This window comes from Salmo salar, chromosome ssa02 (assembly GCF_905237065.1).
Source record: "Salmo salar chromosome ssa02, Ssal_v3.1, whole genome shotgun sequence".
NCBI lineage: Eukaryota > Metazoa > Chordata > Actinopteri > Salmoniformes > Salmonidae > Salmo > Salmo salar.
This window is the reverse complement of record NC_059443.1, coordinates 34,912,256-34,984,344: the sequence shown is the minus strand read 5'-3', so window position 1 is coordinate 34,984,344 and position 72,089 is coordinate 34,912,256. Positions and strand designations below refer to the sequence as shown.

At 42.0% G+C, this 72,089-nt stretch overlaps 3 protein-coding genes across 7 annotated transcripts; 2 read left to right on the top strand and 1 right to left on the bottom strand.

The window, feature by feature from the left end:
• Positions 1-17,829: 17,829 nt before the first annotated feature.
• LOC106580874 (HORMA domain-containing protein 1) lies at positions 17,830-29,506 on the bottom strand. Of its 5 annotated transcripts, none has more exons than XM_045702946.1 (16): positions 29,185-29,504; positions 28,872-28,939; positions 28,556-28,700; positions 28,376-28,439; positions 28,205-28,241; positions 28,090-28,110; positions 27,972-27,998; positions 27,761-27,828; positions 23,363-23,505; positions 21,806-21,963; positions 21,618-21,707; positions 21,410-21,467; positions 21,217-21,278; positions 20,947-21,030; positions 18,689-18,757; positions 17,830-18,450 (listed from the first exon to the last, which is right to left on the bottom strand). In XM_045702946.1, the coding sequence occupies exons 2-16, from the start codon at positions 28,902-28,904 to the stop codon at positions 18,358-18,360; spliced, it is 1,152 nt and encodes a 383-aa protein (XP_045558902.1). In that variant the 5' UTR covers positions 28,905-28,939; positions 29,185-29,504; the 3' UTR covers positions 17,830-18,357. The 5 variants fall into 5 exon arrangements, with proteins under 5 accessions (XP_045558902.1, XP_014017890.1, XP_014017873.1 ...); XM_014162415.2 differs by having other exon boundaries at positions 23,363-23,514; positions 29,167-29,503; XM_014162398.2 differs by having other exon boundaries at positions 23,363-23,514; positions 29,185-29,503.
• Positions 29,507-29,635: 129 nt separating this feature from the next.
• On the top strand, positions 29,636-36,968 carry LOC106580912 (alpha-endosulfine). The gene is made up of 3 exons (XM_014162456.2): positions 29,636-29,910; positions 32,799-32,921; positions 34,049-36,968. The coding sequence occupies exons 1-3, from the start codon at positions 29,857-29,859 to the stop codon at positions 34,217-34,219; spliced, it is 348 nt and encodes a 115-aa protein (XP_014017931.1). The 5' UTR covers positions 29,636-29,856; the 3' UTR covers positions 34,220-36,968.
• A 502-nt stretch (positions 36,969-37,470) lies between these two features.
• LOC106580904 (induced myeloid leukemia cell differentiation protein Mcl-1 homolog) lies at positions 37,471-40,050 on the top strand. The gene is made up of 3 exons (XM_014162443.2): positions 37,471-38,133; positions 38,308-38,558; positions 38,691-40,050. The coding sequence occupies exons 1-3, from the start codon at positions 37,638-37,640 to the stop codon at positions 38,805-38,807; spliced, it is 864 nt and encodes a 287-aa protein (XP_014017918.1). The 5' UTR covers positions 37,471-37,637; the 3' UTR covers positions 38,808-40,050.
• The last annotated feature ends 32,039 nt before the right edge of the window (positions 40,051-72,089 follow it).

Here is a 72,089-nt window from a genome sequence, read left to right as displayed (position 1 = left end):
ACATGGCAGAAGATAAAGGGAAAGGATTCATGCAGGGAGGAGGCAATGCTACGTTGGCAACTCTACAATACAAGGTGGCCTTTTATGGCTGACAGTATGGGCTTATCCTCCTGACCTTAACCCAATGTGGTTTTGCCTTCTGGTATCTTCACTGCCGAGGCCAGAATGGTGTAGATCCTTTTACATCTGTCTGTGAGTTGAAATGTTTCCTTTTTTCCCCCTCCGTATCATTTTACCCTCTCACGATGTGCAATCAATAAGAAAAAGGCTGCAATGGCACCTATTGTATGAATTATTACTGACAATGTGTTCTGAATCTATTGTAAATATTTTATTATCGTTGAGTCAAGATAATAACTGTATTATTAGTTGGGGTAACATGTATTTTATACGGTACAATGTATTTTAGAGCTTAGCGTTTTAAATGATTAAATGACCTGTCATAAGGGTCTCATCTTATTAACTGTTTGAGCATTTTAGAACAGAATTTAGGTATTGTAAATTCCCACTTTAGACTGTTGTGTTATGTGGGTGGAGGGTGATTGTTATTACATTGGTTTAGAAACACCACAAAGGAAACTGAAGCCTAATAATGTCCCCATAATGTTTCTACATTTTGAGGGCTTTTCTAATATACAGTGGCCACTGTTTAGTCTGGGTAGAAACGCACTTACATTGTATTTGAAACATGCATGTTTGAAACCTTAAAAGGCTGAAGAGAACATTACAAAATGTTCAGTAAATAGCTACCTTCTGGTTGCTTGTATATTTGGGGAATTGTTCTTATATCAACAGTTTCCAGGTAAATGGCTGATCAAAAGAATCCAGGCAATGGATAGATAGGTATCAAACCTGCCTCAGCCATGTTTATGCAATATACTTGTTTACAAACAACCTGCACATTGATGTCTGATTCAGAGAATTGGAAGCATCTACTTGAGAGGGGGGAGTCCATGTTGTATTGATGGAGCCTAACCCATACTGCAAAGGTATTAGACCAGGGTGGAAAACCTATGCTGCATAAACACTGCAATGCGTATTCAATTGATTTGAGCCTAATGTACAGAAAGCTGTGAATATCACTGTGAAATTCCACATCTAAGGCATTAAACGCCTTATATCACATATTCATGCTTTGCAGGATACCTCTATAGCCCATATAGCCTATATCCTGTTTCATTGCATTATCTGCATGTCCGAAGCCTCCCACAGGGGCTCAGAATGACCACTGGCCCCAGTGACCCTCAGCTCTGCTGTCACCCTTCATCATCTTGTGCTCCATCTTGGATGGTGTGGTCACCTAGCAACGGAGGCCAGGGTTCGCGGCTCATGGACCAGAGGCTATTGGGAAATTAATCGATACTCCTCGGCCAAACTCGGCTCATCCCCTTCCCCCCCTTATTATGAGCAAATGAGACGAGGCAGTTCTCACTTTTCTACACCTCTGTTTGTGAGGATATCCTGTTACAGGACAAGAAATGGCTCTGCTTGCCAACGGCCTTCAACGAGGATGCTTATCTATGTATCTGTCCCTTCATCCAAGGGACAAATAAAGCACATTTAAAAAAAAATAATGTTCAGTTCGATTCATGAAATCATATTAAACAACTCTCTGATATGAACATAACAATCATTTACAATAAAGCAAAATTAATAAATGCTAAAAGGATGTTGGATTCGGAAATAAAGGTGAAGCTGAGGTTTAGGCATATAGCTAGTGCTATCTAGCAATCCAGATCTGTTTAGCAGGATCCCTATTTATTATGAAGGTCCCCAACCTTTATAATCAGGCAAGGGTCAGTCACCTTTGATCCCCTCCGACCATACTGGGAGGATTGGCAAAATTCGATCACCTTAAACAGTTTAAGACAGAAGGGGAGAGGAAGTAGGAGGAGGAGGAGAGGGAGGAGGAGAGGGAGGAGGAGGAGGAGAGGGAGTAGGAGGAGGAGCAGAGGGAGGAGGAGAGGGAGGAGGAGAGGAAGTAGGAGGAGGAGAGGGAGGAGGAGGAGGAGGAGAGGGAGGAGAGGGAGGAGAGGAAGTAGGAGGAGGAGGAGGAGGAGAGGGAGGAGGAGAGGAAGTAGGAGGAGGAGGAGAGGGAGGAGGAGAGGAAGTAGGAGGAGGAGGAGGAGAGGGAGGAGGAGAGGGAGGAGAGGGAGGAGGAGAGGGAGGAGAGGGAGGAGGAGGAGGAGGAGAGGGAGGAGAGGGAGGAGAGGGAGGAGGAGAGGGAGGAGAGGGAGGAGGGGTAACAAACCAGTGCTAATCTGTTCCCTGATCAGAGTCATCAAACTGAATGGGGAGACTAAAGTAGATCTGGTAGTCCATCTGTGCTGATTTACCTCCATTGTCTTCCACACTAAAAAGAGGAACACCATTTTTTTTCCATCCCTGTACAAATGATTTCACGATTCAGAGATTTCACCCTAAAATCACTGCAGCCGATGTTGAACATTTTAATATGGTTCTGATCATATCTATGTACATGTGCGACAAACAGAAACTATCTTCAGAGGACAGAGTATTCACAGTCATTAAGTGCAGATGGAGCACGGTAATAGTTGTAATACTGAAAGCACCAAAGCATTGTATTAGACTGGAGAGGCACACACAGAGGCACACACAGAGGCACACACCGAGGCAGCTGTGACGGTAGCCATCTTTAGGAGGTTCTCCACAGATTAGGCAAACAGCTTTCGTAACTTTTGTTGGTCATCCTGATAAGAGGATGCCGCATACACACAGATGGCTGTCCAGCGCGTGGCCGGAGGTGGGCCGTGAAATGACCCCCCAGCTGGACACTGTGGACAGGTCACTGATCTCCAATCCCTTCCTTTTGAGCCAGCTGCCAGTGGGCCATGCTAATGGTGAACCCTTCCCCCTCAGAGGCCAGGCCACAGGGAGTGTCCAGCTGCACCCCACTCCCCGGCCTTTCACTGGACACCATAGAGCCTGAGGGGGTGGGGGCCCACAGGAGAGGCAGATGAGAGCAACAGCCACAAGGATGAAGCATGGAGGCATGACAAGAGAAGAGAAAATAACCTTTTAACCATAAAACTGAGGAGTCGCCTCTGGAAACTGGTGAGACAGTATGTGTTTGCGTGAGAGTACAGCTCCCATTGTCCCTGTTCAATGTCCAGATGAGGATAGAATGGTGGAGGATACAGAATGGATGGAGGAGCTCTGAAGAAGGCATTGGCTAAGCGACATATTACATTTGGATGTGTCTGCTGCTAATGTGATGCTCTTAGGGCCAGTACTGTTTCCAGTTCGATGACTTGGCATGGGCCCATCCTGTACAGGAGGTGGTAGCTCTACTGAGCTGGTGCCTGGCTGCCTACTGAGAGAAAGCTTTTGGGTTTGGTTGCCTGGAGTAATGTCAATAAATCAATAGGACACACGTCACTGCAGGCCTGAGAAGCCACATGAAACTGTCATTGATCGGAATAAGGTGTAGCGGAGGAGAGGAGGCTTGAGGGGCTGAACCGAGGTGTTGGGATGGGAGGTACGAGGAGTCGAGCACCCGACCCCCACAATGAAGGCCTGGGTCAAAGGTCAGGGCAGTGGCCGGTTGCCCCTGAACAACTCTGCAGAGCCACGTGCCCATCAACACCACTATGTCACAGCTTACAAAATAAGGAACAGCCTCTCCTACCCTGCTCACTCCCTCCGTCTCAGCAATACACTGCAATGGTGCACTCTGACACACTACTTGACTACCTGGCGCTGTACAATACAAATGTAGCCTATAATGTTATATTGTAGTTGTTTTCACTGAAATAGATCATGTAATAGTGTCAGGAAATACATAATCATCTAGGAATTTGCATGTGATTTAATTTGATAAAATGTTCGTTAACAGAAAGCTGCATGAACTTAAACCAAACTAGATTGAAGGAAAATCTTTAAAAAAGGCACTCAAAATACAGAACATGTTTTTCCATAACCACTGTTTCCTCCGACTCAATGTCCATGACCGCAGCATTGTACACCAGATCCACTGTAGCAAGTCCCCACAACCAATTCCCTTCTCCTCCTGCATTTTCAGCAGTAGCTTCGATTGCCAATCAATACAACAACACATGATCAACACAGGCCAGATCATGATATCCATCCCCCTCACTTAGGGCGGACCAGTGGAGCACCAGGAGCCAATGAGTCCCTTGTTTAAAGTGTGATAAGTTCAATGCAGACTGCAGACAGACAAGAGTATGTCTGGTGTCAAGTTCTCTTGACATTCTGTCTGGCTCTGGTGCAGCGTTTTGATCTTCAGTGCTGACCAAGAGGAAAGCCTAGGCAATCCCTCAGCCACTCCCTCTCTCTCTCATCCTATTTCTCTCTGCTCTCTGGCCTTGCCCCTACATTTGCTCATGGTGAGCTAATGGCCAGCACATTGATTATGCTTGCTCGACCTCCAAATTGAGGTCAACAACGAAAGAAGCCCTCTCCAATGTCAGGAAACAACTGCTGATTTCAACAGTACCATGTGCATTATTAGCTTTTCTGAAATAATCAAATGTATTTGAGTTTTTTTCTATTGCCACATTAAACCCCTATTGTCCCATTACTATTTTTTTTATTTAGGCCTACTGAAAGTTATTACACATTGTATAATTTATTTAAAAGTGGAATATATATAAATTCCAACATCGTTGCATTAATTTCCCGGACACTTTCATTATCACCATAGGTATATGAAATAGACAAGTGTAAATAAATACATGGCAGCCTCTGTCCTTGCTCTGCGAGTTTCCATGGAAACGGCTGATAGAGTATCTTATCGATTGGGTGTCCAGTCTGAATTGTGTAGCCTCCTGAACCGACTTTTTTTCTGCGGTGATGGGCGTGGATCAATATCCCGATATTGTATGCTTTTCTCGCCTTCCGTCCTCCATAATAGCAAAAGATAGAACAAATAATTGGACAATGTCAGAGATACTATTTCTAGAAAAGTCTAATGATCAACTGAAATGCTTTAATGTACATTAAAACGAGCATTGAAATGTATTTTATCCCAAAAAAAGTGTATGGCACGCGAGTGTTTTCGGGGGCAGAATAATGTTCGCGCGGCCCTCAACATTCTGTCACAGCCCCTCCATAATCACCAATTTCCTTTAGTCTCAATATTTACGCATAGCCTATAGTCAGGGTGCATTCACCCAAATTTGTAGCCATTTACCCAAATCGTCTCTCTATAGTCGAAAGAGTATATTTAACCAACTGCTAAATAAAAGTCTATTCATCTCTTGTAAACGTAATGGTGTGAGAGGAGCCGCAGCGGACCTGGGGGAGCTCGTTTAAATCTCGCCAGAGGGATCCCTCCAGCTAGGGGTCATGGTTGAAGTCATGGAGCATCGGATTTAAAGGTGGGCGCTCCTCAAGGTGTCTCTGTCGCCTCGAGGCACGGTCATCACAATTCCTAGATAGGTGGAAATGGAAGTGCAGAGTGGACAAAGGCTTTTGAACACATCTAGAAATGTTAGCCAAGGAGCTTGGTGATGGTCAACCTTCAATAAAAACACCTTGCCCTTACCAATACACTATAGGCTTGTACTGTTTCACAATTCATCTTGTCTCCAAGCCAACGTTTCTTCATGACCTATTCATATGGGGGGCAAATTATTATTGTAGTGTCAGTTTCATTCAGTGTGAGGCTACTAATAAACAGACAGATATGGTATTAGGCTTTGAAAAACATAGTCAAATAATATGGCCTATTCTACTTCCAGCATGTCATGTAGTCATTCAAAGTGTGTTATGGATGTCCATGTTTACAACAAAAAGGGAACATAGAATGCATAGAAGCAGACTGAAGGTGGTTTGTAAGTGGACTGGTGTCATGCTGCTTATTTTTTCTAGTCCAGCACCAACCTGATATATATACAGTCTCTCCCCACACAGAGATGTCAATATGTTTGGTCTTCACTGGGTGGAATGCACCCTCAGGCTCCCATATGAAATTAGCTGACCATTCCCATGTTGGTTCCTTTCATGCACCCTCTTAATGCTGTGTATACTATTGTATCAATAATTCAGCCACAATTTAGTTGTAGTTGTGCCACATGTTACGGGGTCAATTGTAATGGTTAGATTGGACTGTATGCCCCATATATTGTCTAGACAGAACTTTTGTGGCCAAGCCATATCTTAGAAAAAAAGAGCTAAGTAGAACCATTTAGGGTTCTTCGGTTTGTCCCCATAGGGAACCCTTTTTGGTCCTAGGTAGAACCCTTTGCAGAGGGTTCTACTTATATGGGATGTGGTAGGTAGTTGGTTGGATGGACTATTTACAGATGGGCTGTGTACAGCTGCAGCGATTGGTAAGCTGCTCTGACACCTGATGCTTAAAGTTAGTGAGGGAGATATAAGTCTCCAACTTCAGTGATTTTTTGCAATTCGTTCATTGGCAGCAGAGAACTGGAAGGAAAGGCGGCCAAAAGAGGTGTTGGCTTTGGGGATGACCAGTAAAATATACCTGCTGGAGCGCGTGCTATGGGTGGGTGTTGCTATGGTGACCAGTGAGCTGAGATAAGGCAAAGCTTTACCAAGCAAAGACTTATAGATGACCTGGAGCCAGTGGGATTGGTGACGAATATATAGCGAGGACCAGCCAACGAGAGCATACAGGTCGCAGTGGTGGGTAGTATATGGGTGCTTTGGTGACAAAACGGATGGCACTGTGATAGACTGCATCCAATTTGCTGAGTAGAGTGTTGGAGGCTATTTTGTAAATGACATCGCCGAAGTCAAGGATCGGTAGGATAGTCAGTTCTAGGAGGGTATGTTTGGCAGCATGAGTGAAGGAGGCTTTGTTGCGAAATAGGAAGCCGATTCTAGATTTAATTTTGGATTGGAGATGCTTAATATGAGTCTGGAAGGAGAGTTTACAGTCTAGCCAGACACCTAGGTATTTATAGTTGTCCACATATTGTAAGTCAGAACCGTCCAGAGTAGTGATGCTGGATGGGCGGGCAGGTGCAGGCAGTGATCGGTTGAAGAGCATGCATTTCATTTTACTAGCATTTAAGAGCAGTTGGAGGCCACAGAAGGAGTGTTGTTTGGCATTGAAGCTTGTTTGGAGGTTTGTTAACACAGTGTCCAAAGAAGGGCCAGATGTATACAGAATGGTGTCGCCTGCGTAGAGGTGGATCAGAGAATCACCAGCAGCAAGAGCGACATCATTGATATATACAGAGAAAAGAGTCAGCCCGAGAATTGAACCCTGTGGCACCCCCATAGAGACTGCCAGAGGTCCGGACAACAGGCCCTCCGATTTGACACACTGAACTCTATCTGAGAAGTAGTTAGTGAACCAGGCGAAGCAGTCATTAGAGAAACCAAGGCTGTTGATTCTGCCGATAAGAATGCGGTGATTGACAAAGTCGAAAACCTTGGCCAGGTCGATGAAGATGGCTGCACAGTACTGTCTTTTATCGATGGCGGTTATGATATCGTTTAGGACATTGAGTGTGGCTGAGGTGCACCCGTGACCAGCTCACAAACCGGATTGCATAGCGGAGAAGGTACTGTGGGATTCGAAATGGTTGGTGATCTGTTTGTTCACTTTCGAAGACTTTAGAAAGGCAGGGCAGGATGGATATAGGTCTGTAACAGTTTGGGTTTAGAGTGTCTCCCCCTTTGAAGAGGAGGATGACCGCGGCCACTTTCCAATCTTTAGGAATCTCAGACAATACGAAAGAGAGGTTGATAGGGGTTGCAACAATGGCGGCAGATAATTTTAGGAAGAGAGGGTCCAGATTGTCTAGCCCAGCTGATTTGTTGGGTTGAAAACAGCAGAGGTGTATTTAGAGGGCAAGTTGGTCAGGATGATATCTATGAGGGTGCCCATGTTTACAGATTTAGGGTTGTACCTGGTAGGTTCCTTGATAATTTGTGTGAGATTGAGGGAATCTTGCTTAGATTGTAGGACGGATGGGGTGTTAAGCATATCCCAGTTTATGTCACCTAACAGTACGAACTCTGACGATAGATGGGGGCAATCAATTCACATATGGTGTCTAGGGCACAACTGGGAGCTGAGGGGGGTCTATAAACAAGCGGCAACAGTGATGGACTTATTTCTGGAGAGATGGATTTTTAAAAGTAGAAGCTCAAACTGTTTGGGCATAGACCTGGATAGTATGACAGAACTCTACAGGATATCTCTACGGTAGATTACAACTCCGCCCCCTTTAGCAGTTCTATCTTAATGGAAAGTGTTGTTTTTGGGGTTGGAAATTTCAGAATTATTGGTGACCTTCCTAAGCCAGGATTCAGACACGGCTAGGACATCAGGATTGGCGAAGTGTGCTAAAGCAGTGAATAAAGCAAACTTAGGGAGGAGGCTTCTGATGTTAATATGCATGAACCCAAGGCTTTTACGGTTACAGAAGTCAACAAATGAGAGCGCCTGGGGACACACAGGGCCTGGATTAACCTCTACATCACCAGAGGAACAGAGGAGGAGTAGGATAAGGCTATAAGAACTGGTCGTCTAGTGCGAGAATAAAGGGAGTAGCTTTCTGGGCGTGGTAGGATAGATTCAGGGCATAATGTACAGACAAGAGTGGTAGGATAGATGGTAGGGCGCGAGTACAGTGGAGGTAAACCTAGGCATTGAGTGATGATGAGAGAGATTGCATCTCTGGAGGCGCCAGTTAAGCTAGGTGCGGTCTCCGCATGTGTGGGTGGTGGGACAAAGGAGCTATCTGAGGCATGTTGAGCAGGCATCAGCTGTCTAGCCGAGTGATTGTAGGGTCCAATGAGCAGCAATAGATGAAACAGTGAGCCGTTCGGTAGCCGTTACTACGCTAGGCGAGCGGGAGACACGGCGTTCAGAAAGCTAGCGGACCGGGGCTAGCAGATGGGTCTTCACCGACATCCACAACGCTGAGGCCGGTTGAGAGCACATCGGCCGAATTACGTCAGCAGACCAGCAGACCAGTTGTGGAGGATCGGCAGGGCTCCGTGTCAACAAAGGGTCCAGGCCAATTGGCAAGGGAGGTATTGTAGTTGGTGTACTTCGTTTGCTAGCCGGGAGATGGGCCTAGCTCGAGGCTAGCTCGAGGCTAACTGGTGCTTGCTTCTGGACAAGGGCATTAGCCACAATAGCCACCCGGTAGCAGCTAGCTAGCTGCGATGATCCGGTGGAATGGTCCAGAGCTTGCGGCAGGAATCCGGTAATGTAGTGGAAAAAAGCAGTCCGATATGCTCAGGGCTGATATCTTATCCGGGCTAAAGCGGCTGGTGTCTGAGCTAGAGGTAAAGACCGCTAGCAGTGGCTAACAGTGACTAAATAGCTAGTAGCTAATTAGCTGGCTAGCTTCTGATGGCTAGCTTCTGATGGAGGTTCCAGTTATAAGGTCTAAAAGAAATAGCAGTTCCGTACCACATTGGGTGAGGCGGGTTGTAGGAAGGTATATTTAATCCGAAAATAGATTGAAATATATTGAAATGTAATACACATTTTTTTTTTTAAATGAATATTTACACGGGACTAAAACAAACACGTCTTATTGCTACGTCATCTTGGTTAGTTCTAGGTAGAACCCTCTATGAACGGTTCCACCTTTCTTATTAGCCTTTCAAATGTAACTCTTTATGACAATACCTTACATATATCATATATCATAAGGAGAAGGGCCTTGGTCAGGGAGGTGACCAAGAACCCGATCATCACTCTGACAGAGATCTAGAGTTCCTCTGTGGAGATGGGAGAACCTTTCAGAAGGACAACCATCTCCTCAGCACTCCACCAATCAGGCCTTTATGGTAGAGTGGCCAGACGGAAGCCACTCAGTAAAAGGCACATGACAGCCCGCTTGGAGTTTGCCTAAAGGCACCTAAAGACTCTCAGACCATGAGAATAAGATTCTCTGGTCTGATGAAACCAAGATTGAACACTTTGGCCTGAATGCCAAGTGTCACGTCTGGAGGAAACCTGGCACCATCCCTGCATGGTGGTGGAAGCATCATGCTGTGGGGATGTTTTTCAGCGGCAGGGACTGGGAGACTAGTCAGGATCGAGGCAAAGATGAATGGAGCAAAGTACAGAGAGATCCTTGATGGAAACCTGCTCCGGAGTGCTCAGGACCTCAAACTGGGGCAAAGGTTCACCTTCCAACAGGAGAACAACCCTAAGCACACAGCCAAGACAATGCAGGAAGGGCTTCGGGACAAGTCTCTGAATGTTCTTGAGTGGCCCAGCCAGACTCCCCATCTAACCTGACAGAGCTTGAGAGGATCTGCATAGAGGAATGGGAGAAAATCCCCAAATACAGGTGTGCGTCATACCCAAGAAGACTCGAGGCTCTAATCGCTGCCAAAGGTGCTTCAACAAAGTACTGAGTAAAGGGTCTGAAAACGTATATAAATGTGATATTTAATTTTTGATTAAAAAAATGTACTTAGCAAACATTTCTAAAAACTTGTTTTTGCTTTGTCATTATGGGGTATTGTGTGTAGATTGATGAGAAGAAAAAACAATTTAATACATTATAGAATAAGGCTGTGACGTAACAAAATATGGAAAAAGTCATGGGGTCTGAATACTTTCCGAAGGAACTGTAGCTACAGTTTAAAACATTCTCATAACTATCCTTTTAATAAACTCTAAAGCGTTGAAGTTTAAACATTGAGATAAACACTAATGCTTAGACACGATTTAAAATATATATATTTTTAAATACAATGGAAACATATTTAGATTCATACGGGTTCTAGGTAGAACCCTTCTTGCCTTCCAAAGAATCCTTCTTCCAAAAACGTTTTTTTTAGGATGAGAAAGGTTCTAGGTTGAACTCTTTTCCTTACAAAGAACCCTCATCTTACAAAAAGGGTTCTTCAGATTAAAATGGTTCTTGGTAGAACCCTATCCCTCTGCAAATAACCCTTTTCAAAACCTTTTTTCTAAGCGTGTATGAGTTTCACGCTAAAGTGGCTTGTCAAATTCCTTGTAGGCCATACTGTGCTTTGTGGCACGGTTCTGACACCAAGTAGCTGAGCCCGAGGTCCATGCTCCACAAAGGAGCAAAAGGCTGTGTGTGTGTCATATGAACATACTTAACTTGGGATGTATCCACTATCCACAGGACTGGTGGGTCCAGACAGGTCTCAGGGGTTCTTCCTATGCCATCTCCATTTCTGTGTTGGAGACTTGCCGTTATCTGGGCGGCTACCTCAGCCCCGGGTGGTTACTGTTAGCTCCACACACTACAACAGAAATGGAAATCACTGTAGTGTTTGTGCGTGCTGGATGGGAGGAGGGAGCAAGAGGAGGGAGCAAGAGGAGGAAAGTGTCTGCCCTCGCATCCCGCTGAGATGAAAACCCTTCAGCCTGGAGAGGAGGAAACGCTACCCGGGCCTCGGCATGTGGGAGAGAAGGAGAATCAAGGAGTCAAACTTTTCTTTCCCTCCAGCAGATTGTGTGTGATAGCTGTCAAAGTGAGAACCTGGTGCTAAACTTCAGCTACTCAGCTTCATTTGTACATGTAAACGGAACTTCCTGAACATACTACAGTTTACTATAGAATACTACAGTACTTACTGATAGAATTCTGTATTAAACTGTAGTATACTGTACAATACTATACTACACACTAGTATCCCTTGATCATGTATAGTACTTAGTATAGAATTTGTAGTATACTGTAGAATACTATAGTAAATAGTACAGTATTATCCACAAAAAACACTGTAATAAATACTACAGAAATGTCAGCAAAAACACTACAGTCCGCAAAAACATTTTTTTAAACTATAGTAAATACTACAGTATTTTTTCATTTGCATATACCCTGCCCATTCCCCTCGCCCATAACCCAGTTTGCGCCACCCATATATTGTGTTCCCTAGAGCAGTATCTCTGAACTATCCTTTCAGAACCCAGTCCTACCTACTTACAGGATATGGACAATTTCTCCAGTAGGTTTCCTCAAGGAGATAGCCTCCACTTCTATATCAAAGATAATAAAAACATGTATTTTTTTACTGTAATGACCCCCAAAACACTACAGTAAATACAGTGAGGGAAAAAATTATTTGATCCCCTGCTGATTTTGTACATTTGCCCACTGACAAAGAAATGATCAGTCTATAATTTTAATGGTAGGTTTATTTGAACAGTGAGAGACAGAATAACAACAAAAAAATCCAGAAAAACGCATGTCAAAAATGTTATAAATTGATTTGCATTTTAATGAGGGAAATAAGTATTTGACCCCCTCTCAGTCAGAAAGATTTCTGGCTCCCAGGTGTCTTTTATACAGGTAACGAGCTGAGATTAGGAGGACACACTTAAAGGGAGTGCTCCTAATCTCAGTTTGTTACCTGTAAAAAAGACATCTGTCCACAGAAGCAATCAATCAATCAGATTCCAAACTCTCCCCCATGGCCAAGACCAAAGAGCTCTCCAAGGATGTCAGGGACAAGATTGTAGAGCTACACAAGCCTGGAATGGGCTACAAGACCATCGCCAAGCAGCTTGGTGAGGTGACAACAGTTGGTGCGATTATTCGCAAATGGAAGAAACACAAAAGAACTGTCAATCTCCCTCGGCCTGGGGCTCCATGCAAGATCTCACCTCGTGGAGTTGCAATGATCATGAGAACGGTGAGGAAATAAGCCCAGAACTACATGGGAAGATCTTGTCAATGATCTCAAGGCAGCTGGGACCATAGTCACCAAGAAAACAATTGGTAACACACTACGCCGTGAAGGACTGAAATCCTGCAGCGCCCGCAAGGTCCCCCTGCTCAAGAAAGCACATATACATGCCCGTCTGAAGTTTGCCAATGAACATCTGAATGATTCAGAGGACAACTGGGTGAAAGTGTTGTGGTCAGATGAGACCAAAATGGAGTTCTTTGGCATGAACTCAACTCGCCGTGTTTGGAGGAGGAGGAATGCTGCCTATGACCCCAAGAACACCATCCCCACCGTCAAACATGGAGGTTGGAAACATTATGCTTTGGGGGTGTTTTTCTGCTAAGGGGATAGGACAACTTCACCGCATCAAAGGGATGATGGACGGGGCCATGTACCGTCAAATCTTGGGTGAGAACCTCCCTCCCTCAGCCAGGGCATTGAAAATGGGTCGTGGATGGGTATTCCAGCATGACAATGACCCAAAACACACGGCCAAGGCAACAAAGGAGTGTCTCAAGAAGAAGAACATTAAGGTCCTGGAGTGGCCTAGCCAGTCTCCAGACCTTAATCCCATAGAAAATCTGTGGAGGGAGCTGAAGGTTCGAGTTGCCAAACGTCAGCCTCGAAACCTTAATGACTTGGAGAAGATCTGCAAAGAGGAGTGGGACATAATCCCTCCTGAGATGTGTGCAAACCTGGTGGCCAACTACAAGAAACGTCTGACCTCTGTAATTGCCAACAAGCGTTTTGCCACCAAGTACTAAGTTATGTTTTGCAGAGGGGTCAAATACTTATTTCCCTCATTAAAATGCAAATCAATTTATAACATTTTTGACATGCGTTTTTCTGGATTTTTTTGTTGTCATTCTGTCTCACTGTTCAAATAAACCTACCATGAAAATGATAGACTGATCATTTCTTTGTCAGTGGGCAAACGTACAAAATCAGCAGGGGATCAAATACTTTTTTCCCTCACTGTACTACAGTATACTGTACGACAGGCCGCAAAAACACAATAGAAAATACTACTGTATGCTACAGTCCGCAAAAGCAGTACAGTCATTATTTAAGCAATAAGGCCTGAGGGCGTGTGGTATATGGTCAATATACCACGGCTAAGGGCAGTTCCTAAGCACGATGCAACGCGGAGTGCCTGGACACAGCCCTTAGCCATAGTGTATTGGCCATATATCACAAACCCCTGAGGTGCCTTATTGCTATTATAAACTGTTTACCAATGTAATTAAGGCAGTTTTGTCATACCTGTGGTATAAAGTCTGATATACCACAGCTGACAGCCAATCAGAATTCAGGGCTCGAACCACCCAGTTTATAACATAGTATATACTACTCTTTTTTTCACTAGAGTATTTATACTATAGTAAACTGTAAATACTACAGTATACTACAATAAATACAAAAAAAGTCAGCAAAAACATTCCTACCATAGTATACACTATAGTCTTGTTTCATGTGGGATGTACTGTAGATCCAGTTTTCTACAGTAATGCATTAAAGAAGACGTAGCCTATACCTTCAAGGGCTTTACTGTGTGTTAGATCTGTGCTGGCCCTGTTGTCGTGGCTCTATAAAACTGGTATAAGGGATGTCGCCTAAGTCATCTGACCATCCGCATGCGTTCTCCTGCCTAGCCTTGGGTACTGTAGGTACGGCAGTCAGTAGTTATTCATCATCCGTAATGTTAACGATTACAGCATGTCGATAGCAAACCCAGGAGTTAAATGAGTTTGTGCATTCAGCTACGCCTGTGCTTGCAGTTCAAGGTCATTCCCTTGATCCTGACAGGCTATGTTAGAAGCACACACATCTCGCCCAAGGTCAAGTGTGCCACTATTTAGAGCAAATAGATACATGAAACACTCAATCTTTTGAGTGGGTAAAGTATGGGCTCAGACCTTGGCCAGGGTGAAGTCACCAGCCACTCATATATTTTGTTCGTTACTTGTATTTCCAGTTGAAGTTGGTCTCATCAGTTAGCCTTTTACGTTTCCAAGTTGGGTTGAATGTAATTCAATGGAAAAGTTTGCATAGATTTTGTCACGTTTAAGGACATGCTAGAGTGCAATGTGCAGAACGATCTCAAAGGCTCCAGGTGACATACATACATTTTTCATGCACCTGCTGACCAAATGTATATCCGACTTCCTTAAAGCTTTTCAACAAAACGTACCATGACCAGGACTGCTTTTTCATAAGGATAAAAGCATTGTGTTTGACCAAGTTGGACAGGCAGTTCACGTGGCGAGAGGATACACTTGATTTGGAGTCAGTTAGCAGCTCATGCCTATCGAAATGGACAATGGTGAGGGCAAAGTGTCTCTCCCTCCCTCCCCTTTCTCTCCTGGCGTGTTCCCCCCAGAGACACGAGCCTGGCCGGGCGCTCTGATGACCAAGCGTGACATTTAAACCCCTGCCCTCTGGTGGCTTTGGGGGAGGGTGAGGTCCATCTGAGCACAGAGAAAAGGGGTACAAGGCAGAAGCTCTCCCTTCAATCTGCCCTCCTCCTCCCTCCCACTCCCGCAGAAATCCTCAGTGTCAGAACTCAGCCATTGTAAGTGTCCTGAACTGAAGAAAGGGCCTTTGGTAAACAATTCAGCTGTCTACTCGGATCACAATGGAAGCACATCTTTGAGCATCTGTTTCAAGTAGGTAGCACTACTGTTCAACACTGACCATATACACAGATTCAATCTCCTAATCTGTTCTCCCTGGAAACACCTGCGCACATGGAATCTTATTTAACTTATTTTATGCAAATCAAATAGGAATAGGCTATCACTCTGCAGACAGTGCTTTCTATGGCATCACAAAACAAATCATTTTAGAGAGTTTCATTTGTGATTAAAATGTAACGCAGTTGGAAGTGAATACAGTAGAGAAAGAAATAAACCTGTTCATTGGTGCAAGTACATGGAAGTATTTGTCAGTAGTCACATAGGCATACAGATACTGCATCCTTTATCATCTCGGCCTGAGTCTCATAATATTCTGCAGCAGCCTATCACCCCCTTGTGGTCATTTTCAAAACTACCAAACTGCAAATTACAGTATATATATTTTTTTTTAATACTTGTGTAATACATATTATTTATACTAGTTTAGAGCTATTCAGTGTGTTTTTCTCTAATTTAGTTCACGGCTCCCCTATTGTTTATTTGTGCAGACTTTAGTCAGTATATATCAGGCTTACCCTCAAATTGTTGTTATTGTTCATAGTCATGCTCAGATACCATGTCATCTATATTCAGAGGAGACTCCCCCAGTTTCCTTTTACCTTATAGCAAAGAGATCACATCAGCCACGATGCTCTGTTGAAGAACTGCTAATCAGCTAGGAAACATTTGCTGCCCTTCTGGCAGGGTCAAAGGGGTCACGGTCCCTGGCTGAATGTCCAGTCCTCTCCCCCGCTCCCCCCGCTCGCCTCTAAACCCCAACCGCCTCTGGGGCCCACAGGCCCTGCAGGCATAATCCCAGCACCCCCTACATGCAGCCTGAGAGTCTTTCTAATCTAAGGCCCAGGGATGGGCCAGTCCACCCGTCTATCAGTCCGTCTGTCTGTTTGTCTGACAGGGCTTCCCTCCTCATCACACGAACCACATCAGCCGGTTCATATTGACTCAGAGACCCGGGCCATGGCTCCACATAGGGGGAGAGACGGCCTCTGAAACCAGCCTCATGTTTGACCAGCTGATTGATCTGTTAACACTTGCCATTCGACGTGTGTCCCTGAATTTTATTTCAGAATTCATTTCTTGAGACGTGTGTAGTACAGGCATGTTTGAGGGATAGGGAGTGGAGGTAAGTAGCATTGCAATTCAGATGTTGTCTGCTGATGTTGGCGTGTCGTTTTTGATTAATTTGTGCACTTTACCTCATTGGAGTAGGTTGAAGAGCTTCAATCATACTGTATTTTCTCTGATGTATCACACACCTGATATACACTGCAATTCAGCTTTTAGACACTAATTGTGTACAAGAGCAAATAAACCTTACTAGAAACTACACATGGTAAAACTGTAGCTACCTTTTTTTAAGTCCCATCAATGCCGTCAAGTATCCAGTTGCCAATAATTACTAAGCAGTGGAGGCTGGTGAGGGGATAGTAATGGCTGGAATGGAGTGGCTGGAATGAAACACGTTTCCATGTGTTCACTCCATTCCAGCCATTACTATGAGTCGTCCTCCCTTCACCAGCCTCCACTGTTACCAAGCTATAGGAGTTAGATTAATCTTAAAATATAAAAGCCACCTGTTCAGTGTGCACTGTTAGATTAAGTATTGGTTAGAATAATCAACCTGGATACACAGTTACTGTAACTACAATATAGTATAACATGACTAGAGAGACTTTCTTACTGTAATTTTATGACAGTGGGCTGTCGATATAATAAAAACAGTTGGAAAAATGCTTTTCACAGCTCATAGATTGTCAATTTGCTGCTGTGTGGGTATTGTCAAAGGCGCAGAGGGCATTGCACTAGATTTTGCAGTCCATTCCACTTTCCACTTGAATGTTATCTCCAGTGCCCATAAAAAACAAGAGACAATGAAATGAGGTTATTCTCCAGTGTCGAAGACAAGCCCTGTTTGGATGTAGGAGCTGATTTGATGGACTGTCCCTCTCCCACCAGCCGGTGTGGTGGAGAGAAGAGAGGGCCTGTTTGGATATGCATCACAAAGGCTTCCTGCAGTATTGATCTGCAGTGGGTTAAGGCAGTCTATCAGCAAATGTCCCTCTCTCTGGGAAAAACAACAGCTGATTAAAAACACACAGCAGCCTGGCAGGAGGCTGCTGATGGCCGGTTATCTCAGCCCAAAGGTCAGTGTGTACAGATATAATCCACTTTCACTTAACAGCTTAATTTAAGTCACACCTCATGCAAATGCTGCCATTTGGCAGTCCCTTTATTTAAGGTTGGCTATTATTTAAAAAGATTATACAGTACTGTATCGATTTTTTTGCGCTCATGCTAACAGCATCAGGTCTTGCAGACAGGAAGCTGAAGCTCTTTGATCTTGAATTGTAGCAAGAACTTGTTTCCTTTTTCCAACCACGACACTAAAACAGGTGCACCCAGGTTTGCTGCTGATGGAAGCAGTTATATCTGAGGTTCAGCACTAGTGTGTAGAACTATCTGCTCTTAACCATACAGACCGAAATAACAAACCTTTTTCAAAACTGAGAAAAGGCTCTTTAATTTATTAGAATCAAATAATCAAATAACTTACAACTGGAGGGTACTGTATATTGATACATTATATAACAATATAAAATATAAACACAATTTTGCACAGTGTAAAGTTCATGGTAATCATAAGACAAACTAAAAACAGTATGGTCACAATAAAAATGCCATCCTTTGAAATAAATAAAACTGTGAGTTTCGCACTTCACAGACCCCAATATACAATTGTAGAAAATACATTTTTCCCAGTCTCCATATCACACACTAGCATGAAACTCAACAATGGAAACAAAAGTATAAACATAAACAACAAGGGGGACTAGAAAGAACCATTTCCTGTATCCTTTCCATTGTAACAACAGAATGCAGAGGTACTATTGTGGTGTTGGCAGTGGGCACTACACCTTTCCTTTAAAACAACTAAAAATGCCTAGAGATTTTGCCCATGCAAATGAGAAAATCGGTTCTCGTCTTGACAGGTATCTTATAGATAAAGTGGAAAGGTCAGAGGTCAGTAGCGTTCCTTGGGTTCGCTGAACTTGCGTTTCTTCGGCACAGAGGCCTGGACATCCTGACTGCAAGGGAACCCGAACTGCGATATCTGCTAATCAGAGAGTGACAGACAGTTTACTAACTAATGCAAGACTGTAAAATTAATAATGATTGCCAAACAATATTCTGTATACATCTAGATGGGATGGACTGAATGAGTCATATTGACTTGTTAAAAAACATGTAGGTCAGGGAACTTTTATCTTTAAAAGACAATTTGCACATTATTATCACTCCTGTGAGTAAGACTGGGGGATGAAATCTATGATGCTCGAGGGGGTGTATCCCACCATTTTGTCTTCGATGGGAGAGGGAATCTTCTTGCTGACGCTGTGCACCTCAGTCTCAGCCTTTCTCTCCTGCACACACACAGACCAAAGACAATAAATCACAGACTGCAGGGAAGTGCTTGTGAAGCTAGTCCCATAGATATACAGTCGGAAGTTTACGTACACCTTAGCCAAATACATTTAAACTCAGTTTTTCACAATTCCTGACATTTAAAAATTCCCTGTCTTAGGTCAGTTAGGATCCCCACTTTATTTTAAGAATGTGAAACGTCAGAATAATAGTAGAGATAATTATTTATTTCAGCTTTTATTTCCTTCATCACATAACCAGTGGGTCAGAAGTTTACACACACTCAATAAGTATTTGGTAGCATTTCCTTTAAATTATTAAACTTGGGTCAAACGTTGCCTTCCACAAGCTTCCCACAATAAGTTGGGTGAATTTTGGCCCATTCCACCTGACAGACCTGGTGTAACTGAGTCAGGTTTGGAGGCCTCCTTGCTCACACACGCTTTTTCAGTTCTGACCACAAATGTTCTATAGGATTGAGGTCAGGGCTCTGTGATGGCCACTCCAATACCTTGACTTTGTTGTCCTTAAGCCATTTTGCCACAACTTTGGAAGTATGCTTGGGGTCATTGTCCATTTGGAAGACCCATTTGCGACCAAGCTTTAACTTCCTGACTGATGTCTTGAGATGTTGCTTCAATATATCCACATAATTTTCCTTCTCATGATGCCATCTATTTTGTGAAGTGCACCTGTACCTCCTGCAGCAAAGCACCCCCACAACATGATGCTGCCACCCCCATGTGTCACGGCCGTCGTAGGAATTGGACCAAAATGCAGCGGGTACGTGAATGCTCATTTTCTTCTTCATTAAAATAAATGAACACTGAACAAAAAGAACGACAAAAACAGTCCTGTCAGGCACACAGCTAAACAAGAAACAACTACCCACAAAACCCATAGAAAAACACCCCTACTAAATAGGACCTTCAATTAGAGGCAACGAGGAACAGCTGCCTCCAATTGAAGGTCAAAACAATAAACTAGACATAGAAATAGAAAAACTAGAAAATAGAAATACAAAACATAGAACACTACCCAAAAACCCCGACAACACAAAACAAACACACCCCTTCCACGTCCTGACCAAACTACAATAACAAATAACCCCTTATACTGGTCAGGACGTGACACCGTGCTTCACGGTTGGGATGGTGTTCTTCGGCTTGCAAGCATCCCCCTTTTTCCTCCAAACATAACGATGGTCATTATGACCAAACAGTACTATTTTTGTTTCATCAGACCAGAGGACATTTCTCCAAAAAGTACGATCTTTGTCCCCATGTGCAGTTGCAAACCATAGTCTGGCTGTTTTATGGCGGTTTTGGAGCAGTGGCTTCTTCCTTGCTGAGCGGCCTTTCAGGTTATGTCGATACAGGACTCGTTTTACTGTGGATATAGATACTTTTGTACCTGTTTCCTCCAGCATCTTCACAAGGTACTTTGCTGTTGTTCTGGGATTGATTTGCACTTTTTGCACCAAAGTACGTTCATCTCTAGGAGACAGAACGCCTCTCCTTCCTGAGCAATATGACGGCTGCGTGGTTCCATGATGTTTATACTTGCGTACTATTGTTTGTACTGATGAACGTGGTACCTTCAGGTGTTTGGAAATTGCTCCCAAGGATGAACCAGACTTGTGGAGGTCTACAATTCTTTTTCTGAGTCTTGGCTGATTTCCTTTGATTTTCCCATGATGTCAAGCAAAGAGGCACTGAGTTTTAAGGTAGGCCTTGAAATACATCCACAGGTACACCTCCAATTGACTCAAATGATGTCAATTAGACTATCAGAAGCTTCTAAAGCCGTGACAATTTTCGGGAATTTCCCAAGCTGTTTAAAGGCACAGTCAACTTAGTGTATGTAAACTTCTGACCCACTGGAATTGTAATACAGTGAATTATAAGTGAAATAATCTGTCTGTAAACAATTGTTAGAAAAATTACTTGTGTCATGCACAAAGTAGATGTCTTAACCGACTTGCCAAAACAATAGTTTGTTAACAAGAAATTTGTGGAGTGGTTGAAAAACGAGTTTTAATGACTCCAACCTAAGTGTATTTAAACTTCCAACTTCAACTGTACATCCTTCGTGGTCATTTTTACATTACGTTATACATTTTTGTGTCTTCCATTTGAACAGGACCAGTAGGAGTTAGATAGGGTTGTATGTTTTGGGGGGCACTGACCAGGGTGGACCTGGTGACGCGTCCGCTCCTGGTTCTCTTAATGGCTACTTCCAGGTCAGATGTCCTCTTTACCAAAGTGTCCATCTGAGACAGACAGGTCAATCAAACCACAGACCGTTACCTTCACAACTGGAGCAGCCCCTATATTACTTTATATTCATACAGTTCTATCCCACCTTTGTATTTGTATTGTTCTGTATTTGCATTTGGTTGATACAAGGCGTATCTTAGTCGTGACTATGCAGAATGTACATTTTGCTGTTATTTTACCTGAGAGTTCTCTGTGCTCTCCTCACACACCTCCATCTTCTCCTGGCAGTTCACCTGGACCTCTTTGAGCATCAAACACGATGGAAACACAATAAAACAAAACATGGATTTCAGACTGCATTTGAAAATAGCACTACTGTTATCACGTTCAGCGAAACTTCTTTATACTAAGATTTGAGAGAGGAGGTCCTACCAGAATTGTCCAAGTAAAGGTCGTTGTCCGGATTTTCCATTACTTTTATCATGCGAGTCTAAAAGAAGAAACCACCTTAAAAATGTTATAGACTGTAGGTACATCCCATGGGATAGACAGCAACGCCCCCTACTGGGTTAAAACAATAGCGCCATGCCATAGGCGCCCAGTCAAATTAGCCTAGATTTATGTCAGCCTCAGGTCTCACCTGCTGACTGCTGATCTTGGTCACTGTCCCCCCTTCCACCATCTTCAGCTCCCACTTGTCCCTCACGCAGACGGGCTGCTCGTCATCAACCTACAGAGAAAAGGGGACAGCTGTTAATCAATGTGTCACTCGCTAGTCTGGTTGACATTACTCTGACTCTTTAGTTATTTCCCCCCTTTTCGTCATACCTGCTCCAGCCTTTCTCTCTCTGTGGTCACGTCCACCTTCAGGGTGTGGAAGGGAGTGACCACCTCGCCCATGGTCAGGTTGACAGGCTCCTTCTCAAACTGCATGCTATCGCCGTCCCCCTCCATGAAGCCTGGGGGCTGGTAGTCCTGGGGAGTGACTGAGATATATACACACATGCAAACACACACACACAAACTCTTTATGTGGTTTTTTAAAAACATATACTTGTTATATACCCTATGAAAGTTGTGCTTCAATTTTACTTCCGTACTCCGTCTGGGTTTTGTAGGCTAAGAATGGCCTTAAAATGTTTATTGTCAAATTCATAAAAACGCGGTCATTTATATATTAAAGTGTTTTTGTATATATAACATATGCCGGTTTTCAACGTATTTGGCACTCAAGAAGCACGAAGCTGAAAAGTTACAACAGTTTCATTTGAACTACACACATGAACGACAAATCAAAAGGCAGTAGTTGGCAACTTTCAGTGAAAAACACTCCCAGCTAATGTAATATAAAACACATCAAAAAGCCTGTAACTAACAGGTTGTTACCTTCCTGTAAGTCCTCAGTTCAAGCAGGCATGCTCCAGCATGCTAACAACGCTGCAGGAGATGTAGTTCAAATGAGACTTTTCTAACTTTCGTGATGTGTCTTACTTCTTCAGAGTCAAATATTTTGATAAAATGCATCGGGTATGAGCAAATCAATATACTATTATAAACTGGGTGGTTCGAGCCCTGAATGTTGATTGGCTGAAAGCCATGGTATATCAGACCGTATACCATGGGTATGACAAAGCATTTATTTTTACTGGTCTAATTACGTTGGTAACCAGTTTATAATAGCATTAAGGTACCTCGGGGGTTGTGCTAGGACACAGCCCTTAGCTGTGGTATATTGGCCTTATACCACAGCCCCTCGGGCCTTATTGCTTAAATATACACTGAGTATACAAAACACCTGCTCTTTCCATGACATAGACTGACCAGGTGAATGCTATGATCCCTTACTGTCACTTGTTAAATACACTTCAATCAGTGTAGATGAAGGGAAGGTGACAGGTTAAACGAAGGATTTTGAAGCCTTGAGGCAATTGAGACATGGATTGTATATGTGTGCCATTCAGAGGGTGAATAGAGATTGAAGTGCCTTTGAATGGGGTATGGTAGTAGGTGCCAGGCACACCGGTTTGTGTCAAGAACTGCACCGCTGTTTCCGTGTGTATAAAGAATGGTCCACCACCCAAAGGACATCCAGCCAACTTGACACAATTGTGGGAAGCATTGGAGTCAACATGGGCCAGCATCCCCGTGGAATGCTTTCGACACCTTCTAGAGTCCATTGCCCGATGATTTGAGGCTGTTCTAAGGTCAATGGGGTGTTCCTAATGTTTGGTATACTCAATGTAATTAGATGAATTTGATCATATAATCTTGGAGCCCATTTAAAAGACCCGGGACATTACCCCGGAAGTATGATGTCACTTGTGCAGTGTATTGCGTCACATCATCCCTTTTCTTTTAGCCTACTCTACATTGTGTGGTCTTTACCGTCGTCGTAGTAAGAGAGTTTCATGTTGAGACAAACATTGTCTGGCAGAGGACCCAGGTTCTGCATCAGTGTGTAGAGTTTACGCACCAGGAGGATGCTGGACTTTTTTGTGTTGCTGCAAGCCATCTTTCCCAGATTCTTGCTGTTTTTGCTGAAACAAGAATAAATGTAAATTTTTTTAGACAATTAACAGTTTCTTTCTCAATGTTTCTCAATGAAATTCTGCCATGTTATCATTATGTTATACACATTAGGGTTGAATATTTTCCCGGTATTTTACAAATGTTCCATCCCGAGAATAAATCACTTTTGTGAAGCCGGTATTTCCTGCCAAAACCGGATGTGTCATTCAATAGCATTACAAAGCATATAAATATACCTATGTCTGGATATTATAAGAGCTTTGATCAAAAATTCATGCCTGATGCAACCTAAACCTGATTAAAGACATTTAATGAGTCCAAGCCCAAAAAAGCCCAAATGATTGTACCGTTATCCAATACAGCTACTGAACATTACATAAGACAGAAAAACATAAATGCACATAGATGTAGCTAGCTATATGCTCTCTTTGGTAAATAAATGAAACAAGCTCCAGTAATCTTTTTGAGTGTGAACTGTATTACTGTACTGCATTGTTTATACTGTATTATATGGACTGGAATTACGCACCTTGTTCAAACCATGATAAAGCAGGGAGAGAACATGCGATTATGGTGCAGCACATGCAGCCTAAAAAGTTACAAGTATAGGCTAGTACATTTGATTTACATTTTTCATAATATTTCCCCTAATGTTATTAGCCTTCCTCCTCTTTCTCTCTCTAGTGTTGCTTCATTCCTCCCTTGCTTTCAACAGTTAAATGAAATAAGAGTTGTTGTCCTTATCTTCATCATTCTAATGACATGCTTGAATAATATAGGACTAGAATGAGATGCAAAAGCCTTTCACTTCTCTTCACGAGGATTGGATGGTTATGAGTCTGCATAAATAACTGCTATAGCCTACCACCATCGCGCGTTCGCTCTTCTTTCAAACTACCCAAGAGTTCTATTGGCTGCTGTATTTAACATTCAGCAAACAAGTTCTTATGTCCCTCTTCAAATAGTCTATTGGTATAAGAAATACAAAAAACAAAATTTCCAGCAAGCTATTCTAGTCTAGCTTTTCCTGCATGGGACTCCAAGAGCTAAGGAGCATTTTTTTACAGAGTCCAGCAGAACACGTGCTTGCGTATTACACAAGAGACAGAGGATATAAGTTAGAAGCTTATTATGCATTACCCATCATTCATTACATAAATATAAGAATAATACTGCATTGGATTTATTTCCTGAATGAGGTAGGTTAGCACATCTAGAGTGCATTTGAAAAGTATTCATACCCCTTGAGTTTTTTTTACAAGTCTCTGAATGTCCTTGAGTGGCCCAGCCAAAGCCTGGACTTGAACCCGATCGAACATCTCTGGAAAGACCTGAAAATAGCTGTGCAGCGACAATCCCCATCCAATTTAACAGAACTTGACAAGATCTGCAGAGAAGAATGGAAGAAACTCCCCAAATACAGGGGGAGTAGTGTCATACCCAAGAAGACTTGAGACTGTAATCGCTGCCAAAGGTGCTTCCACAAAGTCAATTGGAGGTGTACCTGTCTGTGGATGTATTTCAAGGCCTACCTTCAAACTCAGTGATGCTTTGCTTGACATCATGGGAAAATCAAAAGAAATCAGCCAAGACCTCAGAAAAAGAATTGTAGACCTCCACAAGTCTGGTTCATCCTTGGGAGCAATTTCCAAATGCCTGAAGGTACCACATTCATCTGTAAAAACAATAGCACGCAAGTATAAACACCATGGGACCACGCAGCCGTCATACCGGCGAGGAAGGAGAGGCGTTCTGTCTCCTAGAGATGAACGTACTTTGGTGCGAAAAGTGCAAATCAATCCCAGAACAACAGCAAAGGACCTTGTGAAGATGCTGGAGGAAACAGGTACAAAAGTATCTATATCCACAGTAAAACGAATCCTATATCGACATCACCTGAAAGGCCGCTCAGCAAGGAAGAAGCCACTACTCCAAAACCACCATAAAAAAAGCCAGGCTACAGTTTGCAACTGTACATGGGGACAAAGATCGTACTTTTTGGAGAAATGCCCTCTGGTCTGATGAAACAAAAATAGAACTGTTTGGTCATAATGACCATCGTTATGTTTGGAGGAAAAAGGGGGAGGCTTGCAAGCCGAAGAACACCATCCCAACCGTGAAGCACGGGGGTGGCAGCATCATGTTGTGGGGGTGCTTTGCTGCAGGAGGGACAGGTGCACTTCACAAAATAGAAGGCATCTTGAGGCAGGAAAATTATGTGGATATATTGATGCAACATCTCAAGACATCAGTCAGGAGGTTAAAGCTTGGTAGCAAATGGGTCTTCCAAATGGACAATGACCCCAAGCAAAAATTATATTTTGCAGGAATCTCCTTGCGAATGATTTTGTCGAAGATTGTATCTCCGCCGGCCACAAAGTTGTGGCAGAATGGCTTAAGGACAAGAAAGTCAAATAATATTTTTGCAGGAATCTCCTTGCGAATGATTTTGCCGAAGATTGTATCTCCGCCGGCCACAAAGTTGTGGCAGAATGGCTTAAGGACAACAAAGTCAAGGTATTGGAGTGGCCATCACAAAGCCCTGACCTCAACCCTATAGAACATTTGTGGTCAGAACTGAAAAAGCGTGTGGGAGCAAGGAGGCCTACAAATCTGACTCAGTTACACCAGGTCTGTCAGGAGGAATGGGACAAAATTCACCCAACTTATTGTGGGAAGCTTGTGGAAGGCTATCTGAGACGTTTGACCCAAGTTAAACAATTTAACAGCAATGCTACCAAATAATAATTGAGTGTATGGAAACTTCTGACCCACTGGGAATGTGATGAAGGAAATAAAAGATGAAATAAATCATTCTCACTACTATTATTCTGACATTTCACATTCTTAAAATAAAGTGGTGATCCTAATTGACCTAAGACGGAATTTTTACTAGGATTAAATGTCGGGAATTGTGAAAAACTGAGTTTAAATGTAAACCTCCGACTTCAACTGTATGTAAATGTGATGTTTCCGTTTTTTGAAAGTTTTTTTTTACATTTGCAACAAAAAAAGGTAAACCTGTTTTTGAATGTCATTATAAAGTATTGTGTGTAGATTGATGAGGAGAAAAAGTCAAGGGTTCTTGTAACATCTGCTTCCAGCTGACACATGTAGATCCCCTGAATGCCTCTCACTTTCCAGCTCACACCCCATCATTGTGAGGTATTGTTTGGTGACACACTTCTATTCAGAGCTCTGTTTTTGCTGTAATTTAATCATACCTTGATTTAACTAGGCAAGTCAGTTATGAACAAATTCTTATTTTCAATGACAACCTAGAAACAGTGGGTTAACTGCCTTGTTCAGGAGCAGAACAACAGATTTTTACCTTGTCAGCTCAGGTTTAAATCTTGCAACCTTTCAGTTACTAGTCCAACACTCTAACCACTAGGCTAGTTTTTTCCTGCCTCACTAACGACGCCTTTTGCCTATTCTCTGCCTGTACTTTAGCCTATCGGATTTCCTGTTATCAACCTATTGCCTGATCTTCCAGACGACGTTGTTGCCTTTTTTGGACCCCCTGTGTATGACCTTCTGCCTGCCCCTGGACCCAGCTACCTGCCTCCTCCTGTGGTCCTTTACAAATAAACACCTGCTGCGCCCTGCGCTTGAAACCAGCTCTCTGTCTCCCATTGTGTTCATTACAGTTCTAAATACTTTCCAAATGCACTGTATATATAGGCCTATATATATCAATCTTGAACACGATTATCTATTTTGGATGCAATTTGAATGGGAGAGAAAGACAGCGAGAGTGTTCACTCATGCACTGATTTAAAGAAACGATATAGGAGTGTTTTAAACTCTGCAATCAAAAAAAAAAAAATCTTTACAATAAAAAAATAAGGTGATCCCTGAAAGCCAGATGGTGATGTGCAAATTAGATGCGCATCCGGTCTTTATATTACTGTAGCGTAGACTATGCTGCAGCAAATGTAGGTCTACCTATCACAATAAAAAAAGTTACCAAGTTACCAAGGGAAGGTCTACATACTGAGACTGTCGGTTCCCACCCTGAGCGTTGATGATTCATTATGCAGTGACCAGAGGGAAGGCCTTACAGAATCCAGATTTAGACATTGTATATAATTTAACAGTTCCATTTCACGTCATGCTGTTCCTATAAATAATTTATTATAATTTACCGGTTTCTCAGTTATTTATCCCGGGAAAAGGGAGTGGTTTTGGGCAGTAAATCTCAGTAACCGGGTTCCTGCCATTCAACCCTAATACACATTCACAAAGCTATACCTTTCAAAGTCAATTTTGGGTCCCTTTTCAGTGTATTGGACTTTGAACTGGTAGCATTCAGTAACCTTCTGCAAATTGTAAAGAAAGACCAGTGTCACAATGAGAAAAGGCTTGATTCAAGAGGTTACATATACTGTAGCGCTTGTTCTAGTCCAGAGAATCAAAGCATTACTATGATTGATACCTATGGGGTTAAAACGTTGTCTATTACCTTTGGATTCTCTGGGTTTGTGTATATCTATAGAAAGTGGAAGGAGAATACAAACTTTAGCAACTGAAAATTAAAACGCTTTATATGCTGAAGAAAATATTTGATAAGATATACTCACAGACATAACGACCGTCCGCAACTGTTGGAATACAAGACATTCATTATATGTAATTAATTAACATTAATAGCATGTAGATAATGAATAAACAACTAAATGCTAGTATCTCACTTACGTATTTTCTCTGAAGGGCATCAAAGCATCCCTGCATCCTGGGAGGTGTATAAAAGAGTCTTAATTAATCAACACTGAATAAATAATCTAACAAGGATAAAGGGAAAGGATTTGGCCAGAAAGAAAACACTGTACTGGAATTTCCCACTGAGGCTTGGTGGTGTATACTAACCACTGTACAATCTGACTGGCACCAGGGCAGGTGCACTCCTCCCTGAGGATCATAACTTTCTGCTCTGTGGCATAGAGAGAAGAAAGTGTAAGGCTACTTCTTGATGATGTTGGCTAGCTACAGTATTATCATTTAAATAACAATTGAGTACATTTAAAAAGAACATAAAATGTGTTTGACCTTCAACATATTTTCTCCCATAAGCTTTTTCTGGGAAAAGACCCCTGAGATAAGTGATGCTGGAGACTGCAATGGCCAGCAGTTTCTTCACAACAATCAAGGACTGCTGCTCTGTTGAAACAACATTTGGCAGCAACTGGGTGCCCTATAAAATATAACAAAGACAGGCGCTTACACCAAGGCAATTTGAAGATTTCTGAATAAATAGAGGCATGTACATATCCATAGAACATGCTATTAGAACATGCCATTTGCTAGCTATAAAACAGCAATTCAATAGGACCCAGGTCTGGCTATGGATAGCCAGAGGTTTTACCTGAGCAGCCCGCAAACGTTGTTCACATGCCATGGTAGTAATAACTAGTTGATAACAAGTTGTCAAATCTACAAAATAAAGATTAATTAGAAGCCAGATAGCTAGCTATCAAGGTAAAGCTATGTTGAAATATGTGGCTAGCTAGCTAAGTACTAGTTTACACAGATAGATACAGAAATATTTTATACTAATCTGGCTAGCTACTTTTGCTAACTAACGGAGCTAGCAGCAGTACACACAGCCACTGACTTTACTCTACAACCCATTGTGAATAGTATTAAATTGCATCGCTCACATAGCTAGCTATTACTACCTAGATAGAGCGCAGCCAAACAACCTTTTTTTTGTTAAAAAAAAAAACAACCAAAAACAAGCTAGCTAGCTAGCCAGATCGAATTTACTAAGAAACTGTTGGACTGTAGGCCAACTCGCGCCAGACACACAGTCACCCGCCAAAAGGACAGCTAAAGTAGCCAATCAGAGGGCAGCCTTAGATAAAGTAAATGTTCTTGCCACCACTACATCATTGCGTGAATAGAGATATCAAAGGTAGTGATATGTCCTAGCCGAGGTAAACATCATTTTTAAATGAAGGTGTTTATGTTGCGGCACTGTATGGAATTTGCTCTGTTGTTGGTGTAGTTTGATGCAACGCTGCGCACAGATTGAATATCCGCACTCTATTGGACACAGCCCTGTCAATCAGCATCTCTCTACGAGTAGTAGCATTTCATTGGCTCTCTTGGAATCTAATACAACGTGTTTCCTTATACAATTGGTTACTGTATATGTCTGTCACAAATGGCAATCCCACACGACGGCGTCACAACTTATTTAGCCTTTTTTTGTCGAGGAGCCTTGTTCACGAGAGGCAGGTTAGATTTTGCTAGCAGTGGAATAGCTAGAGGAGGCGAGGAGCACCCCTGCATACATTCTAACCTGCGTTTTCAAGCAATTCGGACTTCCAGTCCATTATAGCTGCGTAATGTCGTCCGAAAATCTATCAGACACTCAGATGGAATATGAGGATGAAAAACAGGTGGGTTTAATATCGTGACACTATCTTGAGTTGGTCAGTTAGCTATAGCGCTAGCTCTAATGTTTGTTGTAACGCGTTACAAGTAACGTGTTTGAATTGATTGATAGCTAGCTAGTTAGCTTTCGTTATGGCATCAAACCTGTAAACGTCTCGTTTACCAACAATGACAGTGTGTATAAATGTTTTGGAAAGGTCTTGAGTAAGATGTACGTGTCTCACGATAATCAATAATAACATAGGTACTGTAGTATTGAGTTATTTATTGAGTTGTCCCTTGTGCCATTGGCTCGCTGATCCATAGGTTATGAGATATGCCTGGGCCTCATTGGTCTATCCTGACACAGCAGTAGTTGAGGTTGAGTCTACTGGCTTTTCGAGATTGTCATGCAAACAATAATATTGTAGCCTATCCTTTGAAATCTGTGTTTTAATGGAAAACAGGGTCAAGCATCACAGTCACTTATATGCTAGCTGATCAGTCACACAAAGCTTATACGGATGTGTAAGCTATATCTATTGATTCATACTCGTTTTCTGTCCCCTATGCTTTGTGAATGTTATTTAAAGTGTTGCACTGATATTAGGCTTAGCTATATATAATATAGGCTTATCTATATCAATATGTGACATCTATCAAATGGAGTACACTGATGAAAAGGTACTTGTACAGGCAGCATCCTGAGTGGATGCTGGTGAAGGTCAGAGGTCTGTTGACAAACCCACTGGTCATATCAATATGCATTGACTAGTATGTCTACATAGGGAAGTTACTGATGCTATACTTTGTCTTATCAATGATAATGGGTGCTAATAATACAATGGTATTTTGATACAATGACAAGAAGAGAAACCGGTCATGTGAGAAATAACATTTCATGGTAGCTAGCTACTATGGGCCTAGTCTAGCAGTTTGGAACTGTTTGAGGGAGTGGTAAGTATCCGGTCCACTCTTGCATTTTCCCTCATTGGGGCTGAGTATACTAACCTTTACATTTTTGTTATGGATCCAAGTGAATCAGCAACAGAATCTGTTCATCGGCTTCTCTACCCTGAGTCACTTATTATCCCTACCCCTGCAAGCTTTGCGTTCACTGTCCTCTACATGGAATGGCAGATATTCTCATGTACCTCAATTGCAGTGTTTTGTGGGTTTCTCAATGTTTTCTTAGCTTTATTTAGCCAGATAAGTCACAATGTGTTGTAAGTTAACAATGGGCAATTCCATGTTAACAGTGATGCTGAGACTCAGATGTTTCCAATTAAAATGTATGCCAAACTAAAAACCAATGATTGCACAGTTAAAAAAACATGCATCCACAAGGACTACTTTTTAAGTTTCCACAATTTTTGTTACAAAAACACATTTACTTGAAGAACAGTGCAGATACAAACAGAATGACGGGTTGTGCTGTTATTCTGTTACCAAACTTTGCATCTGCACTGTTCTGTAAGTACATGTTTTGTTTTGTTTTGTAAAAAAAAAGTGGACATTTTTGAAAGTAGTCCTTCTGCATAGAGTTGTATGGTTTATTTAACTTTGCAATCATTGGTTTTTGTTTGACATTTTAAAGTGAAAAATCAGTCTCAGCTTCACTGTAACTGAGGAATTGCCCCAATAGAGAATGTTTTGCTGACTTCTGCTCAGAGTCTATCTTGACTGTGGGCAATAACAAGGTGTGTCTTGTTAACCTACTTTCCACTGGCATCTGTCCATGGACTCCACACTGGCAGTAAAGGGTAAACCAGTTTGTCTACTGCAGGAGTTGCCTCCAGTAAACCATAGGCTTACACCTTACAAAAAGCTTTAGCATGAAGGTGTCATGTGAAAACTAGAACCACTCTGCAAGCTCTGTGTATCTAGACTTTGGTCAGCAATTACTCAAGGCCTGTTTCTGTATAATATTTTTTTCAATAACCATAAAGTAACGCCACCCTTGGCTTGTACATATTTGCAGACAAACGGCTTTATGAGGGGAAAACAATCTGTTTTATGGCACCAATAACATGTCAGTGATGGGGAAACGGGTAACAAGGCTGTTTTGTCCACCTCAGCTGAGGAAAAGTGTGTGAGAGGGGGAAATAATGGATGTGAACTGCTTTCTAGTCACTTAATTCTTACTCAATCATAACACTCGTCTTCTGTGTGAGTTGTTCATCGCAGGCAACCATGAGGGCGTGAGAGATAGTGTTGCAGGAGAGCATGCAGAGAGTGACTCATACTATGAAGACGCTTCAACTCCCTCAACTCATTTTCATGGCGTTAGCCCACTTCACAGCTGAATATGAGTAGGGTTAAGCGATATGATTCAGATGCAATTCTTTCTGAAGAGCACAGTGCCAGCCCAGTAATCTTGTTGTTTTGTCATCAACAGACCATCTTATAACCTTCTTATTAGTTTCAAGTTTTAATTTCACAAGTTCAGTGAAATGTCCTTCTTGTAACCTCTAACCCCAACAATGCTATAATCAATAACAATGTAATACGAAAAATAATATAAGGTAGAACATAAACACACAACAAATGGAAATAAGAAGGACACGAGGAAGTAAGTAAGCATACTCTGGGTCAGTCAGTTCCAGTACCATATTTACAATGTGCAGGGATACTGGAGTAATAGAGGTAGATAATTGTAGGGGTAAGGTGACTACGCATCAGGATATGTTACTGCATATCACAAGGCGTTGGACAGTTAAATGGAGAATGTCTATTTTAAAAGCCTATGCTTGTTCTTCTCTGCGCATCATGGCTGACATTATGATGAAGGATATATAGGCGTAGGCTACATAGGCCTATTGTTTAGATGTTTCTCCTCTTTAGCTAAATTCCTTGCACATAGCAAGTAGCACCCATATGACGGCACATCGAAATGCTTTCTTTGTCTGGACAGGACTCTCAGGAAAAGAATGCCAACCTTGTCAAGGGCGAAGAGGTCAAGCTGAAGGCCAAGTACCCCGGCCTGGGCCAGAAGCCTGGAGGCTCCGACTTTCTCATGAAGAGGCTACAGAAAGGGGTAAGTGGAACGCTTCTCCCGTCGAGCCACAGATAATGCATGCTTTTCATTCAACATGTTAGTGAAGTGCTAGGCTGGAACAAATGCCTACACACCCTTGTTGACCACTTGACTAGGAAATCGCATAGGCTTCGAATATTCTTCTTTAAGACATATCGATACGTTCTTCATTCATGAGGATCTCAGATTGCCATGGTATATCTGTGGCAGTAGCTATGTTCCAATTAACTTGTCTAGTGATATTATTTATTTCTTTTTGTCCACATTTTAGAAAGTTCACAAAGAAAATAGATGTGACAATTGCCTGCTACGGTGCATTTCCGTATAACTATCTTATGTCATTAAAAACAGCTATACTTAATGACCTCGCACCTAAAAGCGAAATACTTTTCCACGAAAACCTACAGTGTCAACTAACAATATAGTGGTTGAAGTGTTTCCATTACCCATTTAGGCAAATTGTCGCCAATGTATTAAAGCGCAGCCTCTATGCCCTCCTACATGTCTGTTTCATGTCTCGGGTATAGCCAAGGAAAGCCAACATGCATAGAATGCAATAATTGACTAATATTTCCATATTCTAATAATTCTCATGTATCGCCAATGTATCGCCATGGTGAAACTTGCACTCCTGTAAATCTGAAATAATTGGATGTTGAAACTTGCATCCAGCCAACCAGAAAAGCAAGGTGAAGCAATTTAGGCATTCTTGAAAGTCAGGACAATCCTTGTCCTGCAAAGAAACATTATTTTTATAGTTGAATAAATGGATTTAGCAAGCAGTGGGCATTTAGAGTTAAATGTGGAGGAGCTTTATTACCTGTGACATCGCATGCCCCACGTACCTTCAAAATGATTCGACAATCACCATTTATTCCAAAAACATTGTTTCCATTTATCATTTGTCGCAATAAACTTAGACAAAAGAAAATCCACCGCTGTCGAATGGATAAAAATGTTGTCTATCTTTAGAACGTTTGTTCTATATAACACGTCGCAAAGATTGTTTTTGCGACATTGCTTTTGGCGAATAAACCAGCGTCAAGGGAAACCTGCCTATTAACTTTAACTAGCAGAACTACTCCAGACAACTAGAATTGAATTCCTTCTTTCTTGCCCCCACCTAGCAAAAATACTTTGACTCAGGTGACTACAACATGGCCAAGGCCAAGATGAAGAACAAACAGCTGCCCGTGGCGGGCCCTGACAAGAACCTCGTCACAGGGGACCACATTCCCACGCCACAGGACCTGCCCCAGAGGAGGTCCTCCTTGGTGACCAGCAAACTAGCAGGCTAGCCTAGCCTAGCCTCCACCCATCCACTAGGCCCCCAGCTAACGGTCCTCACCTGTCCCCCAACAATGTCGTTACCCCCCCCCGCCACCCCCCCCCCAGTCATCTCCAGGCTCCACTTGGCTTTAACATATCGGGGAGAGCTGTGAAAGTCAGTGCATATTGCTTGTATGTGGGTAGGGTGGGGAGGTGAGCTGGGACCTTTTCTACCATCTCTTCACACAGCTCTGCCCTCTGCGCACTCTGCTCTACCGCCTCCCTTATGTCTTGGTTTGGTGTTCAGAGGTACATAAAGTAGATGTGCCATCGGGGAGGCTGAGTTTAATGCACTTTGTATTATGTACAGTACGTTTTTGCATCCCGAACGACACCAAAATATGTTGTTGACGAGGGAGTTAGGAACCATGATCGCTCCACATTTTTCGATGTTGTGTTCTCGTCAAAGCTGGGGGTAGATGTTTGTGTATTTTGCTTGCACACCAAATCTGGGAGGGAAGGGAACCATGGTGAAGTATCCAAAGGAATGGAGTGGTAATCAGAGGGAAATGTGGAAACTGATTTGAGGTTTCCTTTATCTCATGTTTTGTCAAACAAAAATCCAAGGTCGTCCACGCTGACCTGAACGAACGGATATGAAACTGCACATTTTCTGCTCATGTCGCTTTAATTCTTGACTCCCTGTTGCTCTTCTTTTTCTAAATATGCTGCATGATTGTAACAAAATGTGCAAATCTGGCGGGGTTAGACGACATAGGAGTAGCAAGCAACCAAATGGAGCCCTGGAATGTCCATGGTCACTCTCCACACCTTCCTTCCTTCCCTCTCAATGTCCTGACAATCCACACACTGTCTGTAGGCTGCCCATGGCGAAAGCAATGGCAAAGCAAACTAAATACCCATGTATCATTTTAAGGCTGGGAAAATAAGCAACTGTATAATACTCAAGTTAAATCCTAAGTTCTGTGGCTATTACATCACATCAAAAAGCCTAAATGATTTGTAGGGAATCAATTCAGTGTATATTTCTGTATTGTGTTGAGAAATTTGACATTTGGTATGATTTGTGTCTTTTATAATGGGTTGTTTGTTCATTGTCACGCATTAGCCATTTACTACAATCTGTCTCTTTTCACTGTTAATGGCAGTTCCTGTTGAGAAACTGTTCCAGTAACAGAAGATTACTGCCTAGTTCCCAATTACATTAGTTGCTAAACCTCTCCTCAGTCTCTCCTTCAAATTCAACGTAGCCGGAGCCTCACAGTGTACTGCTGAAGCATAGAGCCTTACGTATTGACATTCTAAAAATAAAAATCTGTGATGTCAGTAATGGGGTAAACAGTCGGCCACCTGGTAAACTGGCCCTGACTGGCCCCTGGCTCACACAGACCTAACTGGAACACACAGCGCGCTTTAGAGATATGCTCACTTGACACATGGCAAAGGGAAGGGGTTTTATGACATGAGGAGAGGGGGAAAAGTGTGAGTGTGTATTTAGTTGACCCTGCTCACACCTGTTGGGATGGCTCAACTTGCAAAATAATTATGGTGAAAGGTGTGTTAGATAAATCCTACAAAAGTAAAGGCTAGTTGTCCTATCTCAATGTATCACACACTCCACACAAATGATCAAATACACACTTGAGCACTCCCATCTTGGCAGCTTTTGAATATTAGACACGGACCTGTGTCAAATTGCAGGGAAGAAGATAGAGTGTGTTTGTCTGGGTTAGTATGAATGTGCTGCTGTTCTCTGTCCCAGCGGGTGTAAATAGACTTGGGGGTTGAGGATTTTTTTCTCTTTCTGTTGATTTCACTACTTGTAGTTCTCTGATTCAATGTTTCCTTTCTCCTGTCGGTGAATACACTACTTCTGCTTTATCTTCTTTTTTTTACTACAGAGACCTTAATCTGTATAATATGAATGTGTAAATGCTGCTGATTCAGTCGATGACAAATCTTAAACTGAGATATTACCCTATAAAGAACGCCTGTCCCAGATTAAACATTTTTGACCCACTCCTACCATGAATAATGTCTGCCAATTGGAGACTGACTAACCCCTCCAGGGTTGGGGGTATAATTCCATTTCAATTAGGATATGAATTGAAATTCTACCCATGACCAATGCAATCCATTTTGGGAACTGGCCAGCAGGAGTTGAAATTTAATTGACCCCAACTTGTTACTTGAATTTGAACAGAAAGACCATGCAGAATCCTAAATAATTGTAGCCTGCCATTGCAGGCTTAAAGTGTCATAATATAATTGGATATGCTGCTGAAATTAAGGTTGTTGAAACAACATAGGAATTCTTGATTGCTATGTTTTTGTGCACTCTCTGGCTTTGTATGGAGCAATGCAATGAGGAATATAGCAAGGTATGTTAAAATACCATGTCTACTGTTCAACCCTAAGTATGTGCCAGAATGTAAACAAATTAAAATGACTGTGTGCTGCTTACTGAAACTGTTTTTGATTTTGCATACAGTAAAGCTGTTTTAGTGTTCTCTTACATCACTACATGACCACAACAAAAGTTTATCCTGGCCCAAGATAACTGCAGGGATATCTGGAGCACTCTTGCTCCCAATAACTGGGGGTTTACTTAAGGATATGCGTATTGTGGAGCTGGAGACAAAACAAAAGATTGATTTTAAGAAATTAGAAAGTACATGAGTACTAATAATGTTTGTTGTGTGGAAGTAGTGGAGCAAATTTGTCAGTATTTGAAATAAACTTTTACATGAATATGAATGACTTTTGGCTATTTTCAATTATCTTCTCACATTATTGATTTGATCACCAGTCCTGGTTAAGTTTACATTAGAAACCAATAACCAACCAACTGTCTCTAGCTACAGTAATCTTTGCAACCACACAGGGCAGGTTACCGCCACTTTATATGTTGATAAATTACATACAGTCTATGATCACCACTTTATATATTGATAAATTAGTCTATATCCCAACCCGTCATTGGCCACTAGGGGACAGCAGAACTCCGCATTCACTATCAATGGTCTCTGAAGGGCTACAGCAGTCTACATAAAAATGTGCTATTTATCTGTACCGCTCAATGCAGAGAAATGCATTTTTATATCCTCTCTTCGTGGAGGTATTTATCTGAATGTTATTGGAAAACCAACCCAGATAGAATTGTAAAACTACTTCAAGCAAGATGGGAGACCCAATGGAGGAGGCTGAGTCGAAAGTCATCGAAGTCCCTCCCACTTCTCCTCCCTCTTAACTACACGACAAAAGGTTGGTCATTTCCTCTTCGGGCTCACTGTTGTAGTTAGCAGTCAATTATGGGGGACATTTGAGCAACAAAGTAGCTAAGCGCTAGCTTTTCGCAAAATAACTGCTGGAAGCGTACCTTTATTTTTTCAAACTCTCGTTTCTTTATCTAAAGGTTAAGTCAAGATGAGTCTGTCGTTTACACGAGCCACAACTACGATTTTGAATTTTCAAAATGGAGTCGTCGGAGGCTCTTCGTACCCTGCTGGTACCCCTTTGTGCTATTTCGGCGAGACTGTATGTGCTGGGGCGTCACCTAAGTCAAAAGTGGATACTGACTTGGGTAATGGGACTGGCGACACTCCACCACGACCCACGAAGTTAGGAGTGAATGTCGTGAAAAGCAACGTCCTGGGTAATCATATGTCAGACCGAAGCAACGATGACGACTCTGACGGTTCTTTGCCGTGCACTCCACAGATGGCTTCAGAATGTGGGCCTGAACTATCGAATTGTCCATCGGGCGATGAAGTATTAGAACATGATACAAGACAACTAATTGAAAACTTATTGGGGGACTATATAGGACTGTCTCCGCCTCGTTGGAAGCAAAGCAAGGCTCTTACGACGATGACGCGAGTGGTGAAGGATATAATAGCGAAGCACCAATACGCATACAATGGTACGTAGATTTACAGTAATCATCTCCTATAGATCCAAATCACTAGCTAGCTAAATATCTGTATAGTCTGTTTTTAAAAGGTGGTATTGAGCTCATAATGGGCTAACTTGGTTAATAACAGAGCAATATTCAGGAATGTGGTTAGTTCGTTTTACTCAGACTTATTTTTTTTAGGTATGATCGCCAAACTTGAACTCGATGACCGAAGCGACGACATGAGTTTCATCAATTCTGTGGCCAAGACCCTGTTCAGTGATGGGACCACGAACTGGGGTCGCATCGCCAGCCTGGTGGCATTTGGAGCAGTGGTGAGCCAGCGCTTGAAGGAGATGGGCAGGGGACACTGCATTGAGTTGGTGGGCCAAAACATCGCCACATACCTCCTCTCTGACCAAAGGGACTGGCTGGTCAAAAACAATGCTTGGGTGAGTCTTCTATGTGGCCCATGAGTCACTGGCTCACATCTTCAAATCTAAATGAGGACAGTTAATGTTATTTAGCCTACTTGTTCAGTAGCTAATCATAAACCTAACTCTGTATTTTTGTCTCTTACTCAGAATGGATTTGTTGAGTTCTTTCATGTGCAAGATCCAGAGTCCTCAGTAAGGAACGCCCTCATAGCCTTTGCTGGATTTGCTGGGCTTGGGGCAACGCTCGCCATGTTGATCAGGTGAATTGAACTATGAAAGACTTATCTGTTACTTTTTTCAACAAAGAAAATGGACTTTTCCCGCAAGTTCTCTGAAATCCTTAATATCACCATGATTGGAATGACTACCCAATGATGTCCTGTTTAGTCAAAGAAGAGGGTCAGTCTGTTGGATTATAGTGACGGACTGAATTGGGACAGTGCTTTGGTGTCAAGCTCAAGTTAGCTTTTTTCCGCATCATGTTTTGGTGCTGTTTTATTTTTATTATTTTTTAGTGGCCATTTGAGGATATTTGGTAGTTGTCGTAATGGTCTCCAAATATATTCATCTGACTACTTAAATCTAATGGACTTGTTAAATGGCGCTTTTATTTAATGTAAAAAGTACAGACATTTTATTTTTGTAATAAATGTATAGTTGAATTTAGGCTAGTACAGAAACAGTTAATTAATCTGCAAATTTCCAACTTTTTTTTTTTTTTTTTTAAGTAATCAAGATGGAAAAGCACTAGCTAATAGCTATACTTCACAATGGCAAAGTTCTGCCTCTGACCATAAAGTTGGCTCAAATGACTTGTTTCTATTCCTTGTGATATTAGTCATAGATGTACAAACAGGGATTGGTGTAAGAAAGGCAGAATCTGCATTGAACTGACCAGCGAGGGCCTTAGAATTCAACTAAGGTATTCCCAGTTTATGGGCATTGAAAATGTAAAGTTCTTACAGCAGGGAAGACTGTATTCTACATGCAATTAATTGCCTTACACGCATGTCATCTCGCCTACACACCATTCGTAAGTCCATATTGCTGATCCTTGGGGTAGATTTGCCAGTCATGCCTGGCAATGCATTTGCGTGGATGCAATGTGACTTCCTGGTTAAGGAAATCTTGTGGCTGTTGCACTAGGCTTCACTGGGAGGGGGAAGGGGGAACCTATTTGAAAGTCAGTTCAAAATTCCATTCTCAAGACTATGCTGATTTTGTATTTGAAGTGTTTCATTTCCAAGTTATATCCATGTTAATGAAATGTGCTCACAGGTGTACGTTTTAAATATGAGCTTAAAGATTGCAAATGGGATCTGACATTGGTTCAATAGAGGCAAGATTGTCTGGACTGTAAATGTGTACAGCAGTTTCACCTAACAAACTAGCACTAACCCTCCTGATGCATCTTGCTGACAAATTCCTTAAGTCTCCTGAAGTTATATGATTAAAGGATGAAATCATGCAACTTTTGTGACTGCAATGAATAAAGAATGTGACTTTATTCACTTTGTGTCAGCAATTGTCTCAAAGCAGAAGTTTGGCTGTCAACTTTGACTACTTCTCAGAAGGGGGGGGGTTGTGAAAAGACAGCAGTGACATTTGCGCTGTGCTAGTTTCTGGTGATGAAAAGTAACCACATGCACAAATAAATTCCTGTGTTGTACATAGTCATCTATACACACACACACAGACAGTCAAATGTTTATTCACACCATACCCCCTGGACATACTCGGTGAGGTTATTTCCTAGAAATGAAGCTTCTGTGGTAACCATGCCTATATGTGTCATGATTGTATTGCTGCAACTTCAGTTGTCAGAAACATAATTATTAAATTAAGACTGCCAGAACCAGTTGGGTGCCATTAAAGTAAGTTAGCAGCAGTCCATAGATCTTTTACAATGTTGCATAATGGCTGTGACCACCTTTTACGCTTTAGAGATGTTTCCACGAATTGCATCTGACAGCTCTATCTACACCACAATCATAGCGTTTCAACAGTTGGAGCTAATATTAACCACATCCTTTGTTGCTCACAATTTACCAACTTGAGAATTGCTTCTGCATACCAAAGCAGTATTTTATCTGAGTGCCACAGGTGTAATGCATCCAGTCTCAATTTATTTAATAATATGCAAATTTTAAGTGACACGACATTGAAACCCTCTTGCACATAGGCCATAAAATGACTGATTTGAGCGACAGCCTGGAAATACCACTGTTCTCTTTTTGCATATGTGTCTGTCACTGATGTATAGAAAGGTCAGAACCAGACTGGTTATTGTAGATAACGCTTTCCCTTGAAGCATACGGAGAACTGGCGCAGATGGGGGGCTAATGGCGGAAGGAAGCATAGGTCATCAATGTACAATCTAATCACGCATGCTTTTAGACAGCTATGGAAATCAGCCACAGAGCAGGTATTGTTTGACGTCTGCTGGGCCGAGGGAAGTTGGAGATATCACAGGGTAGTGACGGAAGTTGAGGGGAAATTTTAGTTCATTTTTGTTTGCACTCCGTCTCATAAGAACAGTTCTCCAAATGTAATATGTGTAACTTATGAGGTTGTCAATGAGAAAATGACATCACTGTAGAACTCTCACCTAGGCTAATCTTGCAACAAATTCACATTACCTGTGTCAGAGCATGCCGTACTTCGGCTTTTCTTTGGTAATGAAAAGTGGTATGGAAACAATATGCTAGAGTAAATGTACTTTAATCTAATTTAATGCGAACAAGGTTGTTGTGCAGGAGACCTGCAGCAATATCAAGCCTCAATTAAGGGAACCCTTTCAAAGGTTTATGTTGCGCTTAGTCATTAATGATCACTCAGTGTTCTGTTTGTTCAGATCTCCTTTGTCGTCTCTGGTTACAGCACAAACACACACCCATAGAGGTCTTATGAGGAATCATAGTAGGCCCTCTCCATGGTGACTAATGCTCACGTCAGACCTCCCCTAATCCTCCTGCTAATGAAGTTGGCAACCACTGTGGTTACCATCACCAAAGGGCTAGATCAAGTGGGCCTTGCCAGGCACTAGCTGCATCAGGCCTGGGCAACTCCAGTCCTCAGGGGCCTTACCGGTGTCACACTTTTGAACCAGTCCCAGCTAACACACCTGACTCTAATCAACTAATCATGATCTTCAGTTAAGTGCAATTAGTTCAAATCAGGTGTGTTTGCTAGGGATGGGGGAAAATCAGGCGAGGACCAGAATTGGCCAGGCCTGAAGCTGAGGCAGCCACATATTACACCATAAAAATAGATTGATAGTAAGCACAAATCACACCGTAACTAAACTGTTATTTCACACAGCGGATATTTTTTCTTAAGGTATAGAGTAGTTCCCACAGGCACGGCGGCAGGATAAAGTGTCTAAAGGCATCCGCATGCTTCCCATCCGGAACAGTTTGTGCTTATGACGTTTTAGTTTTTTTTATCGTCGACAAGGGTTTTTTCGTCAGTTTGTGCAACATTTTTCTCGCGGCAACCCGAATTTTTATAGCCGAAGTCTACGCTTTTTTTGTTAGTCATTGGTCAACAGTAGGGATTCTTCAATGACGTGCTTGTCATTCAACGATAAACGACTTGTTTTCATCCCCCAAAAATGACTTAAGAAATACTGCACCAAACATCTTTGATGTAAAATTACACTACTAAAATATTAACTTTGCAGAAACGTCAAAGTTAATGAAAAATGTATTCAGTCATCTTAGATCAATTCTGACTATTGAGTGTGTGTGTATATATAATTTTAGTGGGTGGATCAGCTTTAATATTGCGGATAGATTGTTGCTTCCATCAATGTAATTGTCTGCATAATTTCCAATCCCCCATATTTTTGGGATATATATATATATATATATATATATATGCTATAGCGTCTCAAGATGGACAAACAGTGTTGCCACGTTTCTCGTTTTTCTAGCAAAGGTTTAAGGGTGTATGCGAGGACATTCGTTCAGTTCATCTAGCCAAGTTCTGCTGACGTGTGTGGAAGTCTTAGGGCAGTTGAAATCGTGAGGGGCATAATTTTGTGGGTTTCTTGCATTTGGAATTATATTCTATTTATATCACGCTATGCCACAATAAATATAAAGTTCAAATGCCCAGACTCCGAGACCATCGCTTTTGAAATGACAGGCTACAGATTTCCCGCCAACCTATCTCCGCTGCGTTGTATCAGCACAATACAATGGACAGCGTCCTAGACTAAAGCAAGGCCGTTTTGGTAATGAATATAGGCTACAAGATCGATATGGTTATTCACCTATTACAACAGCCTATGTGAATGCAGCAGTACACATGCTGAAAGTAGTAGCCTAGTTATTCATGCAAGCAAACAAAAATACTGAATAGCAGTTTGGCTTAGAATACCAACAAAACTGTGAATGCGAACAGAACAAAACAACAGTACCAAGTAGGCCTAGTAAACTAAATATCAGGTCGATAATCGCATGGCACGGCAAGTGGTTAGAGCGTTGGACTTGTAAACGGAAGGTTGCAAGATCGAATCCACGAGCTGACAAGGTAAAAATCTCATTCTACTGTCATTGAAAATAAGAACTTGTTCTTAACTGACATGCTTAGTTAAATAAAGTTATAATAACTATATTTAGGCTCGTATTAACAGTAAACAAAAGGTGAATGGAGATCTAAATAACCAAAATATAGCCTACAGCCTAGTACAGTGAAACGCAACCATGAACAGCTTTCTTGCCAAACAAATAGGCCTATAGGACCGATTCAGACATTGAAAATCATGCCACTCATTAATACAGCAACACGTTGTGACATAGCACAATACACTCGACCAATGTAATCAGCAATGCCAGCCTACCATAAACCCATTTCCAATATGTACAGTTCCATTAACAACCACAAAAACCAATAATCTACAAAGAAAACCATAATAAAATGTATACCGATATGTAGCTATACCCATTTGGATTCTTACATTGGAATTATATTAAATTCTGCATTAACCGAGTATTCCAGCCACTGTCTTTCTATGAGCCAGTTGCTATTAAATGAATGTTTTTGGACAGAAAACCCGTGGCTAGGGTAGGATTCTACACTCTTAGAAAAAATGATTCCAAAAGGGTTCTTTGGCTGTCCCCTTAGGAGAAACCTTTTTGGTTTAAGGTCGAACCCTTTTGGTATTCATATATAACCCTCTGTGGAAAGGGTTTTACATGGAACCCAAAAGGGTTCTTGAAAGGGTTCTCCTACGGGGAAAGCAGAAGAACCATTTTATGTTCTAGATGGCACCTTTTTTTTTTTTACTAAGAGTGTAGACTAACCTAGGCTGGCTCCTCTGTTCAAAGATCGTCAGGAACAGTCGGAGTTGAATGGGGCTGTGGAGCCATTATCCTGGTGGAGCTTGTGGAAGGGTGGGTAGGCTCTGCACACGGAGCTAGCTGGAACTCGGTAGCATCATTGCTGCTGGGCTTGGCGGTGGCCTTGGTGGTTTGATGCTGCTGCTGGTCATTGCTCTCCTTTTCCCTTTGGCTTTGAGTACTTTGGCAAAGCCAATTTATAATATCCATCGTGGCAGTGGCAGATTAGCTGGTTTGAGCTAACTAAATAGGCTAAGTCTAATAATATTGACGTTTTTCACAGCTAGCTTAGAAGCTAACTAAACTCTGGTGGTGGGGTGTGAGGCAGAGATGAGTGACGCAGCTTCAATAGTAAACTTGACCCTGCCCTTAAAGGTTCAGGCGATCCACCCTACGCAGTCCTGTTCCTAGTCCTTGTAAATAAGAATTTGTTCTTAACTGACTTGCCTCGTTAAATAAAATATTTGTAAAAAATAAAAATAAATTAGAGAACTACCACAGATGAGATGTTTTTCCCACTTTTTCTGGAAACCCAAAGGAGTCATACCTAACCACCCCAGTGGCTTTCCATGGCCCCCTACACACACCGCAGTGTGCTCTGTCAACTGTGCTGACACAATGCAGCAGAGATACAAATTTTGCACCAACCTGTCAATCAATCATTTGAACTTTTTAGCTGTTTTTATATTGGGACATAAAACTAAAATTGAGGGGGGCACAAGTTTCAACTGAGGGGGCTAAGCCCCCTTTTCTCCGCTCGTGGAGCTGGGCCTGAGTTCTCATGAAAGTCCTACTCATTTTGACCAGGCACATTGTTAAGGTTGGGCAAGGAAGTTTCAGTGTAACTTGTACCAGATTGGCTTCACGTCACACATACTTCAGTGTTCAGGCGATCCACCCTACGCAGCCCTAGACTTCCTGATGCGACTCAAGTGTTAGACAGCTAAGGAGACAAAAATCCTGAAGTTGTTTTGGATGAGAAAATCCAACAGTTGTTTTGGAAGGGGGTGGCGCTCGGGGGGCTGTGAGTTGATGGCCATGTGGGTGTGAGTGAGAAAGACAGACTTTCCAGATTCTGAAGTCAGGAGGACTTCGCAGACTAACGGTTCCCCCTAATATCTACGTGCCCACTGTCTTCGTGCAATATGTACTTGTATATGGGTGAATCTGCTATATGAACACTTCCCTTGTGAGCCTGTACTGCCATGTAACTGAAGTGCTCAGTCAGGTGACATGTTGTCATACCTGCCAATTTAGTGCACACACTGACCTATTTTTTATGATTATTTAGAATGCTTGATCATACAGGCATAACATTTTTTGAAATAAATGTGTGTCATATAAAACCTTATTTGCATCTATTCATATGCACTCACAAGGACCAGACTGGAAAACTCTGTTAACATACATGTACATTTGGTATCTTTGTATAATAATAACTGTGTTCTTAATCATGCCTCATCTCTGCCTGGTCACACCTGTGAAACTAGCCAACCACCAACACAGAATCAAATACCTGTAGCTCAGGAGTGGATTACTAGCATATCTGTGGTGTTCTTCTCTTCACCCAGTGGTTGCAAGGAGAGCGTTCTATAAATGTGACTTTTGAAGGCATGTTTACCTACAGTATGTTAAAGCAGACTTTACCGGAGGAAAGAAAAATAGGTAGTGCACTAGATATTCTCTCTTGCCATTTCCTGCCTGTGCATAAAGTCAACACTGCACAGCAGAGGTTTGTCACCTGTAAAGTTATACAGGTTTAGAGCATGTTGTAAACACGTTTGTTTCTATGCCATCAAATACTTTGTAGTTTACATGCTTTAATTCGTTTGTAGCCTTCATTATCTCTTTCTGGAATGTGGAAGATTTACCCTCTCCATTCAGGCCTACCTTTAACATCAAGGAACATTTTGATCATTGAGTATGATGAAAGCATGGAGTTTTGATGTTGTGAGAAAAGAAAATGTCTCAGACTATAACCACAACAGGCCAAAAGCTACATTTTTTATAAAAATCAATTCACTATCTTTAATTCACTAAAGCTTCTCTCACAAAAAAAGCTTTTTCTTAACAAGATTGGGATTTAGGCTGTTTGCAAGTTTATGTAACTTCTACAAGAGGGCTGGCTTTAACTGCAGTTTTCAATAAAGCAAAGTTGAAGATTAGCTGAAAGTTTCTCCACTTCCCCTTAGCAACAGCCAACTAAGTCCCGCCCCTGATACTTAAAAAAGCAACAGTTTCCCAGAAGTCAGCTGACACAGAAGTTTATCTGTGACAGCAGAGAGAATGGAGAGACTACTCTTCTACGCAGTCCATTTACTTCTGAATCAAATGGTGCACTTGTACTGTGGATTAATATGACCTGAGATGTAGTGCAGGGCCAGAGCATAGCTTTAGGAAATTCTAGAGGGAGTTTGCCCAGTTCCAGTAGTACTGTAATACAGGCCACCTCAATGTAAACTCTGAACCCAGTCCCACACTCCCAGAGTTGCATGGCCATTGGGCTGAGATCACATCTCATCCACATGGTACACTGTGTCATGCCATCAAATGTAAAGCACATTCATTGTTTGTGTCAGTTAAGCTGTTAATCTTGCATTGGACTGCCTTGCTTTTGTAGGAATAACTTGTTCCACTTTTGGACTACCTTACCTTCAACAGAATAACTTGTTGTTCCACATTTACCAACATTAAGGCCAAGTGAATTTTATACAGAACAAAAATATAAATGCAACATGCAACAATTTCAAAGATTTGACTGAGTTACAGTTCATATAAGGAAATCAGTCAATTGAAATAAATGCATTAAGCACTAATGGGTTTCACATGACTGGGAATGCAGACATGCATCTGTTGGTCACAGATACCTTAAAAGAAACGGTAGCGGTGTGGCTCAGAACCAGTCAGTATCTGATGTGATCACCATTTGCTTCATGCAGCCTGACACATCTCCTTCGCATAGAGTTGATCAGGCTGTTGATTGTGGCCAGTGGAATGTTGATCCACTCCTCTTCAATGGCTGTGTGAAATTTCTGGATATTGGCGGGAACTGGAACACGCTGTTGTACACGTCGATCCAGAGCATCATGAACATGCTCAATAGGTGACATATCTGGCGAGTATGCAGGCTACTGAAGAACTGGGACATTTTCAGCCTTCAGGAATTGTGTACAGATCCTTGCGACATGGGGCCATGCATTATAATGCTGAAACATAAGGTGACGGTGGCAGATGAATGGCATGACAATGAGCCTCTGGATCTCGTCACGGTATGTCTGTGCATAAATTGCCATCGTTAAAATGCAACTGTGTTTGTTGTATGTAGCTTTTGCCTGCCCAAACCATAACCCCACCACCACCATGGGGACCTCTGTTCACAACACTGAGATCAGCAAACCGCTCGCCCCTACGATGACATATACGCTGTCTAAAATCTGCCCTGTACAGTTGAAATGGGGATTAATCCGTGAAGAGCACACTTCTCCAGTGTGCCAGTGGCCATCAAAGGTGAGCATTTGCCCACTGAAGTCGGTTATGACGCCAAACTGCAGTCAGGTCAAGACCCTGGTGAGGACGACGTGCACGCATATTAGCTTCCCTGAGACGGTTTCTGACAGTTTGTGCAGAAATTCTTTGGTTGTGCAAACCCACAGTTTCATCAGCTGTCTGGGTGGCTTCTCAGATGATCCCGCAGGTGAAGAAGCGAGATGTGGAGGTCCTGGGCTGGCGTAGTTACACGTGGTCTGCGGTTGTGAGTCAGGTTGGACGTACTGCCAAATTCTGTAAAACAACATTGGAGGGGGCTATTGGTAGTCAAATGAACATTCAGTTATCTGGCAATGGCTCTGGTGGACATTCCTGCAGTCCGCATGCCAATTGCATGCTCCCCCAAAACACTTGTGGCATTGTGTTGTGTGACAAAACTGCACATTTTAGAGTGGCCTTTTATTGTCCCCAGCGCAAGGTGCACTTGTGTAAGGTTCATGCTGTTTAATCATCCTATATGCCACACCTGTCAGGTGGATTCATTATCTTGGCAAAGGAGAAATGCTCACTAACAGGGATGTAAACAATTTTGTGCACATAATTTTAGAGAAATATGCTTTTTGTGTGTATGGAACATTTCTGGGATCTTTTCTTTCAGCTCATGAAACATGGGACCAACACTTTACATGTTGCATTTATATTTTTGTTCAGTATAAGTTTACTTTTTCAAACTTATTGGCGCAAGAGATACATTTTAACTGTCCCTTCTCAGTACATGTAGTCTCAGGGAGGGCAGTAACCTCAGATGTGAGGGCACATTGGGCCATTCCAGATAGGGCCTGTTTCCCCACCCTCTGTGAGAGGACAACAGTGCAGTCCAGAGACAAATATTCCCTACAGTAACATGTTCCCAAGAATTCCAACTCATAACAGACCGGAAGGAAGCAGTGGGTGGTGCATGTTATGTTACTAAGAATATCAATCCAGCCAGAACACTGCGTTCCTTGTGGATTCTAATTTGGAGACCAGGCAACACACATCTTTGAGGATAATTCCACCCCCTGCAGTGGTTATAGGCTACTCTAGTGTTTTGACATCCACCATTGTGTTTAATGTCAATGGTTTACTTTTACCTTGTAATAATTAGTTTCACATTTCATGCGTAGGTGGTCATTCCATTTACTGTGTACTATTTTAAGAGTCACAATTGCATTCTTTCAACTGCCACAGTGTAATGTGTGTCTGTACACAGAGTCACTATGTGTACTTGTTAATTACCAGAGAATTACCATGAAACTAGGTGAAAATTCAGTTTTTAAACTAGACACTATTTGACTTTACAGAAACTGATATGAACCCATTGCACTGTAACAGTTTGTGCCTTTGTAATGGTACCTTGGTGTCATGTTTGCGTAGAGATTCTGTGGCAAACATTTAAATCGACCTGTAGACCTGTTCCATGACTTTTAGCTTCTTGAGGTCAAGCTGCAACAGGCCAAGACTTGTTTGCCCTTGACGCTCTCAGGTGTGATGTTGGTTTATATGTTGAGTCCATTAAGTGGGTGGGGGGTCAAAGGGTTATTTTACTGGGTGACTTTTACTTGAGTCATTTTATATTAATGATCTTTACTTTAACTGAAATATGACAATTTTGTACTTTTTCCACCATTTCATGGTACGTCATGTACCGCATGTTCCATTCAGCAGGAACAGGGTCATATGTTTGTGGCTCATGGCCATGGCTCATCATCAACCTTGATCCCTGTGCTAGATAAGGGATGTCCCAATACTTAGTCATTCAGACTGAGTTACACCCTGTGTCCATTTAAATATGACCCTGTGATGTTCTTCCACCATCCCCACACTCAGTTTGTGTGTGTGACATTTCTATTGAAATGATCGATAGAAATGTCACACACACAAACTGAGTGTGGGGATGGTGGAATAACATCACAGGGTCATATTGAAATGGGCACAGGGTGTAACTCAGTCTGAATGACTAAGTATTGGGACATCCCTTATCTAGCACAGGGATCAAGGTTGATGATGAGCCATGGCCATGTCCCCTAAAAGTGACCTCACAATAACTAGTATAATTATTACTATTTTTATTTGGAATCATTAGAGCTGCTGAGCATACACTATTATGGCGTGTTTTCAATGTGTAACATTGTGAGGGATTTATACAAGTAAAGACAGAAATGGCAATAGCCTAATTGTGACTACAAATCAAACATCAATGGTCTTGGTTTAATCTCAAAACATCTATGATCTATTGGGAATCCAAATGCCAGCCTTATTCGTGATATATTTCAACACTGAAGTCTATATTCAGCAAGTTTAACATGTATTCAAATGTTATGTGGTTTATCAGTGTCTTACCCTTATAAAGACTATAATTAGAGGGTATCTTTCTTATTGTTAGCTTGTGTTTTGTCTATAGGCCTACATATGAATTTGGGTCAGCACTTAAGACTTTTATCCTCCCTCTGTAGATGACTGGGGGATTACAACACAGTCAAAATAAGTGCTTTGCTGATAAGTGACAGAAAAATCCAGACCGGCTCAAGCCTGTTTCCTTGACTGAGACAGTGATGTTGTCAAAAGCTATTTCCAAGAGTGCTGTTTAACAAATGATCCCTTTACTTTGGCCTGCTGCATTTTATGTTGTTGTTCATCTTACATCAGCTACAGGTTTTTCACATGATGAAAAATCCTTATCTCCTAAAAGGCTAATACTGATGTTTGTTGGCTGAACAGTAGTTTAACCATGAAACACTCCCACTAGGGCTGTGGCAATCATGACATTTTTGTCAGCTGGGGATTGTCAAGCAATTACCGGGCTCATGGTAATTGACCGTTAATTAACATAAACACATTTAGCATATCTTGGCTTCCACGCATAGCCAACAAGCCACTGATGCAGACCTTTTGGAACATCTGCATTTAAAATGTCTAAGTCCATTTAATATAGCCTACACCGTCACAATAAGTCCATTATTTATTTTAGACGGGTCTAAAGAAACATGTTATGAAGAAAAATGTAGTCTAGTTGTCCTTATGTTAGGCCCTGATATGGCTGTGGGCTACACTAGTTCATTTAGCAGACAAGATTTGCTTAGAATTACATGGCATTATTTTTATTATTTTATAGTATGAAGAATACAATTGAAGATAGCTGAATAACATAGAAAGGATATTTTCTCCAAACGATTTCCAAGGAAGTGCGCAGATGTGGCTATTCTGTGTTGAGCAAACAAAGAAACAGGTCCTCCTATATGCTTAATTTTGAGTTATTTATGCAACTTTAGTTGTGAAACAAACGTTGAGCTATATGTTTTGATTTGTAATACATTCAAGGCTGTATGATGCGACTCAAATTATGATTTGAAAAAATTGCATGAAAGGCATGAGCTCTGATTTGTTTCTTGTGCAGGCTGCACACACTTCATCAGTCTCTCATTTACAATTTGACAAGTACTTGATAATAATCTCACCAGGTCTTGAATTTCCTGGCGGCATCCCCATTGTGTGGCCGTAATGCCCCCTAAAAAATCCATGCCTTTTGCTGCCAAAGTGGCCGTGGTGCTCTTGGGCTGAATATAATCATTATAATTCCCTTCCTCTGGCTGCCGTGCTCCGAAGCACCTCTCACTCACATGGCTCTCTCAGATATCTCAATTCTTATTAGCCAATGCCTATCACATGATCGGGTCCTTTTCACAGGCCTTTCAGCGTGCCTCTAGGCTATAAGTGAAGACTGACACATTGGCGACGCAACTGTGCTTATCGAATTCGAATTCTTGGAATCATTAGAGCATATTGAATAGGTGCATATTGAAGATGCTAGAAGAACTGTCCACATTTAGCCTATTTTACGTCAGCCAACAAAATGATTATGACTAACGAACAGCAAAAGCACTGTCATGTATACTTTCTCTCCGACCTCTAGGTCATCAGGCTGCTGGTTATCCCGCACACCTGTCACCATCGTCAAGCGCACCAGCGCCTCATGACACTCACCTGGACTCCATCACCTCCTTGATTATCTTCCCTATATCTGTCACTCCCCTTGGTTCTTTCCTCAGGTGTTATTGACTCTGTTTCATATCTGTGCGTGTTTTGTGTTTATTGTTTTGTTTATTTATTAAAACACTCACTCCCTGTTCTTGCTTCCCGACTCTCAGTACACTCATTACAGAATAACACCTCACCTAAGGGGTGTCAGTGTAAATGACGTCGGGTCTGGGAGCCGCCACAGGCTCTCATGCCTCAGCCGGATCGCCAGACTCCACTGCCTCAGCCAGCTCGTCGGGCTTTCATGCCTCTGCTAGATCGCAAGGCTCCCCTGCTTCCACTGGCTCGTCAGGCTCTCATGCCTCAGCCGGTCTGTCAGGTTCCCGCGCCCCAGCTGGCTCGACAGGTTCCCACGCCTCAGCCGGCGTGACAGGTTTCCACGCTACAGCAGGGGTGACCGATCTGCACCTGATCCCCGAGTTTGTCTCCTTTGTCGGTGTCCTGCGGCTGGAGCCGCGCGTCGGGGAGGGGGGACTGTCATGTATACTTTCTCTCCGACCTCTAGGTCATCAGGCTGCTGATTATCCCGCACACCTGTCACCATCGTCAAGCGCACCAGCGCCTCATGACACTCACCTGGACTCCATCACCTCCTTGATTATCTTCCCTATATCTGTCACTCCCCTTGGTTCTTTCCTCAGGTGTTATTGACTCTGTTTCATGTCGGTGCGTTGTTTGTGTTTCGTGTTTATTGTTTTGTTTATAGACACTTACTCCCTGTACTTGCTTCCCGACACTCAGCGCACTCCTTACAAGCATTAGCTTATGTCAATCTACTATCCCCCATAGTATAAAAGTTGACCTATTATATTGGTCAACTTGTCCTTCTGTGCAATAAATAAATATTCCAAACAAGCTCTGGGACAGTTGTGGAATGCAATAGAGCCCAAATGAATACAACCACTCGCATCCAAAAACCTTTTAAAAGCAACGAGGCTGATGAAACAGATCAGAACGTTTAGCCAAAATGTTAAACTATTAGGCTATTTCTTCACATTATAAGCGCAGCAACACGCACACGGCAGTACGCTATAAGCATGAATGTTCCAAAATTAAATCAATTAGTGGGAAAACACTGTTCTCAAAAGTGACAGCAAATGCCACTATGCATGTAATGCTTTTATTATAAAGGTGCATTTTTATGGTGAAAATGATCTTCCCCAAACTTGAAACTCACGCGCCGCCTATGTATTCCAGTTAGGCTCTACACCGGTTGCAAAATGGATTAATGTGCTTAATTTTAAGAAGTTATTTGGCCACTTTGCTAGTGATACAAACATACTGTAGGTCGATGGGCTAGGCTACATGAGGTGTGCGACTATGATTTGAAAAAGTCGCAACAACAACAAAAAAGGCACGGCTTGTTTCTTGTCTTACTGCACATGCTGGGCATCATTCACAAGTGATAATACATCATTCACAAGCTGTATTTACATATACTAAATAAATATATGTGTGAAATTAGTTTTGATTTAGAATGGACCATTATCATGCACCTGTCTCGGAACAGGGGCAGGGGGAAAAGAATACATGTCATCTATACACTTAAATAGCGAATGAAGGACTCTTTTCCCGTGGTTCATTTTCATGCCAGCCAGGTAGGCTATACTCCTGTTGTAAAGTGAAGCAATGTGCTTAATATTAGGAAAATTGATAAATAAATAGGGTAGGCCTAGCCTATAGAAAACTGATGGGATCCTCCTCTTTTTAATAGAGGGCTTCAAAACTCTTTTCTCACGCAATTGCATAGCCTATAGAAATGTTATGCAACATGAGCTCATGGGTTCTCTTGAAGTGTTTGATTTGATTTTTGAAAAACATTTGCATTGATGTCAGACTGATTAGAGGCACAATAGAGAGCTGAGTACCAGGCAGTTAGCAAGTTTGGTAGGCTACTAATGACCATCAGCAGCATCAGGGCTTGGAGAAGCCTAGTTACATGACTAAACGGTCATGTGGAATTTAACTATGGTCATGACTGGTGACCGCCAGTGTGGAGGTAATAGGGTCACCGTAACAGCCCTAGTCATCACCCAATGTTTTGGAATACACGTGTCACTATTGACAAGTAGTTTTGCTAATGGTTTTAGATGACAGTATAATAAGGATGGTATAATACATTCACCAATGCATTGGTTATTGTTCAAAGTCGAACCTCCACCGTGTATCTGTGTGCCATAGTACTAGTTGGTTACATATCGTGACAATGAGGTATGAATACTGATAAAAAGGTTTTTCAGTTTGGCGCATAGGGCTACATGTTTTATGACCATGTTAACCTTTGACAGATCTTGTGGGGTTTTTTCAGCCAATGAGAGTGCTGATTGTCGATCATAAACTACAGTCAAGGTTACACTTAAGGTTACTGGAGGACATTTTGATGAAGTGAATGCTGGGGATTCACCGCCACAGGTTATTTCTTTAACGTGTAGCCTTAACCATGTGTTGGTAGTTTTGGTCAATGGAGAGCAGTAGGCCTGTACCTGTCTCATGCTTAATTAGTTGTTTCCTAGTTTTTTGATATCATAAGCTATGTTATAAACATCATAAATACATGGTTGGAGGAATGTCATATAGACATCCAACCTCAACAGCACATTGTTGGTAACACTTTATTTGATGGTAGTTTCCACTGGTATTTACCTGGTATTTACTAGGAAATGTGTTGTACTGGTACTTTCTGTTGAACTGGTACTTTTTGTAAAAGATTAAAAAACGATTGGTTATTAACTTGTACCAAGTGGTGCCTATGGTGTTTATTTTAATGGATATCCTATGAGTGGTTCATGGGTTATTATTGTGTTTAATTACAATGTTGTCATGTAATTCCTATAAATAACTGTCCATTTTTATACCATCAAATAAAGTGGTAACCTTTATTTTTACTACATAGTGTAGCTGTTTGTGTAAATCTAAATTAACTGTATAAAATTATATTGTTATGACATCATAAACCAAAAATATTTGAGTTGTATTCAATTTAAGAAATTAGGAAATGAAATTGATTAGGAAATGACCATAGCTTCACTTCTTAACTGCTTTCAATATTGATTATAATGGTTTCAGCTTGCAATGCAGCATGGTTTGTTTTGTACATCTAGAAGCTTAGGTGGTATCAGGTGAAGGTGTCTGCAAAATAGGTAAATAGTGAATTCATCACGTGAAAATTTCACCTGAGTACTGTCCAACTCTATTCCCTAGGTGTGTGTGTTTAGCAGTTTGTTTATTAGCATCTCTCCTAGTTTACATGGAGGTAGTTTTCCCATCGGTAACACTGATAACTTTGCTTCCTGGAGGGCTCCCACCCATGGGAGTGGAAATAGATTGGGGGAAAATAACAACCCTAAAGACTACACGTGAAAGACGGTCAATAAGGAAACAGCAGTTTCATTGACCCCCACTTACCTCGGGAACAGAGAAACTGAACACCACTGTCTACTATCGTCATCCTGCTACTCAACCAAAGTTGTATTATTCATGTGAACAAGGTATCAAACCCCGGACGTATTTCACAATTTAATGCCCATATCGATAATTATTTATGAAGTGAGTGTGTGGCCATTCAAGCCACATTACTTTAAGACATGAAGGTCAGTCAATACGGAACATTTCAAGAACTTTGAAAGTTTCTTCAAGTGCAGTCGCCACAAACCATCGAATCTCCAATTTGGATTCCAGACCAAAGGACAAATTTCCACCGGTCTAATGTCCATTGCTCGTGTTTCTTGATCCAAGCAAGTCTCTCCTTCTTATTGATGTCCTTTTAGTAATGGTTTCTCTTCAGCAATTTGACCGTGAAGGCCTGATTCACACAGCCTCCTCTGAACAGTTGATGTTGACATGTCTGTTACTTGAACTCTGTGTAGCATTTATTTGGGCTGCAATTTCTGAGGCTGGTAACTCTAATGAACTTATCCTCTGCAGCAGAGGTGACTCTGGGTCTTCCATTCCTGTGGCGGTCCTCATGAGAGCCAGTTTCATCATAGCCTGAGTGGTGGTTTGTAGTGACTGCACTTGAAGAAACTTTCGAAGTTCTTGAAATGTTCCGTATTGACTGACCTTCATGTCTTAAAGTAATGATGGACTGTCATTTCTCTTTGCTTATTTGAGCTGTTCTTGCCATGATAGACTTGGTCTTCTGTATACCCCCCTACCATGTCACAACACAACTGATTGGCTCAAATGCATTAAGAAGGAAAGAAATTCCACAAATTAACTTTTAAGAAGGCACACCTGTTAATTGAAATGCATTCCAGTTGACTACCTCATGAAGCTGGTTGCGGGGAATGCCAAGATTGTGCAAAGTTGTCATCAAGGCAAAGGGTGGCTATTTGAAGAATCTCAAATATAAAATATATTTTGATTTGTTTTAACACTTTTTTGGGTTACTACATGATTTCATATGTGTTATTTCATAGTTTTGATCTTCACTATTAACCTACAATGTAGAAAATAGTAAAAATAAAGAAAAACCCTGGAATGAGTGGTGTTGTAAAACTTTTGACCGGTTAGTGTATTTGTGACTCATTGTTTTGAAGCAAGTTTGTTTTAGTCTGGGATATGCAAATGTTATCAGCACACATTAATGGCATCAGTGTTTAAAGTTTAGCCTTCAGCACAATGGCTAATAGCTCACTCTTTTAACCAGGCACTACAAATAACAGCAAGGGGCTGCACCTGCAAAGTGAGGTACTGATAAAGACAAACAATTACTCTTTGGCTTGTTTGGTACTGTACTTGCTCTTGGTGCTCTTAGTGTGGAAATCTACAAGCTGCTCTTATAAATCAAATGTTGACAGTTTGGCTTGTCGTGGTTTTCTCTATCTTGAATGGATCCAAATCATATTGTTTAGTTGATGTTTACACTTTGGTGAAATTACATCAAAATACTCTACATGACCAAAAGTATGTGGACACTTACTCGTCAAACATCTCATTCCAAAATCATGGGCATTAATATGTAGTTGGTCCCCCCTTTGCTGCTATAACAGTCTCCGCTCTTCTGGGAAGGTTTTCCACTAGATGTTAGAACATTTCTGCAAGGACTTGCTTCCATTCAGCCATGAGCACTAGTGAGGTCAGGCACTGAAGTTGGGCGATTAGGCCTGGCTCGCAGTCGGCGTTCCAATGCATCCCAAAGGTGTTCGATGGGGTTGAGGTCAGGGCTCTGTGCAGGCCAGTCAAGTTATTCCACGCCGATCTCAACAAACCATTTCTGTATGGACCTCGCTTTGTGCACAGGGGCATTGTCATATTGAAACAGGAAAGGGCTTTCCCCAAACTGTTTCCGCAAAGTTGGAAGCCCAGAATCGTCTACAATGTCATTTTATGCTGTAGCGTTAAGATTTCCCTTCACTAGACCTAAGGGGCCTAGCCCGAACCATGAAAAACAGCCCCAGGCCATTATTCCTCCTCCACCAAACTTTACAGTTGGCACTATGAATTGTATGGCCTACCACTTTGCTGCTCCTATACATTTCCACTTCACAATAATAGCACTTATAGTTGACCGGGGCAGCTCTAGCAGGGCATAAATTTGACGAACTGACTTATTGGAAAGGTGGCATCCTATGACGGTGCCACATTGAAAGTCACTGAGCTTTTCAGTAAGGCCATTCTACTGTCAGTGTTTGTCTATGGAGATTGCATGGCTATGTGTTTGATTTTATACACCAGTCAGCAACGGGTGTGGCTGAAATAGCCGAATCCACTCATTTGAAGGGGTGTCCTCATACTTTTGTATATATAGTATATGATAAGAACGTGTCATCGCTTGCTTGTAGATTTTTCAGAATGAAAATATGTTTTTAGCATGTTAGACTTAGGTTGTTTGATGTGACCAGACATGATCTTCTTTACCCAGGGACACTGTTTCACTCTCTTTCTCTCTCTTGTTTCAACACAGGAATTCAGCAGATTAGCAGATCCTTGAGAACGAAACCAAACAACCCAGGACAAGCAATTTACCAGAATATGGGACAAAGTAAATACTTGAGGGGAAGAGAAACACATTACATTGCAGAGAGGATAGGCTGACAGATATACTACATTTACATTTACATTTAAGTCATTTAGCAGACGCTCTTATCCAGAGCGACTTACAAATTGGTGCATTCACCTTATGATATCCAGTGGAACAACCACTTTACAATAGTGCATCTAAATCTTTTAAGGGGGGGGTTAGAAGGATTACTTTATCCTATCCTAGGTATTCCTTAAAGAGGTGGGGTTTCAGGTGTCTCCGGAAGGTGGTGATTGACTCCGCTGTCCTGGCGTCGTGAGGGAGCTTGTTCCACCATTGGGGTGCCAGAGCAGCGAACAGTTTTGACTGGGCTGAGCGGGAACTGTGCTTCCTCAGAGGTAGGGGGGCCAGCAGGCCAGAGGTGGATGAACGCAGTGCCCTTGTTTGGGTGTAGGGCCTGATCAGAGCCTGAAGGTATGGAGGTGCCGTTCCCTTCACAGCTCCGTAGGCAAGCACCATGGTCTTGTAGCAGATGCGAGCTTCAACTGGAAGCCAGTGGAGAGAGCGGAATACTAAAATGCAAAAACACAATAAAACAGTTATAACATATAAAAGTCAACTAGGAGGAAAGTTGTAGATAAGGGAAGGGTTTTCTAGCCAGTGATGGTTCAAGAACATACTATCCCTACATCCTATGTCCTTGACCTTGCCTCTAGATCTCACGGAGGTGAGGGGAGGGGGGTGTAGATAGCCTTTCACAGACTCTTGAATGAGCTGCCAAGAGAGAAGCTCAAAGAATCTCATGAATGAGAACAGAACGGAGTGGTTTTTTTGCAGGATCCCAAAAGTATATAGTGAAATGGAGCAATTATTTTGGTATGTTTACAATTTGTTCTAGAAGCGGGATCTTTCCTCTGTTAATTGATTAAAGTTGTATTTTGCACCAGTATTTTCCCACTTTGTTTTGATGTAGGAAAACACCCTGCTTATGATCTGGACTTTTTATTATGGTGGTATTTACCTATCTCTGAACTGAAACCTGCCTTCAGGTGTTAACACACCTCCAGGGTTTTGGATCAACTTCTGGCTCTCCCACTCAGTGCTAGCTTTATTAAAGGCCATTGTGTTAGAGTCTGTAGACTGAGAATTTACGTCTACATTTACAGAAAATGACAGGTTGGCTCGGCTCACCGCATGCTTTCACCTCCCACGCACAGTCTCTTAAGGAAGCAGCTCTCAAGTTTCAAACACACTCAGGCTTTTAGACACACTTCACTACACCCACACAATATTCAGTGTTTTACCTTAGTGAGTCTCTGTGGCACTAAAGGCCAGTCTATGATTCACCCTAAACATTCCAGTGGGGTTATTATGGTTTGGATGAGTAAGCATAGACTGATGCTCATGAGACTTCAATAGAACTGTTATGGTGTGCTGTTGTGTGGTTTCCCATTTATAGATGGCTGGCCAACTCTTTGGATCTCTTTTTTTTCTATCACAGTAGCTATATAAAAATATCTAAAATATTCTAGCTAACATGTTTGTCTGGTAGTACTTTTAACCTATTTCAACTCACACCAACAATCTTCAACAAATACACTTCTTATTGTGTGTTCCTGGATTCATATTTACTTCCTACTTTTTTTTCACCTTTACCCTCCATTGTCACAGTCACCTGTCTTGTCCTTGCCGTGACAAGCCAGTGACATTTGACACTGACAGTAAATATAATATTCTTTACAGAAATGTGTCAGTCAATATTCTCTCCCTCTCTCCACAGCCTCCACTATTCTTCCCATAGGCTTTCTGTCCTTCTCCCCACTCCTTGCACATGATGTTTGCTTCCTCCTAAAACAAATTTACCCTGGTTAGTTAACCAGCAGGCAGGCATACAAGAGCAGGCTTGTCTGTGGTGAAGCCATGTACCAGGAAATGAGCTTTAGCACACACAACTCCTCTCTCATCTGATGTGTTATTGTCTTCTGGTTATGGCCCTTGATAAACCATGTCCGATCACATAGTCTTCCCACCGAATAAGATGGACAGTATGTGTAAGCAATACGGCCCAAGGAGGTGTGGCGTTTGGCCAATATACCATGGCTAATGGCTGTTCTTTCGCACGACGCAACACGGAGTGCCTGGATACATCCTTTAGCCTTGTTTTTTCCCCAAATATAACAAACCCAGGAGGTGCCTTATTACTATTATAAACTGGTTACCAGCGTAATTAAAACAGTAAAAATAAATGGTATACGGTCTGATATACCGCGGCTTTCAGCCAATCAGCATTCAGGACTCGAACCCACCTGGAATATAATAAGAAATAGCTTATTCTCTCAGACACTGTTTTTGTCACTGTTTGTTTCGTGAGTAGTGCTTGGAATGGTATGTACTGTAACTGTGTGGTAATGAAGTATCTGTCTCAGTTGCCAGCAAAGCCAATGGAACTGTGTACTGGAGGAAAACAAGCTCTTTCTTGTGTATTTGTTACAAAGTTTGGATTAGTGATTAGATTTGCAGGACAAATTCAATTAAGGTGGATGTTTGGAGGCTAATTCAGTTATGAACCCGAGTTGAGGTTCATTTCAGTTCCTTGGAGTTGTACGATGATTTGGGCTACACTTGGGCTATGCTCACTACTTTGAATGTCTATTTATCCCACCCTTACATTTAAACATTAGTAATCAAACGAACCGCTGGCAATGCCGCTGCAATTAGCGTCCTCTTTCAACATCCAACATGCTCAATTCATTGTTGTAATCACCCGTTCTGTTTTGGGTATGGGTGGCAGGTGGTAGAGGGTTATTCCTAACCAGCAAGGTAGGAGCAGGATTAGTGCAATGTGAGGTATCGTTCTGCCTGAGCTCATTGTTAGCTAGCTACATCAGGCCCTAAAATAGAGTGTTCCCACGCCTTTCTCAGGAAAATGAGCTGTTTTTGCTTTGTAAGCACCTTAGGGAAAAACACTGTCAGCTGACACTGGGAGAGAGTCCTGAATCCTGTGAAGAGCAAATTGTATGGGATTATGCAGGTTCTGGTAGCAGACACCACACCGTACTTACCCAAGGGTTTTGGAGGTGTTTGCTTGGAATTTGACTTTGACAAAAAGTATTAGGTGTCAAGTCAACATATTCTGGATCTTTCTTAATTTTTCTATATTTTGCTTGTCGCATACTTTGTTCAGTCATGCATGTTGAAGTTAATTATAGCTGCCATGGGAACTAAATTGAAAAGGCATTCTAAGTATGTGGTAATGACGTTTGTACCCATTCCATTATCTTTACAGCATTAACAGTGACTGTTTCAGGAAGTCAGTGCCATATATGGCCAGTAGGAAGTGACTCCATCCTAATCACAAAACAATCTAATTGTATTGGTCGCATACACATATTTCTCAGATGTTATTGAGGGTGAAGGGAAATACTTGTGTACCTTACTCCAACAGTGCAGTTTAATCTAATACACACTCATTTAAAAAGTAAAATAATGGAATTAAGAAATATAGAAATATTAGGACGAGCAATGTCTGAGTCCGGAGTATAAATACTGTTTATACAGTACCAGTCAAAAGTGTGGACACACCTACTCATTCAAGGGTTTTTCTTTATTTTTACTATTTTATACATTGTAGAGTAATAGTGAAGACGTTATTTCATAGTTTCAATGTCTTCACTATTATTCTACAATGTAGAAAATAGTAACACTAAAGAAAAACCCTGGAATGAGTAGGTGTGTCCAAACTTTTGACTGGTACTGTATATATGTGATGGGATGTATTGACAATTTAGACAGCCTATGGATAGATTATGTAGTATATCTTAATAATAGTATATGTACAGCAATAGTTTAATAGGATAGGCCATGACTAAAATAGAGTATATACATATCAAGTGGGAAAAGCAGTATGTAAACATTATTTAAAGTGACCAGTGTTCAATGACTATGGTCATAGGGCAGCAGCCTCTGGTGCATTGTAGAGTAGCCAGGTGGTAGCCGTCTAGTGACAGTGACCAAAGTTCAGTGCAGGGTACTGGATGGGGGTGGCTTGTTCTACCAGTTAAGACAGCTGGAAATCTGAAAAAGGTCCCTTGGTGGAATTGAAAGAGACATTTCCGAAAGGGGTAGAATGCGGTAAAACAGACCACTATTAGTGTGTGAGAGTGTACAGTTAGTTAGCGAGAGGTTTCAGATCAACCACCATGTCACATAAAGCTATGAGGTGGAGCAGGAAATGTTAGTGACCCATATACCTATTTGGTAGTTGTGCTTTTACAAGAGGAAAGTACCCATGCGTGCCCAGAAAGTACCCATTTTGCCAGGTGGTGCACAATCCAAGTATATTTGTGAGGAATATGGAGCGGTTTCAGTGCCAACAGAAATTGTACTTGAATTCCATCATTGTTTTTTTGTATTGGTAGAACAAGTGCACTGAAATCGCACCATAGAAGTTTAATTCTAAAATGCTATATTTAAGCAGTACGGCCCGAGGAGGTGTGGTATATAGCCAATATACATTTATTGTCTTTCTGACATGAAACCAAGTGATATTTTTTTCTTCTGTTTTGTACTTTCACCCCTTTGTGGTATATAGCCAATGTACCATGGCTAAGGGCTGTTCTTAAGCACGACGCAACACGGAGTGCCTGGACACAACCCTTAGCCGTGGTATATTGGCCGTATATCACAAACCCCCAAGGAGCCTTATTGCTATTATGAACTGGTTACCAATGTAATTAGAGCAGTAAAAAATGTGTCATACCGGTGGTATACAGTCTGATATTCCACGGCTGTCAGCCAATCAGTATTCAGAGCTCGAACCACCCAGTTTATAAATATATTGAACATTTAATTTTACTGCTGTAATTACGTTGGTAACCAGTTAATAATAGCAATAAGGCACCTCAGGGGTTTGTGATATGGTCAATATACCGCGGCTAAGGGCTGTGTCCTAGCACTCCGCATTGCGTCATGTCTATGAACAGCCCTTAGCCGTGGTATATTGGCCACATATCACACCCCCTCGGGCCTTATTGCTTAAATTGCTTTATTGTTTAAAGAAATTATAAAAGAGATCCAATCATGGCATGGGGTTGTTCAATGACAGACATATATTTGTTTAAAATCTATCACTTGAGCTGGACGGTGTTTCCTCCGACACATTGGTGCGGCTGGCTTCCTGGTTAAGAGAGCAGTGCGTCAAGAAGCAGTGCGGCTTGGCAGGGTATTGTTTCAGAGGACGCATGGCTCTCGACCTTCGCCTCTCCCGAGTCCATAGGGGAGTTGCAGCGATGGGGCAAGACTGTAACTACCAAATGGATATCACGAAAAAGGGGTGACAGTACAAAATATAAAATAAATATCTATCTATCACTTGATGGTTTCACATCAGAGAGACAAATGTTTTGCTAAATGCTCACTATCAGAGAAATAAGTAGTACTGCTAGGTTTTACACAGTCAAATGTACGTTTTTAATAAAGACATTTACAAATGATACATTTGTGACATCAATATATATATATATTTTTATACTTCAATACAGTAATATGAGATCTGAATGTAAACCTTTTCCATTTTAGTCATTTAGCAGATGCTCTTATTTTACAGTACTTACTGTAAGTGTGCATTCATCTTAAGATACCTAGGTGAGACAACCACATATCACAGTCAAATATACAGGATAAGAACATTCCATTTAAGCTAAACAATGGATATACATGTACAATGGATATATAGAAAAAAAACATACACCTCTAAAACCTATGATTTAAGAATCTGATAACAGCAATATTTTACAGACACATGAAGGTACCCATAAGCAATCATTTCTGATGAAAAAACATCTATAGCATTTTGTAAATAAACTCTTCAAGTGCTTAAGTACATAAAATGTTATAAAAACAATTCAAATATTTAGAATATTAATACTTCACCACTACTGGAAATTATGACCAAATTGTAAAGACCAATTTGACCAGATAATAAACATTAGCATGTTTTCGCGTGTCGGAGTTCGGATGTCGGACGCCGATATGAATTTGTGTTAAAAAAAAAGTGTTGAACAAATCAAAAGAAATAAGGGATATTCAACGGTTTGTGAGGAGCTCTAAAGGACCATAATTGTGTATCCGTCTCCGGGTACAGCGCTGCACTTTAGCCCAGTGTTGCTGTCTGTTGTGTCATCTACTCTGACACTCTGCCAGATCCCATGTTTACAACAGCTGGGAGAAGGATCAGAGCTGTAAAAAAACAACAACAAAAACTGTATGAGCCCCACAGTGACGAAATGCAAATGGAGAGATGCACAAAAAGAGCGGATGAAGGCTCTGCAAAGTGGTTTGTAGAGTGCAACTATGTTTTTATAGGTCTCCAAGCAAAGGTGATGTGTGTAGACATTCAAACCCAAGATTTCGATATGGTCTCAATAATGTTAATGTGTGTTGTGTTCCAGTCGTCAATAAAGATATATGGGTTTATGCCTTATATGAAGGTATGGGTTTGTGTCTAAGGGTTACTTACCTCTTATATCAAAAGTTTTTAGTATCCAAGACCATACAGTACATGAACACACTTTATGGGCTATATATATTGTACAGTAAATATAGCCAGACCTACACTGAGTGTACAAAACATTAAGGACACCTTCCTAATATTGAGCTTAAGGTTAGAATCCTACATAGCAACCAAGCTATTATGCCACGCCGCACCTTTTGAAACAAACTAAGGATTGGCTGTCCAGGAATAGTTGAAATGTTCTTAAGTGAAAGATTGAACAATGAATGGAGCATACACCTTCTTAGTCATGTAGCAGTCATACAGCTCCTTCAAATCACTTGCAGAGGCACGATTGTTTGTTTTTAGATTGAAGTACCCGGATGTTTTCCTGGTTTCTTAATTGCAATGAAATTGTTCATTGTTGAATATACTCATAATTTTCTTGTGCAAATTTGACTAACGAGCCCTGCCTGAAATCCATCCAGCTCTTCACTTGATTCATTTTATTAGTGATAGAGATATTTAGGCCTATATGCTTTTTCAACTGTGCCCAAGGCTGCAGCCGGGAGTTACATGGGATTTATCTGGTGGATTATGGGTAGATTTCTGTGGAATTTTGGCAAGGTTCCACAGACTGTTTTGCTGTGGAATATCTACATTCACAAGTCACACAGCCCTCAAACCCATGGAATTATGTTTACCCAATCAGTTAAGAACAAATTCTTATTTACAATGGCTGCCGACCAGGGAACAGTGGGTTAATTGCCTTGTTCAGGGGCAGAACAACAGATTTTTACCTCGTAAGCTCGGGGATTCATTCCAGCAACCTTTCGGTTACTGGCCCAACGCTCTAACCACTAGGCTACCTGCCACCCCTAGTATTAACCCTCTAAAAAGGAACATGACATAACATGAGCCAAAAATGTCATTTCAGTGGTCAGGTCAGGGTCTAATATCTATGACCTATGTACACTATCAGATGTAGATACAGTAAACATGCAATGTTTTTACACAACCCATCTTTCCTCCTAGTCTATGCCTGCACTGCCACTGTACCATATGTGCCCTTGAGCAAGGCTCTTAACCCCACAACAACAACAGCTCCCTGGGCACCCAGTATGGCAGCCCCCCACACCTCTCCAAAACCTGTCAAAGTGGAAGACAAATTTTGGTTGGACCTTGTGTGCAATTGACAAATAAAGTCATCTTCATATGACAGCACTGTTACTGTGCGTTGTTGTGCACGAAGGAGTGAACACGAGACCAGCTATGTGAGTGTGACAAAGACAAATATTATGGGAAAGGAACTTGTTTCAGCTTGTTTTCAGACTCATGGATGCCTAATGGAACCTTTGCATCACTGGCCAAAGGAGGAACACTTTGTCGCGAACAGCAGTTAGGAATCCAGCATTGGGCTGTGCCTGCATGGGGAGCATGCCCCGGCTTGCAGGAGGAATCTTACATAAGAGAGAGGCGTCGCCCCTTTAACAGACATTACGTGATGATGAAATGACATGGTCAGTTCATCCTCAGAACAATACAGAGAAAGGTTGGCGTGACTCCAACGTTAGGCAGCGGACATACCACTGCAGCAAAACAAACACCCTATTATTGGAGCTAATCATTCTTTTGTAACCCATCAACATGTTTAATGTACTTATTCAGACACCGTAATCCTAGTTCATTTCAGGGGTCATATGTCATGCTGTTACAGAATGAGGACAGTATTATGGAACTAAATGTACAGTGGTAAGGCGGACCGTTTGTTCCAGACAGAAGATGTGCATTCGTTTCAAAACATGGCGTAACAGCTTACCATGATGAGAAAATTAGGTCATGGGAATCTGGGGAGGATTGTACTCCATACCTTTTGCATTTTCTGTTTTGTTTTGTTGTTGTTTTCTCAATCATGAAGTCACACTTTCACTTTCTGTGTTTCATTATTTAATCATATTCTGTATAGACTTGTCTCTTGTCTGTTATGTTGCTTTTGTTGATGTAATTTTCATGTTATGATATCATCTGTTTTTGTGTGTATAACCTACTGGTGCTTTGCGCCACCGTCCTTGATAATGCATCTGATCTCCTACTGTATGACCATCGTGATTTCCATCTTTCTGCCTCTCTCTCCCTCTCACCTGTTGACTATTGTCAATATACTATTGTCTTTTAAGTGCTTGAGAAGTGTGAGCTTATTGATTTCAAAGACCAATAAAGTGAACTGAAGTGAACAAAACTGATGCCTATCCAACACATACAGTGCTTTAGGAAAGTATTCAGACCGCTTTACTTTTTCCACATTTTGTTATGTTACAGCCTTATTCTCCCGAGATGTTAGATCGGGTTCAAATCCGGGCTCTGGCTGGGCCACTCAAGGACATTCAGAGACTTGTCCCGAAGCCACTCCTGCATTGTCTTGGCTGTGTGCTTTGGGTCGTTGTCCTGTTGGAAGGTAACCTTCGCCCCAATCTGATGTCCTGAGCTGTCTCTGTACTTTGCTCCGTTCATCTTTCCCTCGATCCTGACTAGTCTCCCAGTCCCTGCCGCTGAAAAACATCACCCCAGCATGATGCTGCCACCACCATTCTTCACCATAGGGATGGTGCCAGGTTTCTTCCAGAGGTGACACTAGGAATTCAGGCCAAAGACTTCAATCTTGGTTTCGTCAGAGCAGAGGATCTTGTTTCTCATGGTCTGAGTCCTTTAGGTGCCTTTTGGCAAACTCCAAGCGGGCTGTCATGTGCCTTTTACTGAGGAGTGGCTTCCATCTGGCCACTCTACCATACAGGCCTGATTGGTGGAGTACTGCAGAGATGGTTGTCCTTGTGAAAGATTCTCCCATCTCCACAGAGGAACTCTGGAGCTCTATCAGAGTGACCATAAGGTTCTTGGTCACCTCACTGAACAAGGCCCTTCTCCCCCGATTGCTCAGTTTGGCCGGGCGGCCAGCTCTAGTAAGAGTCTTGGTGGCTCCAAATTTTTTCCATTTAAGAATGATGGAGGCCATTGTGTTCTTGGGGACCTTCAATGCTGCAGAAATGTTAAGGTACCCTTCCCCAGATCTCCGACTCGACACAATCCTGTCTCTGAACTATACAGACAATTCCTTTGACCTCAGGGCTTGGTTTTTGCTCTGACATGCACTGTCAACTGTGGGACCTTATATAGACAGGTGTGTGCCTTTCCAAATCATGTCCAATCAATAGAATTTACCACAGGTGGACTCCAGTCAAGGTGTAGAAACATCTCAAGGATGATCATTGGAACAGGATGCACTTGAGCTCAAGTTTGAGTCTCATAGCAAAAGGTCTGAACACGTATATACTGTAAATAAGGTATTTCTGTTTTTATTTTTAATACATTTGCAAAAATGTCTAAACCTGTTTTCACTTTGTCATTATGGGCTATTGTATGTTGACTGATTTATTGATATTTATTGGATTGTTTTATTCAATCAATTTTAGAATAAGGCTGTATGTATCAAAATGTGGAAAAGTCAAAGGGTGTAAATACTTTCTGAATGCACTGTATAGCTACTTTAGGCTGATCTAGACTTTTAGGTGTTTTTACTTTACTCAAGGTTTTATTCTGATTTGTCTCTAGTTCTATTTCATTTTGGGCTTTTGGATTTCCCCTCTCTATTTTGATTGATATAGTGGTTCTTTTTTTCTCCCTCCACTCCTCATCCACATCCTTTCTACTGACAAACTGCTTCTTTCACTTTGTCCTCACTCCTTCTCTCTCTCTCTCTTACAGTGTACCAATGTTTTCTCTCTCTCTTGATCACAATTTGGCTTTCTCTCTGACTACTTTCACACTGAGTTTCCAGTAAAGTGCTTTTTTTTCTCTGCCCCCCCCTTCTGTGTGGCATGTGGTCTGGATTCCTGCCCAAGGACTATTCAGTAGGGAGAACAAGGCCCCCCGTACGATCTGTTTTCCACATTCCACAGCCCTGACATCAGTTTGGCTGGAGGAAGGACGCTGAGGGGGTTCTTGTAATGCAGCTCAATGACGCCTGTGTTGCGGGAAGAGGCCCCTGACCCAGGCAGACCCTGTTAGTCTGCAGCAGCCTCTCAGACAGCCCACCAGCCTGAAAGGAGAGCCCACTCACAATACATTCAAAGGGATGCTTTACATACCACATGTTGTTTTCCATGATAAATTGGGTGAGATCGTCTCGATAGTTAAAATTGATTATCCTATAGTATGGGGAGGGTATAGAAAGTCAGGTCATGTGTTTTTTTTATGTAAACGTGATACATACCAAACCCTGCTAGGAAAACTCAAAGGAATAGCACAAATACTCCATTTTGTGCCTTGACATTTTGTCCTAAAGAGGTGTCTTTCGTGGTGCATTCAACGCAGACTGCTAATTCAGTAGGATTTAGAGCCATGGCAGATGCTGTTTTATATCATGTTTCTCTGTATTGCTTGAACAGAGGGTGGAATGAGGGGGGTAAGGGAAATAGGGGGAGCGGTGTGGGAGGAGGGGACATCAAACAAGAGGGGAAATCGGATCCCTTCTCACAGACAAAGCACCCTGTGAGGTTCAGGGACAAAGGAAATACGATCAGCCATGTGACCATGAACGCTATGGCCTTACTCATAGATCACATACCCGTCTCCATTCAGCTTTTCCCCCATTCACTTTTATTTATTTATACATGTATTTATTTACAAACGTATAAATGGTGGACATTTGTTATGGACAAATTAAATGTTATGAGCATTTCAGGTTGCAATTTCCAAATGTCTTAATTCATGGAATTCATTTAGGAGACTAATTAAACACAATCCTCAATATCTGTATTCTATGCAGAAATTAAACCCCATCTTGATGTTGCCTGCATCATACTACCACCAACTGAGCTATCTGGACCGCACGTGCTCAGAAGAAGAGAAAGGTAGGTGACAGGGAGAGGTTTAAAAGGAATTGGTTTATCTCAGTTCTAAAAGCTGACTCTTTACGTGTTTGAAACATGCAACAAGGTGGGACCTCATAACCATAGCATGCAGTCTTTATCAATCCCAGATTACTTACCTCCCTATAGGGGTGGCAGGTAGCCTAGTGATTAGAGCGTTGGGCCAGTAACCGAAAGGTTACTAGATTGAATCCCTGAGCTGACAAGGTAAAAATGAACAAGGCAGTTAACCCACTGTTCCTAGGCCGTCATTGTAAATAAGAATTTGTTCTTAACTGACTTGGCTAGTTAAATTAAAAAAATATGGCAAACACAAAAGCAATAACCCTGCCCTATGACCAGGTGATATCATAATCATGCGGCAAGGGCAGAAATGAAATATTTATTGAGATATCAATAACCTTTTGAAGGTAATTTACACATGATTGGAGTCTCGGCTGCTATGCTGGCAATACTCAGACAACACAAATGTTCAGCTCAACGCTATTTATGTGTTACACCATTCAAGTAATGTAATTCCACCCTGAACACAGCCCAGATCTACAATGCAGTATTGTAGTCCCAATGTACCTGATAGTCACTAGACTTTGTATAGGCATTTAGATGAGTCAAAGGGAGCGGCCTTCATGCCATTAAGAACCTACCTGTGATCCTAGTCAATGATCTGGTACTTCAACTGAGTTACCACCATGAATTGACCTATCTTTCTAAAACACTGCCTGCTCGATCACCAAGGATACAGCTTATACAGTACACACACATTGAACGTTGTGGTCACAATTTATTAGACAAACCACAGCCAACATTACACGAGACACACATTTTCCAATACCACAGAGCACATACTTTCAGGAGTCACACAGGCAGGTTTGAATTGACTCAGTAGGTCTACCAGATGATCCATATTAAGGTGGTGTTGGAATGGTACAGTATGTGCTTGTTGTCTTATATCCCATGTAGCCTATGGGCGAAGGTGTTCTTCAACCATAACAAACATGGAGGAACGTACAGTCAAGTCCAAGAAGGACAGAGCTTGTTTACTGTAAACACCGCACCAAATGCTCTGATCCTTCTATGTAGGCTGCTACACCAACTCTGTGGGAACATTCCTTGGGACAAAGGCCTATTGTCAGTTATGGGCTCACCATGTTCCATCCTCCTTCTGAACTCAGCAAAAAAAGAAATGTCCTCTCACTGTCAACTGCGTTTATTTTCAGCAAACTTAACATGTGTAAGTATTTGTATGAACATAACAAGATTCAACAACTGAGACATAAACTGAAAAAGTTCCACAGACATGTGACTAACAGATGGAATAATGTGTCCCTGAACAAAGGGGGGGTCAAAATCAAAAGTAACAGTCACTATCTGGTGTGGCCACCAGCTGCATTAAGTACTGCAGTGCATCTCCTCCTCATGGACTGCACCATATTTGCCAGTTCTTGCTGTGAGATGTTACCCCACTCTTCCACCAAGGCACCTGCAAGTTCCCGGACATTTCTGGAGGGAATGGCCCTAGCCCTCACCCTCCGATCCAACAGGTCCCAGATGTGCTCAATGGGATTGAGATCCGGGCTCTTCGCTGGCCATGGCAGAACACTGACATTCCTGTATTGCAGGAAATCACGCACAGAATGAGCAGTATGGCTGGCGGCATTGTCATGCTGGAGGGTCATGCCAGGATGAGCCTGCAGGAAGGATACCACATGAGGGAGGAGGAGGATGTCTTCCCTGTAACGCACAGCGTTGAGATTACCTGCAATGACAACAAGCTCAGTCTGATGATGCTGTGACACACTGCCCCAGACCATGACGGACCCTCCACCTCCAAATCGATCCCGCTACAGAGTACAGGCCTCGGGGTAACGCTCATTCCTTCTATGATAAATGCGAATCCGGCCATCACCCTGGTGAGACAAAACCACGACTCATCAGGGAAGAACACTTTTTGCCAGTCCTGTCTGGTCCAGCGACGGTGGGTTTGTGCCCATAGGCGACGTTGTTGCCAGTGATGTCTGGTGAGGACCTGCCTTACAACAGGCCTACAAGCCCTCAGTCTTTCAGCCTATTGCCGACAGTCTGAGCGCTGACTGAGGGATTGTGCGTTCCTGGTGGAACTTGGGCAGTTGTTGTTGCCATCCTGTACCTGTCCCGCAGGTGTGATGTACCGATCCCGTGCAGGTGTTGTTACACGTGGTCCGCCACTGCGAGGACGATCAGCTGTCCGTGCTGTCTCCCTGTAGCGCTGTTTTAGGCGTCTCACAGTACGGACATTGCAATTTATCACCCTGGCCACATCTGAAATACTCATGCCTCCTTGCAGCATGCCTAAGACACGTTCACACAGATGAACAGGGACCCTGGGCATCTTTCCTTTGGTGTTTTTCAGAGTCAGTAGAAAGGCCTCTTTAGTGTCCTACGTTTTCATAACTGTGACCTTAATTGCCTACTGTCTGTAAGTGTCTTAACGACCGTTCCACAGGTGCATGGTCATTAATTGTTCATGATTCATTAAACAAGCATGGGAAACAGTGTTTAAACCCTTTACAATGAAGATCTGTGAAGTTATTTGGATTTTTACAAATTATCTTTGAATGACAGGGTCCTGAAAAAGGGATGTGCTGAGTTTATAAGGCAGAGGCCCCCTGTTTAGCTCAGTCCTATTTCTGTCATTGAAAATAGGTTTCTACATTCAATTCACAGCCTTGAATGGGGAAGTGTGTACGTTCCTGTGTAAATGACTTCTCTTTTCTAGTTAGCAGGTAGTTGTGTGACGGTAATTCATGGGGAAAATACACCCACTTCTTATTCAAAGTGGTCTCTGTCTCGTGGTGATCTTAGAGCCATTGGTTACTATTAAAACAGGAGGGGTTTCTTCTGTAATATATATATATATATATATATATATATATATATATATATATATATATATATATATAAACAGAATTTCAGAAACCACTTAATTTGCTTAGGTCTCTGGGGATCGGGTGCGGTGTGAGTGTTTGAACGTCAGGGGAGAGCCCCATTCTACTCCCTCTAGTGTAGTTTCCTGTTGACTGATAATAGCCCTGGCATCTCTCTCTCTCTCTCTCTCTCTCTCTCTCTCTCTCTCTCTCTCTCTCTCTCTCTCTCTCTCTCTCTCTCTCTCTCTCTCTCTCTCTCTCTCTCTGTCTGTGTGTTTCTCTCTGTGTCTCTCGCTCTCTCTCTCTCTGGTTGGGGGGGTTGAGTGATGCCAATGTGCAAAACAAATCATGAGGTTTA

What these genes read in the sequence shown, in the direction of transcription:
- LOC106580904 (XM_014162443.2), top strand. Translation starts at nt 37,638, where the DNA reads ATGAGTCTGTCGTTTACACGAGCCACAACTACGATTTTGAATTTTCAA. An exon ending in GCACCAATACGCATACAATG is followed by an intron (nt 38,134 to 38,307) that starts GTACGTAGATTT and finishes TATTTTTTTTAG; the next exon opens with GTATGATCGCCAAACTTGAA. An exon ending in TGGTCAAAAACAATGCTTGG is followed by an intron (nt 38,559 to 38,690) that starts GTGAGTCTTCTA and finishes TCTCTTACTCAG; the next exon opens with AATGGATTTGTTGAGTTCTT.
- LOC106580912 (XM_014162456.2), top strand. Translation starts at nt 29,857, where the DNA reads ATGTCGTCCGAAAATCTATCAGACACTCAGATGGAATATGAGGATGAA. An exon ending in AATATGAGGATGAAAAACAG is followed by an intron (nt 29,911 to 32,798) that starts GTGGGTTTAATA and finishes TTGTCTGGACAG; the next exon opens with GACTCTCAGGAAAAGAATGC. An exon ending in TGAAGAGGCTACAGAAAGGG is followed by an intron (nt 32,922 to 34,048) that starts GTAAGTGGAACG and finishes GCCCCCACCTAG; the next exon opens with CAAAAATACTTTGACTCAGG.
- LOC106580874 (XM_014162415.2), bottom strand. Translation starts at nt 28,904, where the DNA reads ATGGCATGTGAACAACGTTTGCGGGCTGCTCAG. An exon ending in ATGCCCTTCAGAGAAAATAC is followed by an intron (nt 28,111 to 28,204) that starts GTAAGTGAGATA and finishes GTATTCCAACAG; the next exon opens with TTGCGGACGGTCGTTATGTC. An exon ending in CTCCCATCGAAGACAAAATG is followed by an intron (nt 18,451 to 18,688) that starts GTGGGATACACC and finishes CTCTCTGATTAG; the next exon opens with CAGATATCGCAGTTCGGGTT.